Here is a 72,089-nt window from a genome sequence, read left to right as displayed (position 1 = left end):
TGATCTCTCAGTAGAGCCCTGAACTGCTTGGGGTCTGGTGCTGCCCAATTCATGAATTGCTGCTTGTTCAAATAAATGCTTCAAATTTTTTATGTGTCTAAGCTTACCTTTTAATACCCCCAAGGCCCTACCTCCAAATACCATCATATTGGAGATTATGGCTGCAATGGGGACACGGGGGAGTGGGGGTGGAAGGGGACAGTTTTCACAGAGAGGTCCTATTTGTCCTAGCTTTTGAGTAACACTGTGCAAAGAGTTTGGGGATAGCATCTAAGAAGGTACTGGGCAAAGGGAGAAGAAAATATGGCCAGAAAAGTAAACTGGTACAGATTGTTTAGGTCTTGAGTGCCAAGCAAAGGAGCCTTAACTACTTCTTGTGGATATGGAATATTCTGGGAATTACATCAGAAAATCAGAGTGTGTGCATTGCAGAGTAGTATCAGCGATGCTGCCCTGAAGAAACAGTGATGGAATTTTCACTAAGTAAATAGATGGTTCTGTTGACTCAGCACTGATTGGTGTGAGTGTACATACCATTGGTTATTGTAGGTGTCCTTCTTTTTGTTTGAATGTTGGGGCTATTTCTTTGTTCAATTCTCCCAATGTTTTCTAAGTAGCTGGCAATAATTTCTAAAATTCTTGCCTAGCTTAGCTATGCTAAGGGAATCCAAAAGAAAGGATATTTTTGTTTCAACTTGAGCTAGAATTGTAAACTGTACTCAGGGAAATCTGGGCATGGTAGTGATGGGGATGGGAACACTAAATATTAGTACTCAAAGTGGGAGGAGAAGCCTAGGGGACAGAGGTAGCTTCTTGGTCAACTTCTCCTCCCTGTCTAGAGTTTCCATTAATTAATTAATTTATTCACTCCTCAATAAGTGTGTATAAATATATTTGTATTCAGTTTTATAAATAATTTATATTATTTATATATAATAAATATCAAAAATGCAACTTTGTGGTTTCTCTTCTCTTTGTTTCTTTCTTTTTTCTTTTTCTTTCTTTCTTTTTTTTTTTTGGAGACAGGATCCTGCTCTGTTGCCCAGGCTGCAGTGCAGTGGCATGATCTCAGCTCACTGCAAACTCGACCTCCTGGGCTTAAGCAATCCTCCCACCTCAGCCTCCAGGGTATCTGGGACCACATGTGTTTGCCACCATACTCAGCTACAAAATTTTTAAAAACATGTATGTATGAGGCATCTTTTTCTTTATGAAAAATTGTGTGGTTTTCTGTTATTTTTTTATTTTTATTTTTATTTTTTGAGACGGAGTCTTGCTCTGTTGCCCAGGCTGGAGAGCAGTGGTGTGATCTTGGTTCACTGCAACCTCTGCCTCCCAAGTTCAAGCAAGTCTCCTGCCTCAGCCTCCTGAGTAGCTGGGATCACAGGAGTGCGCCACCACACCTGGCTAATTTTTGTATTTTTAGTAGAGACGGGGTTCCACTATGTTGGCCAGGCTGGTCTTGAACATCTGACCTCGTGATCCACCTGCCTCGGCCTCCCAGAGTGCTGGGGTTACAGCCACTGCACCTAGCCTGTTTCTTTCTTTCTTTTTTTAATTGAAAACCACAACGAGAATCGAAACTATCCACATCTCACAGCTTATGTGAATATAAGTTAAATTTCTTCATTACCAAACTCCTTTAGGAAATTCTTGCTCAAGAAATTAAAAATTGCTGATAACTTTATTGTTGATCCTTGGAACTTCCTAAATGACTCATTAACTCTTCATCAGAAGAATTTGGTTAGCAAAACAAATAATTAATTTGGCCCAAAGAAAGTCAATTATTACATAACCTGCACTCATATGGCTGGTTAAAGTGGTGGGAAACTGAGATATATATTATTGAGAAACTATATAAGGCATCAAATGTTAGTTTAGTTTACACTTCAAGATTCCTTGAACCCTCTCCTCAAAATCTTTGCCTTGCTGCGTCTACCAATTCTAATCTATTATGTCATGATGCTTATCTAATTTTAATCAAGCTCCAACCCTTGCTCCCTCTTCTACTGAGAGACCTGCCTTAAACCAGACTTCAAAAATCTCAATACATTTCTTCATTTCGACCTTTCCCTCTAAGATGCTAGTAAGATGTCACAGAGGTAGCGTTGTCTTATCAGCAGGATCAATAGATTATTTTGGTGTTATTTTGGGGATCCAGCATTCCACATATGCCCTTCTCTTAAAGTAGTAGAAATATTGTATAGAGCACCCTTGACATAACTAACTCCATCTTAGGAAAAGACTCCATTTTGTATTTCATAAGGTACTTTGCCAACAAAGATATGATGTTTTGTTTAATAAACAAATAAAAAATAAAGACTGCATCCAACCAGATAAGGACACTCTTCCACTATCAGTTCTCACCAGAGGAAACTGACTATCAAAGATTAGCTCTTCAGTATCTCAAAACGGCCATCTTAACTGGCACCATCTTGCTGTCACTTGTGATGAGAACTTGGCATCTGACCCCGAAGGCTCTGCCACCTCTAAGACTCTTCCTTTCAAGACCAGCGGACCACCTGGCCCAGATCAAGACTCCTTTTGTCTTCTTTGTTCTCTGTGCACTGCCTTGTTACTCTTTCTCTTGTCTCTTTTTCCTCTTAATGTTAAATGTTACTTAGTTTGTTGTCGGATGTTTAACCTATAACATTTACATATTGATTAAGTATACAATTATATAAGGTGTGTAATGTTGACTGACTGTGAAGTAACTTGAGTCTGTGTGCCCACAGCTCTGACTGCAAGTCAATGGGAAGTACTAAGGAGAATTGCCTCCTTAGGAACTCCATGTAGCTCGTGGATTTTGTGATTGAAATAGCATCAATAAAAGCTTGACATTGTGGAAAGACACAAACATGTGTGGACCTGGTTATTTCTAACCTTGCACAGCTCAGGACAAAATTGACACAGTTGGCTTACTAGGCACAATGGGCATAGTTGTCTTACTTGGCATAATTGGCATAGTTAGTTGATTTTAAGGCTGAAGTCCCCACTTAAACTGAAATTGCAAATCATGCCATTTGGCAAAACAAACTGCCACCCTCTCTAAGAAGAAATAATCTCTCTTCACCTTGAAAGTCTGTCTCCCCGAGGAAAACCTTGGGTGACAGGGGACCTTGCCCAGGTCATGAAGATAATGATGGCTCACAAGGTCTTGACTGATGCCAAGCTAGGAAGCTGGTGGGGCCAGAAAGGCTCATACCAAGCAGGGTCTCAATTTATGAGATGATGGTTAGCAAAACAAATATTTAATTTAGCCCAAAGAAAGTCAATTATTACATAACCTGCACTCATATGGCTGGTGTAAGTGGGAAACTGAAATATATATTATTGATAAACTATGTAAAATAGCTACCAATATTTCATAATGTGGGCCCTAGGAAAGAAACTTAAGCGAGCATGCTGGAGGGCTTGTCGCCCAAATGCAGTACCCAGTGTTGAGGATCCTTGGTACCCAACAGAGTTGGAAGCCAGGAAAAGACTCTCCGTACGATCCCCTGAGGACATACAGTCAGACTTGAGGGACCCGAAAATTATTCAGCTTTTAATTACCAGAGCCCCCAAAGAAGAAATCCCTGCACTTTTAATGCAAAGTATCTTACAGACAGACAGGGGTCACCACAAAGGCAAAGAGCTAGCTCACAGAATCCTAAGGAAAAGTCAATCCCTTTCAGATGAAACTTTTAAGGAGGAAGCCCTGGATCTTAAAGACCTCCATCTAGAGGACCTAGGAGAATCTGATGATCCCTGTTGGAGGTGGGATCTATAAGTCAAGACCTATGATAACTAGAAAAAGAGTTATAGATTGTAATCATGGAAATGGCAGACCTCAGGATGAGAATACACCAGAGCAGAATTACAAACACTAAGAATAGATTTTTGCCAAAGACAGACCACAGATACAGACTGGCTCCTCCATTTATGGGATAATTGAACACCATAACACTCTCAGGCATAGAAATGCATCCCTCTGAGGAGAGATCCTGAAATTCCAGATAGTTTCCCCCACAACAGGGCTTTGGGCAAAAATTATGCCTGTCTTATTGGTGAGCCTGGGTTCCTAAAGAAAGGAACAGAGTCCTGAAGTTTATACTAGAAATCATTCTTATAGGAGAAACTAGAAAAGCACCAGAGACAAGGAGTGGTTTTTAGAAGCAGGACTAGTCTTGGAGAAGAGAGGTGGGAGAAAGTTTGCCTGACAGGCATTAGGACCCAGGAGGCAAGGGTCAGGATAGATAGGATAGATGGGTGAGTCTCGCTTTGGCAACATAACTTTGAGAGTTACACTCATGACTGAGCATAACTTTTGTCAGGACCCCGGAGCTGAATGGCTCAGCTTGGAAGTACAGGAAAAGTGGAAACTGGTTCCAAGCAAAACAACGCTCCCAACTGTGAAGACTCAGAGGTTGTTAGAGAGCCCCTTCCCAGAAAGCCTGACACCCGTGTCTGTAGCCCTGTGGCTGTGCTAGTCGCTTTTAACTGTCTGACAGGAGCCCGGTGCTTAGCCCCTGAACTCTAAGGAAAAATAGGACAGAATAGCAAGTGAAAGGAGTCCGATGGTATTCACCATGTGGCAATATCCCAGACAAGCCCCCAAGATGTGTACAGAGTTGGTTCCTTCTGCTGGGTTTGTGGTCTTGCTGACTTCAAGAATGAAGCCGCGGACCTTCACGATGAGTGTTACAGCTCTTAAGGGTGACACGGACACAAAGAGTGAGCAGCAGCAAGATTTATTGTGAAGAGCAAAAAACCAAATCTTCCACAGTGTGGAAAAGGACCAGAGTGGGTTGCTGCTGGTGGCTGGGGTGGCCAGCTTTTATTCCCTTATTTGTCCCAGCCCATGTCCTGCTGATTGGTCTCTTTTACAAAGTGCTGATTGGTCGATTTTACAGGGTGCTGATTGGTCCATTTTACAGAGTGTTGATTGGAACATTTTACAAACCTCTAGCTAGCTACAGAGCACTGATTGGTGTGTTCTTACAGAGCACTGATTGGTGCATTTTACAAACCTCTTGTAAGACAGAAAAGTTCTCCAAGTCCCCATTTGACCCAGGAAGTCCAGCTGGCTTCACCTCTTAGTGGCACATGCCTGTAATCCCAGCTATTGAGGAGGCTGAGGCAAAAGAATCACTTGAACTTGGGAGATGGAGGTTGCAGTGAGCCAAGATCATGCCATTGCCCTCCAGCCTGGGCGACAGAGTGAGACTTTAGCAACAGAGCGAGACTTCATCTCAAAAATAAGTAAATAAGTAAATAAATAAATAAGATCACTAACTAGAATAAATAAGTAAATAAATAAATAAGATAATAAATAAGAAATAAATAAAATAAATAAATAAGTAAATAAATAAATAAGATCACTAACTAGCAAATACTCTGTAACCATAGACATGTCAGACATGTTCTTTGCCACACCAATAGACCAAGAAGACCAGGAATATATTACCTTTACCTGGGAAGGCAAATAATACCAATTTAAAAGATTACTACATGGATATTTAAATAGTCCAATAACAGCTCACTCCATTTTATTATCACACATAGATCAATCAAAATACACAAACTAATGATATTATACATAGATGACATTACAATGGTAAACAATAACCAAGAAAAACTTACCCAAAAGAAATCTCAACACACTTGAGATCACTGAGATAGATTATTAATATAGATACAAGTCCAGACACCAACTGCAAAGTTTTAGGAGTACAGTGGTTATCAGAAGGGATAAAAATTCTGACCACAGTGATAGATGGCTCAAAAGCCCGTAGGGCACCAAAAAATAAACAGGAAGCATAGACTAGTAGGCTTCCTTGGATACTGGAGACAGCCTATACCTTACCTAAACATCATCCTAAAACCAATAAGATAACTAGGAAATCCCAAGACTTCACATGGGGACAAGAACAAACACAAGCACTTGAAACACTCAAAGACTACATCACGACATTCCAAACATGACGTTACCCGTCTCCAGATTCAGAACTTAGGTTGGAAATTTCAACGAGCAATGAACATGGAACATGGTCATCATAGACAAAGAAATCAGATTCTAAATCCTACTGGTTAGATTTTGGACAACAAAGTTTCCATATTCTAACAACAAATACAGCCCATTTGAAAAATATATATGGGGCTGGGTGCAGTAGCTTATGCCTGTAATCCCAGCACTTTGGGACACCAAGGTGGGTGGATCATGAGGCCAAGACATCAAGACCATCCTGGCCAACATGGTGAAACCCCATCTCTACTAAAAATACAAAAATTAGCTGGGCGTGGTGGCGTGCACCTGTAGTCCCAGCTACTCAGGAGGCTGAGGGAGGAGAATTGCTTGAACCTGGGAAGTGGAGGTTGCAGTGAGCTGAGATGGCGCCACTGCACTCCAGCCTGGCGACAGAGTAAGACTCTGTCTCTCAAACAAACAAACAAACAAACAAAAAATATATATATGGCTTACATACGAAGCCCTCAAAAACACTGAGCCTCTGACTGGCGACAGCAATATTACCATTAGATACCATATGCCTCTCCTTCATGGAATAAAACTGAGTCCTGAAAAATAAAAAAAATTGACATGTATCCATATTGATTCAAAGCTGTTCACATGAAAATGGTATATCCAGGATGGAGACACAGGCTTTAAGGGTCAACCAGGTCTCCTCACTGAAGAAATTCACAACACAGAAATAGATGTGCCAACATTTATTCCGAGAGTAGGTACAATTTATGCTAACATAGGAAAACTGGGCCCAGGCTAGTCAAACTTCTTACTCAACACTTGGTTTATAGACAAAAAGTCCTCTGTGATCCAAGGCCAGGCCCAATGGACAGCAGCAGCACTCAGACCTCAGGACCAACCAGTCCTGAAGGAGGCAGGTCAATCACTCTCAGCAGAACTAATTACAGCTGTTCTAGCAGTCAGGCACTCAGAAAATCAAAATAAAATTTACATTTTTACAGACTTGTGGGCATAACCCTGCAGCCACATAAAAGAAGACAAAATAATTTCAAAATTAACTTCAAAAAGAAGACAAAATGGTAAAGGTATATGGTCCAAATCTTACTGGGAGCAACATATGAATTATCAAACAGAATTAAGATATTTGTGGCACATGTTTCAGCACACCAAAAAGTTAATTCAGAGTCCATAAAATTTAATAAACAGGTAGATGCATTAACAAGAAGTATAACCATTGATATTCAAAACATACCCAAATTAAAACTACACAGAAATCCAGACAACTCAGGGAGACATTCATTACACCTCCACAACTCAGGATAAAAATCAGATAGTGAATGGGAGAAACCTTAAGTAACCCTGGTAACTATAGTGAAACAAGATATGACTCTAAAATTAAACAGACACCAGACACCATTCCACAAACACTCCTACCATTACATAAGTAAAAAGGACATTTAAGCACACAGTCAATGTATAGGTGGCTATCAGACAGAAATCAAAAAGTGACATGGCACCAAATTAAAAAGGCCAAAGCTAATTGTCAGCAATGTAAAACTAACCTAGACAAATATAGATATGCTAAATTCATAGATACATAGTAATATACACCTGATGTCTTTAATTTCCGCTTCAAGATAGATTTTATAGCATCATTAAATCACTCCTATCCACAAAAATATGCAGTAACGATGATGGATACATATACAGGAATTGGTGCAGCAATAGGAGCTAGCCACCCACTTGCTAAATAAACCATCTCACACTTAGAAAATTGGGCAGCTACTATAGAACCCCTAATAAACTGAACATGATCAGGGAACTCATCTTACATTAAGAACAACAAAAGAATTGGCAGATCGATGGGATATACAATGAAATATTACCTACCCTATAATCTGACAGCAGTGGGGTACGGACTACTAAAAAGAGAATTAAAAACCTTCGACAAAATGAGTACATTCCCATAAGCTTTTAACCTGGCATGTTTCCATTTAAATCAAAGAGAAAGACTTAACAAAAGCAGCCCCCACTTATATCTTAATCAACTGACCTTAATGGTCACAAAAGATAAGGAAGGACGTAATGCAACTATTATATCTTATAAGGCAAGCACTAAACTAAATGACAACACTATCTCCCAACAGGACATTGTGGCCAATGGACACAGAAACACTTATTGGACAAAATAATTTCAAAATTAATAGTAAAGGTGTATGGTCCAAATCTTACTGGGAGCAGAGGAGAGGAGCAGAGGAGAATCACAATTACACAAAATCTTAAACCTCTCTCCAGATTCTCACTAAACTTAGACATGTTATCACACTTTCTGCAGTATTGTTACACTGTTTTCTTCTAGTCATGCATTAATATTTTCCATAAGAATAAGTGAAGGCATGCTTCAATTCAATACAATTTTACTTGCCACTAACCTAATATTTTTAACTTCAACATCACTTCAGCTGGGCGCGGTTGCTCACACCCGTAATCCCAGCACTTTGGGAGGCTGAGGCAGGTGGATCACTTGAGGTCCAGAGTTTGAGACCAGCTTGACCTATATGGTGAAACCCCATCTGTACTAAAAATACAAAAATTAGCTGGCCATGGTGGTGGGTGCCTGTAATCCGAGCTACTCAGGAGGCTGAGGCAGGAGAATCATTGGAATCCAGGAGGCAGACATTGCCGTGAGCCAAGATCATGCCACTGTACTCCAGCCTGGGCAACAGAGTGAGACTCTGTTTCAAAAAAAAAAAAAAAAAAAAACACCCAAAAAAACCAATGATGACTTCTAGTCATCACCAAAATAATTAAATACTGTACCCACTTAAGACACCCAAAATGGCTACAAATTTGTGTCACTTCTCAACTGGTCTTATCACCTTTCTCATTCACCTCATACTAGCCGTCATAGTGACTTTGCTGTCTTGTTACTTACATTGTCACCAGAGAGACTGTAAACAGACAAATGAGACTGACACAAGTAAACACACCCTTTGCAGGCAAATTACAAATTACACTGTCTGCTTCTTAAGAGCATTATTTGATTAACCATTTGCAGACTGACAGCTGTAGTGCACTCCCAGCATACGGATTTAGCCTCTCCAAGATCTCCATCACCCTCATGTATCCCGTCTGGCCCTCTTTCCTCTTCAGTTTCAGCCTCATCTTCACCACCGACAGCTCTCAGACCCACTTCACTGATTTCTTTCAGGAATTAGCTAAAGCGGACTGGCCCATGCAGGCTGGCAAAGACTGGAATTTCATACCAGACTTTGCAGAACCTAAGTGCCACTGCCACCTTCCTACTCTTTACATTTATGAATTAAATGCAGCATCAGCAGCCATTCAAGGTTTAGCTGAAAGTATACACCCCAATGATTGCATTGGTCTTACTTGAATGCTAACCCTTTATAGAAGTTGTATTGTTAAACTGCTTAATAGGAGAGAACAAACTCCACATAACTACCTTACTTTGTTGGATCTACGCCAATCTAACCCAGCATCCATACCACTGCTGGAAGCAACCCTTGACTTTAATATTAAAGAAGGAAATAATGACAATGAGATTTATACATAGATTATCATATCTTTGTTTGTAGTTAATACTGCTTTGTTTGCAGTTTAATGCCTATGTATCTGATCATTAATACCAAACACAGGATTGATACAAATAGCTTAAAATATGTTAGGAGGTATAGAAGCAAAATAGTAGATACTATTACTACTACTACTATTACTTCTACTTCTAAAGAGACCATTAAAATCCCTAAGCTTCAAACATACACATATCCAACAATGCCAACTCATACAGCACCTGAAATTATAGGATTAACAGAACACATTTCATAATATATACTTTATGAAAATATATCATTTTTGAACAATTGTTGGAAAATCAAGGGACTGATAAAGGAATACTTAGAGCTTCAATTAGACCATTTTGTTCATATTTGTTTGACCAAAGCGATGCCTGAAGAATTCCTACACACGCATCGAATCAATGCATCTTTTTTTTTTGAGACAGAGTCTCACTCTATTATCCAGGCTGGAGTGTAGTGGCACAATCACTGGCACACTGCAGCCTTGACTTCCTGGTCTCAAGTGATCCTCCCACCTCAGCCTCCCAGGTAGCTGAGACTACAGGCGCATGCCCCCATGACCAGCTAATTTTTTGTAGAGACGAGGTTTCACCATTTTGTCCAGGCTGGTCTCTAACTCCTGGGGTCAAGCGATCTGCCCACCTTGTCCTCCCAAAGTATTGGGATTACAAGCATGAGCCACCACCCAGCCAATGCGTCTTTATAGAAGCTTTGCACACATTTCTAAACACCTCTTAGAAGAATGTATAAATGACATGACTAAATGTGACACACCCAATTTATGCAGCTACAACCAAGCATTCAATAACACCTCAAACCAATAGACAGCACACATAATGGATAGCGCAGTGCTAACAGAAACAGACATGTCAATCAAGATAGATCATTGCATAAGAAGCAATAAAGCAGACCAAACAGCAATCATGATACCACAGATGGAATCATATATTGCAGGATCTAACATGACATACTTGAATATAACACACTTCTACAAGTAAGTCATTTGTTAATACTTGATATGAATTATGAAGGAAACGAAGAAACCCAGGCTTGAAGGAAATGAAGATGATGATTATGAAGTAGGTCCAAGGGATGATACTACACCAGATATTGCTACCACATGAACCACTACATGTTACATATACCCACATTTCATACCTCCACAGGAAAAAGTGCCACTGTTACTGGGATACACATGAGACTATGTCAGAACAACAAGGATATGATAAACAGCTAATTTTACCAAATTTATCTCCACTAGGTAAATATCATCTAAGAAAACAGCTACAGATATTTGTAGCAATTGGAATTATTTCAATTATTACTTCAATTCTTTCCACAGAGATGAAAGACATAATAAGAGGATAAGACATATTGTAACTATTATCTAAGTAACTTTTGTTCACTTTCCATTTTTAGAAAGTTTTGCTTTCATCCACCCTGTTCATCTTATGATTACTATGCCAAAAGGCAAGATTATTTGACAGGACCACAATTCTTTAGTAAGGCAAAAATAATTCTTACCAGCAGAACTAGATTGTAAACAAAGATTGTACCCCATAATCTTAACTGATCCTATCACTTTACACACACTACTTGTGAAATACACACTAAAACAACTTAAGATTGTGTAGATAAAGCTTGTCCTGAATACAAGCATATTGCTTTCAAGCGTACAAGTTAAACAGCACAACTGATGAACTTACAATGTACAGAATCAATGCTACCCAACAAGATATATATTTTGAGGCACAACCAGCATTAATGTACTTTAAACTTAACTTGACATACACTAAAGCTACATTTCATTATCCCACGGGTGAAAAATCTTAGCCTCATCCATTCTTCAGTATAAATTACTTATCAACATGGCTACAGATGCCAAGACCAACAGGCTTTAAAAACCAAACTGAACCAACAGACACAGCCCAATTCAGGCAGCTTTGGCATAACACAACATATACTAAATATACACTAGATAGAAAACTTCGCTATGATATATCAAAACTACATTTAGGCAAAGAGTTTATACAAAATGTAGACAGATATGTTACCATAACTGGAAAGTCTACTGTATCATGGGATGCAACAGAAACCAAAACATGCTCATTTTGGACACAATTGTGAAAACTACACTGGCTCCCCATCATCATAGTAGATATAGCAACATGCAAAATACCTGCTAAATTTACTGACTGTTGGAAGTCAACATCTTCTAGAATCCTGGGTGGTCCTGGACATCATTGGAAACAAGTATTTTTGATAAATTATGACAAACAAAATGGGAACAATTAATATTCACATGTACTCACAGACCAGATAACTACAACTTGCTATTATCTAAGTACTTGGACCATTTATATCCACATACGAAACAACAGAGATAATTAGCATATTCTCTACAGGAAATGAACCAAGAAATATGACTACATTAAATAAATTTACTAGCAAAACCAAATATGCACAAAATCAAGATATTTTTTCAATGTGTCCATTGAAAATTCAGGATGATTTAAACAACAATATATAATTTAAATCAATTGGTTGGAAATACTAGGAACCAAAATAAATATGAACAAAGTCATAAAAATAAACCCAGATATGTCAAATTACTTTTTCTCCATGATCTAGCCATCTAATGGATCGTGGAATAAAGTTACGTGGTCAGTCCAACATCCTATTTACCAAACTATAACCAGACTAGACTCCTACTTACCTATATTTGTAGCTAAAGACACCTCTTTTGCAAAATGCTCTGTTAAACCCTGGAACTCTGGACTATGCATAATTGACAGAGGATGCTAGAATGAGGCACATTGCCTATGAACACACCATTGAAAACCACAGTGGACCAAAGGCATAACAAACTCTCCACCTAAATTATTAGAACCAAATTTATTGAAACACATTCTAATTAACTCATTAAAATTAATTTACCAACCAACAGCTAGGAGAGTCAGAATAATTTTCAAAATAAAAGAATTTAAAGTCACATATGTCCAACCACAATGTATACAGTTTGAGGGACAAGGATATGACAAAAAGGGACAAGGTATGACAAAAAGCTCATTTTACCAAATTTATCTCCACTAGATAAATCTCACCTAAGAAAAGCGCTATGAATATTTGTAGCAGTTGGAATTATTTCAATTATTGATTGAAATTATTATGTCTACTATTTCCACAGAGATAAAAGACATAATCTACAAGTAACTGCCTTAGAAAATCTACAAATAACTGCCCCAGTCATTTCAGGAATACAAGAAGCAGAAATTCAGGAAGTTAAAGCGGACCTACTTGATCTTTAACATAAACAACTTCTACATAGAATAGCAATACCAAACACAAATAACATAGCATTTAAACAAGATTTAGATGGTTTACACAGAAGATGCACCTTTCCAAATGATTAAAAAGATCTTTAGCCATACCCGTTGTGAAGGCTCATGGTCAAATTGAAATTCAATGGATATATTAAAACCTGGATTCTGGAATTGGCCTAAATATATTTGGGAGCATTCACAGAACTTTGCTATCTTCATTGCAACCACCGTCTTTGCTTACTATTTACTTAAAACCTGCCTTTGTAAAACAAAATTTGTAAACAAGCTGCCAAGAGGAAATTAATTCCCATGGTGACTTGTCATTTTTGATTTTTGTAACACTCCCTCAAACATTGTTTGCATTGTGTTTACTAAAATCACGGGGTGGATTGTGTAGACCCTCCTTGACACAACTAACTCCACCTTAGAAAAATACTCCAGTTTATATTTCATAGGGCACTTTGGCAACAAGGGTAAGATGTAGGGGTTATTTCTTGGTTCAATTATCTCAATGTTTTCTTAGTAGCTAGTAATAATTTCTAAAATTCTTACCTAATTGAGCTATGCTAAGGGAATCCAAAGTAAGGGTATTTTTGTTCCAACTTGAGCTGGAATTGTAAACTGTACTCAGGAAAATCTGGGCATGGTGATGATAGAGACGCTAAAAGTTGGCATTCATGAGATCAACATTTTTAGCTCCCCACATGAGTGAGAATATGCAATAGAAATATAAAGCCTTGAGTAGAAAACATTTGTGGGAAAAATTTTAAAGTAATTGAAATGAAGTGCAGGGTTATTTAGAAATCAGATACTGATAGTAGGAAAAATCAGATGACTAGGTATGAAAAGAACACGAGAGATATGTAGAAACTGACAAAGTAGGAAACTGTTGGCAACAAATGAGGAAAAGCAAAATGAGTTTAGGAATTAAATTGTTTTGGAAAATGATTAGCTGGCTTCCACTTTTACTAAACCAATATTGTAATTGTTATCTAATTACAGGCTGTGGACTAGGCTATAAACTGGGTTTGTTTTGAGAATAATCTAAGTAATCTAAAAATATCAGTACTAAAAAGTAGAGAAAAGGATTTGTTTAGTTATCTGGCTTTTGTAAAGGTCTAAACACTAAACAACTAAACAGATCTAAACTAAATTTGAACTTACACAGTTGTGAAACAATATCAACTAAGTTCAAATTTAGTTAAAATAATTTAGTTTGTGTTGCAGTGTTCTTCTTTTTCAATTGTAATTAACTTTGCATTTATTCCAACATGTCAGTAACATAATTATGATAAAGCTTACATAGAACCAATAAAAAAGTAAAAATTACTTGGAGATTGAAAATTTCCCCTTTGGTTCTTTTTTGGACAACCTCACATTTAAACTTCCTCATAGATATATCAACTTTGACATGACCCATTATAATCTTTTCCAGATAGTTTCTTTGCAGGTAAATAATAGCCTTTGCAGGTAAATATTATGATGCTGTCAAGAGTATCAAACTTTAAGCTGGATGTGGTGGCTCACACCTGTAATCCCAGCACTTTGAGAGTGTTGGAAGCCAGGAGTTTGAGACCAGCCTCAGCAATAGAGCAAGACTCTATCTCTATCGAAAAAACAAACAAAAAATAGTATTGAACTTCTAGTTGAGGATTAATGAATCTTGATTATGGCAAAAAAAAAAGAGAAAGTAGAATGATGCTTTTAGATTCTGATGAATTCACATGTCTATGCTTTGTACCCAAGTAGCGTCGTCTTAGCCCTGCCCTGAAAGGGGAGAGTGTGGCTCATTCATGCGGTATTATTAGGTTGATAAATTGGGTTGATGATATCAGACTACAAAGGGTTGAAGTGTATCTGGGATCTAGAGATGCTCTCAGAGGGATTCAGGAGACAAAAACCATTTTTGTAATGATACTAAAAGCGTTTTTCTTTTTTATTGTCATTCTCTCACAAGTGTATAGTGGAGTTTCCAGAGGCCACATGGTGTGTGATATTCCAATAGAGTGAATAAAGAAGGTATGAAAATCCAAGTGTCTTCTATTAAGCCATACATTAATGAGTTTTATAAAAATGCAAAGTAATGCCATTCTTCTCACTAAAGTTTTGTTTTGGAAAATATAGCTGTATTTTCATAAAACGTTATTTGTATAACATATAATGCTTATTTTAAAAAATTATTAATACATAAATTTTTTTAAATCTCTGAGTTTTAGTTTTTAGTATGGTAAATATTGATATATAACCCACATTAAACAAAAGCTCTGGGGTCTTCAATAATTTTTTTTTTTTTGAGGTGGAGTCTTGCTCTGTCACCCAGGCTGGAGTGAAGTGGTGCAATCTCGGCTCACTGTAACCTCTGCCTCCCAGGTTCAAGCGATTCTCCTGCCTCAGCCTCCCCAGTAGCTGGGAGTACAGGCGTGTGCCACCAAACCCAAGTAATTTTTGTATTTTTAGTAGAGACGGGTTTCACCATGTTGGCCAGGATGGTCTGGATCTCTTAACCTCGTGATCCACCCACCTTGGCCTCCCAAAGTGCTGGGATTACAGGCATGAGCCACCGCACCTGGCCTCAATAATTTTTAAGAGTATAAAGTGGTCATGAGACTCAGAAGTTTGACCACTGCCATAGAGTTCCACTGCTATTCCTCATTCAATGAGGAAACATCCACAGCATCCCTAATAGTTGGTCACTCAACCTAGGAACAAGTAATTCCATTCTGTTTTTTTCTACTTTCAGATCTACAGTAATAATTAACCTTGTATTGTTTGATGCCAACTTTTGTGTTTTTACATGTAAGTAGATGAAGATGATTATTTATATACAATATGTGAATGTAATTGGACTCTTCAGGTAGTAGTTAATCTCAATATCCTTAAAACAATATTATTAGTACTACTTTAAACATTTTTTAAAAAACTTTTATTTTAGCTTTGGGGGTATATGTGAAGGTTTGTTATATAGGTAAACATGTGCTATGGGGGTTTGTTGTACATATTATTTCATCACCCAGGTTTAAGCCCAGTATCCCATGGTTATCTTTTCTGCTCCTCTCCCTCCTCCTACCCTCCCTGCTCAAGTAGATCCCAGTGTCTGTTGTTTCCTTCTTTGTGTTCATAAGTTCTTATCATTTAGCTCTTGATATGGTTTGGCTGTGTCCCCACCCAAATCTCACCTTGAATTCCCATATGCTGTGGGAGGGACCCAGTGGGAGGTAATTGAATCATGGAGGCAGGTCTTTCCTGTGCTATTTTCATGATAGTAAATAAGTCTCATGAAATCTGATGGTTTTAAAAAGAGGAGTCCCTGTACAAGCTCTTTTCTCTTGTCTGCTGCCATGTGAGACGTGCCTTTCACCTTCTGCCACGATTGTGAAGCCTCCCCAGCCATGTGGAACTATAAGTCCATTAAATCTCTTTCTTTTGTAAATTGTGCAGTCTTGGATATGTCTTTATCAGCAGTGTGAAAATTGACTAATACAGCTCCCAGATACTTTCATTCTTAATGAGTGCATGGATTTGGGAGGCAGCTTGTCAATTTGTCACACAATCTTAATCATCATGTCTTTATTCCATGCCCCATAGAACTCCTGGAACCATCCTCTTTCTGGTCTTAGTGCTGTCATATAAGTTTCATAACAGTCCTTCAAATTCTGAAGACAATATCATATCTCACCCAGTTGTTTATTCTCCAAACAAATCATTTCCTGTTGTTTTGACTGTTCTCCATCTGACATGACTTTTAATCTTCTCATTTGTCTGGATTTTCATGGTCCTGGCATACATAGCAAGAAGAGAATTTCTTTGGGAAGGATCTTATTGGAGTCAGGGGCAGTAAGAGTATCAGCTTTCTTAGTTTGTCATTCTATATTTCATACTATTGTTCTTACTTAATTACCGGTAGCAAAAACCTTATTTCTTTTTATTGAGTTTCTCCAAGGATTAAGTCTCTGCCATTCTGTTTGTACACTATTCGTCAAATCCCAACTGTCATTCAGACCTTGGGTTTATTCCCAAATTTCAGCCTATCACATTTTAAGTCTCCCTCAAATCAAAAGTGGTAAAACTTTCTTCTATCTTCTCCCATTCTTGGAATAAAGAATGTGAATATGACATTTTAAAGCAAGTAAGCCAAGTAAAAATTCAAAGTTATATTAAAAAGAGAAAGATGAAATAGTAATGATAATAATGGCCTACTTACTCAGTGCTTATGGGAAGGATAAAAGATAGAATGAAGAGCAATCTCACTTCTCTTAAGGAAAAAACCAAAACAATCTTTATTGTCTTTTAGGTGAACTGCCTGAAATGATTGCACATGAAAAAAAATCTGTTATTGGCTTTTATCTCCAAAGAAAATGTTATGCAAATCACTGTCCTCAATTCCCCCATTCCTATCTAATTTTAAGCACTGAGTATACCAAGTATTTATGGTTACTTTGGCCCCCAGATTAATTGATCTCATATAAATTGTTAAATTAGCCTTTGAGTCTCATCAACTTTGTTGTGGGTCAAGTGGAAGTTATTTATTGTGCTCAACCACCAAAGGCAAACGGCAAACTCTTCAAAGTGTCTCAAAGTGAAGACAGGAGGGTACAGCCATGCCCCTTCCATTCGGGTGATTTAACAACATTTTTGAAAGTGAAAATCCAAAACCTATGTACACACATTTTACACACACACACAAAAACACACACGCATATATAGGTTCCTATATATAGGTTAACATATGTAGGTGACTATATATGTGTGTTTTTATATATATCGAGAGAGAGAGAAATATTTAATACAACTATGTTTAAAACATAGCTAGTGTTCTACACTATTCACTTTTGAGTGAATTACTCTGAAGAATAGTCACTTAAAGATTTAAAGAGCCTGGCGCTGTGGCTAACGCCCATAATCCCAGCACTTTGGAAGGCCGAGGTGGGTGAATCACCTGAAGTAAAGCGTTTGAGACCAGCTGGTCAACATAGTGAAACCCCGTCTCTACTAAAAATAAATTAACTGGGCATAATGGCGTGCGCCTGTAATCCCAGCTACTCAAGAGGCCCAGGCAGGAGAATCGCTTGAATTCGGGAGGCGGAGGCTACAGTGAGTCAAGATTGCGCCATTGCACTCCACCCTGGGTAACAAGAGTGGAACTCTGTTTCAAAAAAAAAAAAAAAAGACGTAAAGATGTTGGTAAATTTGAGTAAGCTAAAACCACATGAAAGTCTATAATGTTATTAATTGTTATGAATAACATGTTATAAAATGTTATTAATGAAAGTATTGAGAATTGCTGTTCTTAATTTTGGTGGGGTCCTTTTTTGAGATTGATACTGTCTCTATATTCACTGAAAGTCCTAACACGTGTGTATGTGTTATATACATATACATACATATGCATTATAAATGCATACATATACATCTATAAGAGCATGTGTCTTAGTCAATTTCCTTTGCTATAAAGGAATACCTGAGGCTGGATAATTTTTTTAAAAAGAGGTTTATTTGGTTCATGGTCTACAGGCTGTACCAGAAACATGGTGTCAGCATCTACTTTAAGGATTTCTACTCATGGTGGAAGGGGAGAGGGAGCAGGCATCACATGGCAAGAAAGGAAGGAAAGAGAGGGGAGGGAGGTGCCAGACTCTTCTTAGCAATCAGACCTCAAGGGAACGAATAGAGTGAGATTTCACTCACCACCACAAGTATCCACCTCCATGACACAAACACCTCCCCCCAGGTCCCACCTCCAACATTGGGGATCAAATTTCAACATGAGATTTGGAGGGGAAAATGTCCAAACTATATTAGGATTTTTTCAAACTTTTATTTTAGGTTCAGGGGTACCTGTGCAGGTTTGTTAAATAAACTTGTGTCGTATGAATTTGTTTTACAGATTATTTCATCACCCAGGTATTACCTGGGGAGAGGATGAGAGCTTTTGTCGTATTTTCTGAGAGGTGATGGCAAGGGAATGATACATGAAAGGCTGAAAGCTTGATAAGGGAAGTAGTGGACTGAGAAAAACGGCAAGTGATACTCCTTCAAAACTGAGACTTTGCCCTTAGTGCACTTTTCAAATCTATTTTGCAGCATCTAAAGATCTTTCATCTTAGAATTGGGAAATGTTAAGTCATTCAGCTCAACCTTTCACAAGAAACCATGATGGTCTCAGTCATTCAGCCTCTGAATATCTCTAGTGATAAGGATGTTACTACTTCCTGTAGCTACAATATTCTTTATTATGTGAAACCCAAGTCTACCTTAACTAACCACCTTAACTAAGACTCATTGTCTTAAAGGGAGAGCATCAGGATAAATAGGGGCTTAATACCTAGGTGATGGGTTGAGAGGTGTAGCAAACCAGCATGGCATATGTTTACTTGTGTAACCAACCTGCACGTCTTGCACATGTACCCCAGAACTTAAAAGAAAATAAAATTAATATAAAAAGAAGGAAAAAAAGAAAAATCCTATCAGTTTTTTTTGGGGGGGATGGGGGTGTAGAAATTGACAAACCGATTCTAATATTTATATGGAAGGACCTAGAATGGCCAAAAAACTTTGAGAAAGAACATTATTGGAGGACTAACACTAACAATTTTAAGCTACAGTAGTTAAGGCAGTGTTGTATAGTTTTTAGAAGATAAAAAAAAGAGAATGTCTTCTCAATCTCATGTAAAAGAAAACATCTTAGAGAAGATATAAAGAGCACTAAATGAAAAGATTGATAAATCTGATCCCATCAAAATCCAGCATATTTTTCATATGAATATACTGTAAAGAGCATACAAATTTGAGCCCCAGAATGTTTCAGGATATTTGCAACACATATATAATTAACAAAGGACTGTTACTAGAATATATAAAAGACTCCTACAATCATTAAGGAAACAATAACCAAATAAAAAAATCGGAAATGACTTGAGCAGATATTTAATAAAACTGGAGACCCCAATGGCCAATAAACATATGAAAAAGTATTAAACTTTATTAGTCATCTGTGAAAGGCAAATTAAAATCACAACCAGATACCATTACAAACAGCCTAGATTGGGAAGAGTTACAGATGGTATTTATTGTTTGTGAGCAACATAAGTTTTCATATGTACTTGAGGAAAGCATATTGGTAATCATTTTGAAAAATAATTTGTTATTTAAGAAAGTTGAAGATATGAACATTTGTACTTCAGCAATTTCTGTCCTAGGGAAACTTACACATGTGTATCCTAGTGCCTATGTGTACAAAGATGTTCACAGCAGCATGGGTAGTAACAGCGAAAGCCTAGAAACCACTCAGATGCCTATCGGCAAGAGATTGGATAAATACATTGCAGTATATTTATACAATGGACTATCAAGATGAAAATAAAATTATAATTAAAAGAACGAATGAAATTACAATTAAATGAATGAAAGAAACCTCATCTTTCATGATGAAGTGAGGCTATTTATGCTGTAAATAATATAATGTAAATGTTAATATTAATATATAAATAATACATAAGTAAATAATATATTTTAAATATTTAATAATATATTTAATATATGTTATATCTATCCTTTATATGTTGTATTAGGGTTCTCTAGAGGGACAGGATTAATAGGATAGATACAAATATGAAAGGAAGTTTATTAAGGAGTATTGACTCAACATGATCACATGGTGAAGTTTCACAATAGGCCATCTGCAAACTGAGGAGCAAGGAAGCCAGTCCAAGTCCCAAAACCTCTGAAGAAGGGAAGCCGACAGTGCAGCCTCCAGTCTGTGGTGAAAGGTCCGAGTCCAAAAGCTGAAGAGCTTGGAGTCTGATGTTTGAGGGCAGGAGGCATCCAGCACAGGAGAAAGATGTAGGCTGGAAGACTAAGCCAGTCTAGTCTTTCCACGTTTTTCTGCCTGCTTTATATTCTGGCTGTGCTGGCAGCTGATTAGATGGTGCCCACCCAGATTGAGGGTGGGTTGTGCCTCTCCTAGTCCAACTGACCCAAATCTTAATCTCCTTTGGCAACACCCTCACAGACACACCCAGGAACAATACTTTGCATCCTTCAATCCAATCAAGTTGACACTCAGTATTAACCATCACGTATATTTGTATCTTTCATATATCTTCTTTTTATATACATATTTATATATATTTATATCTTCTATATATCTTTATATATTCTCTCTATGTATTTTCTATATATATTTCTATATATCTATTTCTGTACATATCTTCTCTCTATATATAGAAGATATAAATATATACTTAATTTTACTTTCTGTAGAACCCCGTGAGGGTACCTCACAGCCCTTGCTGACTGTGTCAATGTCCATGGGCAACTTATTCCCAAAACCATCAGCCCTCAAGGAGCAGAGGGAAGCTGGGTTCCATACTAAAGTGGAGAGAAAGTTCTCTACCCACTGTATTTTGTACCTTGTTACATAGATACCAAAGCACCATTATTTGAGCCCTAAGTCTTACAAAATCTCTCACCAAAACAACTTCTCCAATTTTTACTTCTAATTCCTTCCTCCAAAGGGGCTCAAAACAGTCCAACATGACTGAGCGTGAAGAGGGAGGCAGGCGGTGTGATGAGGACAAGAGACAATGCCATCTTCTATGAACCTCATCTCCAACTGCCAATGAAAAACAACTGTCCTGACCCCAAATAAAATCAGCAAACCTTGCTCTCCTCTTTCTTTGTTCAACAACAACAACAGCAATAAATATACTCATTCTTAGAACAGTTAGAATTTGCTTAATAATTTTAGAATTTGAGCTGTATATTTGCCTTGGTAAATTATCATACACATTTTCTCCCTGGCTGGATTTCCAGAGGCAGGCTCCCTGAACAAAATACATCTTTCTTGCTTCCTTTATTTTTATCCAAATATTCTCTGAGACTCACAGATTTCTTGTTCAGGTGTACTTTTTTCTTTCTTTAGCATCTAGTGTTTCCGTGAAATGTATTTCTTTATAAGAACTCATGCCCTTGATTAATCAAATTCCAATTGATTTGTATTAAACTGTCCTCTTTTTCTCCATGCAATACTATTTGGGTACCTGAGGTCCATAAGTAGGGTGGCCAACTCATCCTGGCTTGTCTGGGACTTTTCTGATTTTAAAAGCAAAAGTCCTGTGATTTGGGAACCCCTCAGGCTCAAGCTAGCAGGGAAGGTTGGTCACCCTAGTCAGGGTTTTTCCTAGTAGGTGATCCTATCCTGTTTACCCAAGAATTTTAAGTTCGTCCCTTCTTCGATGCTTTCTGTCATTTTTGTTTTATTCATTGTATCAAATTTTTACTGGTTTCTCCATAAAGTTCCCTGTTTTTTTCAAAATTATAAGGTTCACAATCCATTATATTTGGAGGAAACTTACATAATATCTGGTCAAACTCATTGGTCTACAGATGATCAAACTGAGGCTCAGAGAGAAATAATCTGCTAAATTCAAACATCTTAAATCCAGAAGTGGTTATACATCACAATAATAGTATCTATAATAATAATAGTGACTAGGCCGGGCACAGTGGCTCATGCCTGTAATCCCAGCACTTTGGGAAGCCAAGGTGGGTGGATCACGAGGTCAGGCGTTCAAGACCAGTCTGGCCAACATGGTAAAACCCTGTCTCCATTTAAAAATACAAAAATTAGCTGGGCGTGGTAGTGCGTGCCTGTAATCCCAGTTACTCAAGAGACTGAGGCAGGAGAATTGGTTGAAACCAGGAGGCAGAGGTTGCAGTGAGCTGAGATCATGCCATTGCACTCCAGCCAGGGCAATAGAGTGAGACTTCATCTCAAATAAATAAATAAATAAAACAATAGTGATGAATACTTCTGTGTCCTGAAGTCTTCCTGTTTCCTGGGTACAACTTGTTCTTTAAGGCCAAGTAAAAATTTCCTCAAACTCAGATCTCATCTATGTCAAGTAACATGGCTTCTTTCCCATCTTTAGCATCGTTGGGGTTCTCACAGTTCCGCTGGGTACCTCTGGCACCGGGCCCTGGGCTCTGCTGATTTGGGATGCCTGACCCGCTTTCACCTTCTGCATGTGCTCTTTTCCACACAATGTTGCTGGAGCCCCACTGCATGGGACCTTGGCAGCTGAGGCCCTAATTTCCCTTCCAGTATCCCTCCTTCCAAAGTTGCCATCACCATGGGTGACCAGGTCAGTGGACTAAGGTCCTCTTCCTACCATTGTTAACATTAAAAAAAAATGGATCATACGCTATCTGGACTTGCTCTCTTAGTTTTTTAAAACTATTTTTCTGGCTGGGCGCAGTGGCTTGCGCCTGTAATCCCAGCACTTTGGGAGGCCGAAGTGGGCAGATCACTTGAGGTCAGGAGTTCGAGAGCAGCCTGGCTAACATGGTGAAACCTCATCTGTACTAAAAATACAAAAATTAGCTGGGCGGGGTGGCACATGCCTGTAATCACAGCTACTAGGGAGTTTGAGGCAGGAAAATCACTTGAACCCGGGAGGCAGAGGTTACAGTGAGCCGAGATCATGCCACTGCACTCCAGCCTGGGTGACAGAGCCAGACTCCGTCTCAAAAACAAAACAAAACAAAACAAAACAAAACAAAACAAAAACAAAACAAAAAACCAACCAACCAACCAACAAACAAACAGAAACACTATTTTTCTTTAATTCATCCTTCAGTGACACACAGGCACAAATCTTCCATACCTTGGAACTAGTTTCACTGGTCTAGGGTAGAGAACCATGTGAGAGGCTCCACAGAGCACCTTCCCTGGCAAGGCTCTGTGGCTCACGCTTGCAATCCCAGCACTTTGGGAGGCTGAGGCAGGTGGATCACCTGAGGTCAGGAGTTTGAGACCAGCCTGGCCAACATAGGAAGACCCTGCCTCTACTAAAAATACAAAAATTAGTCGGGCATGGTGTCACACACCTGTAATTCCAGCTACTCTGGAGACTGAGGCAAGAGAATCACTTGAACCTGGGAGGCTGTGGTTGCAGTGAGCCCAGATCATGCCACTGCACTCCAGCTTGGGCAACAGAGCGAGACTGTCTCAAAAAAAAAAAAAAAGCACCTTCCCTGAATCATACTTCAGGTACATACGCAAGCACACAACTCGTTGCTACCTTTAAGAGAATACTCTGCCCACCCCACATACTATACAAGAAATGAGCAGTCATCTTTCCTTCTCTTTTTATACCTGGGTCAGAAGTCTTTGTTATGGGACTATTGCTTCCAACACATCCCATCATGGCTTTATCCAGGAAATGGGTCAAATCCATGCAAAGAGGTTCCCAAGGCCCCTAGAATTTACCTGGGTCTCCAGATGTGCACATCACACCTTCTCAGGATCCTCACTATGTTTAATTATCTATAATAATAATATTTAAAAATATCTATAATAATTCTTAAGACCCTACCTTAGTTGCACTGGTACAATTTTCATGATATTAGTATGAAGATAGAGCAATTTCTACCCCAAGCTGTGCTCATACGATTTATGTGGTATTAATATAAAGATGGGGGCCAGGTGCAGTGACTCATGCCTGTAATCCCAGCAACTTGGGAGGTTGAGGTGGGTGGATCACTTGAGGCCAGGAGTTTGAGACCAGCTTGGCCAACATGGGGAAACTCTGTCTCTACTAAAAATGAAAAAATTAGCCAGGCATGGTGGCGCACGCCTGTAGTCCCAGATACTCGGGAGGCTGAGGCACGAGAATAGTTTGAATCCAGGAGATGAAAGTTGCAGTGAGCTGAGATTGTGCCATTGTACTCCAGCCTGGGCAACATAGTGAGCCTCTATTTCAAGAAAAAAAAAGATGGCTATTATAATTATGGAAATATGCTACAGTGATGATTTTCTTACTCCCCTGAGGGAGAGGGAATGAGCTTCTTTATTCTGCAATGAATACATAATTGTCTTGATCTCTGTACTGTTGCTTTTCTGTTAATTTTTAGATAATAAGAAAGTCTATGTTCAGCTCTCTCAAAGTGGGCCTAACCTGAGTGCACAGCAGCCTCCTGGGGAGCTGCAATGAGCACCCTGGTGGACTACAGAGGGAAGCTGGAGAGGATGGAGGGATAATACTATGGTCTGACGGTTGGTGACCCCCAAAATTCATGTTAGAACCTAATCCCCAATGTGATAGTATTAAGAGGTGGAGCCTTTTGAGAAGTGATTAAGTTAAGAGGGTTCCACCTTCATGAATGGAATTAGTGCCCTTTCAAAAGAAGTTCAAGCAAGCTCCCTTGCCCCTTTCTGCCATCTGAAGACATAGCAAGAAGGCAATATCTTTGAAATGGAAAGCAAGCCCTCACTAGATGCTGAATCTGTTGGTGTCTTGATCTTTGACTTTCCAGCCTCCAGAATTGTAAGAATACATTTCTGTTCTTTATAAATTACCTAGTCTGAAGTATTTTACTATAGCAGGCCTCATAGACTAAAACAGATTCATATTCCTTGTCACCCCTGGCTTTGTCCCAAGCTTTTAACCTTTATTCTATACCTAAACAATTCCCAGTGAATAAATCACAGCCACTTTTGGGACAGTGTCTCCCTGGGCCAGCCTGAGCCTGGCCAATGCATCTTCCCTCTGGAAGTCACAGCCAAGCACTTCTAGGGGCGTCCTGAGCCTTCTGTCTTAGTCCTGCTCTGCGTCTGGTGTTCTAGCAATGAGAAGACTTGGGCCTGGCTGCATGTAAATGTTTCTCCTAGGAGGGCATTTATTTTCAGTAACAAAGACATCCCCAGTGACAAGGTTCTACTTCAGTAAGTCTTGGGGCCATCCAAGGAGGTCTGGCTCCATGTCAGCTCCTGCCCACAGGATCACACTGTCTTCATCTTGAAGAACTGATGAACCACTCTGACGTATCACTTGGAGACAGGCATTGGCAGAAGAAGAGGAAGATGTTCTTAAATATCATGTGCTATGCTCACCTGTGAACAAAACTTTGCACATGCTGCGTGAGGTTTGGCCCATAAGATGAATGCTGTACAAGTCAGAAGTGATTAGGAGAGCCATCAAGATGCCATACTGAAATTTAGACACAGGCTGTGTCTATAAAGAAGCACAGGTTTTATTAAAAAGGACAAGTTGTATCTACCTCAAGTGTTTTTTGCTTTTGAAGAATGACCACTTATATGGCTTGCCAACATCTTCTTGGTTCTCTTCTGTAAGGCCTTTAAAGGTCATCTGGAAAAGTACCTGTGGTTTCTCTCTCATTTTTACCCATTCTTGCCATAGGAACTGTATCTGTTCATGTACTAATTAATTATTTACTCATCAAATAATACTATCTTCGCAAGAAACTGTGGTGAGAGAATGTAACTGTGCTTGGTTCCTGCTCTTAGGAAGCTTTCAGACTCAAGGAAGAGGATAAACACTTATATAATGTATAATGGTACAGGTGGTCTGAGTAAAATGCTAAGAAAGCACAAAGGATTTCGTGATTAACTCCCGCATTCTACCTGCAGGGGTTGAAAAGGACTGTATTAGTCTGTTCTCACACTGCTATGAAGAAATACCTGAGACTGGGTAATTTATAAAGGAAAGAGGTTTAATTGACTCACAGTTCTGCATTGTTGGGGAGGCCTCGGGAAACTTACAATCATGATGGAAGATTGAAGGCAAAGGAGAAGCAAGCACCTCCTTCACTGGGCGGCAGGAAGCAGTGAGTGCAAGCAGGGAAAGTGCCAGATGCTTATAAAACCATTAGTTCTCCTGAGAACTCACTCATTATCAAGAGAGCAGCATGGGGGAAACCACCTCCCCATCATCCGATTACCTTCACCTGGTCCCACCCATGGCATGTGGGGATTATGGGGATTACAATTCAAGATGAGATTTTGGGTGGGGACATTGACCAACCATATCAAGGACTTCACAGGGGAAGGTAGACCTGGAGAGATGAGAGGACCCTGTCAGGCAGGGAAGGCAAAAACTGTTACAGAGACCTCACCAATGGCAGGACTGACACTGTTCATGGCCCAGGCAGTCTCTAACCTCAAACCAACAGCAATGGTGTGAGCACACATGTGCCGTGTGGTGGCCAAAAACAATGGCTGCCTCCTCTTCCTCACACCTCTTGCTGTTAGGCATTTTTCTATCCTTAGCAGGCCAAAGTGACCCTTCCTGGAGAACATAGGAAGCAGATGATTTTGGATTCATTCATTCCACAGGGAACTGCACTTACTATATAATTACACTGTCCCAGGCCCTCTGGGGGAAACAAGGAAGCATTAGGGACTCTACTTGTGCGAGAAGAATTTATAGTCTTATTAGGAACAGCACAATACCAAGGCAAAGTTGAAAGTGTGAGTCACAGAAACAAAGGCCAGAGCTTCTGTTCACTATGGGTATATGAGGCCTTCCATATTTTATGAGATACAATACTGAACCTCATAAGCCCAAAAAATAGCTCTCTAAACTTTTCTCTAATTTTCTCTAGGAAATTAAGCTCAACTTATTTATAAAAACGTGCTTACACTGACTAAAGCTTGTTAGACTCTGAAATTCAATGATAATAGTTATGATGCTGATGGCAACGTATACTAGTGATGAGTAACCAACCATCCCTGATGTTGTATCAATAATTCAATGTCAATAGCATCAGTTGTTTTCTATTTCTATATATACCCAAGAACTTACTGTCACCGTCACAGCTATAGTTTTGATGACACTATAAATTCCAACTTATTTTTTATTTGAAATATTGATTGTCTATCCTAGGTCCAGCACTTTTTCAGGTGGGAAAATTCAAAAGAAAATGACAGGAAGAGGAAAATACCCTTTGGATGGGACATATTTAATATCATCTCCCCATATACTCTACCTTGGGATGGAGACGTCTCTGTAATTGGAATAACAGAACCTCTTCCCCCACTCTCTACCAATTCACCTTCTCTACCAATTCACTCTCAAGATTTCAGTTCAGGTTCCAAGCTTTGAAATGGAAATGTCCTGAGGGAGGTAGCTGTTGGGTCTGGGTCATCAGGGACTCATGGATCATTTAGCTCCAAATGAATACGTTTTCAATGGGCTTAATTATAAAGAAGGGAGCAGAGAACCCCCCTCATGGGGACTGGGTCTGGGCTTGGGAGACCTGAAACAGCAAGGTAGGTAGTGGAGCAAGGAAGGATTGGGGGAAGCTATAGGTTGAGGCAGGTCCTGTGAATATAGTGAGTGTGTGTGTGTGTCTGTGTGTGTGTGTGTGTGTGTGTGTGTGTGTATATATATATATATGAATGAGATGGAGCCTCACTCTGTCACCCAGGCTGGAGTGAAGTGGTGCGATCTTAGCTCACTGCAACCTCCACCTCCGGGGTTCAAGTGATTCTCCTGCCTCAGTCTCCCAAGTAGCTGGGATTACAGGTATGTGTCACCATGCCCAGCTAATTTTTTAGTAGAGACAGGGTTTCCCCATGTTGGCCAGGTCGAGTGGGTGGTGATGCACCCGCCTCGGCATCCCAAAGTGCTGGGATTACAGGCGTGAGCCACAGTGCCTGGCCATGAGTTTATATCATAATTGCTTCTTAGCACAGAGGAAACAAGAGAGTGCGCAGTATGCATGAACAAGGATGCAGAAAGGAAGGGAGAGTGCTAGAGCGAGAGCAACAGAGAGACAGAGGAGCTAGAGAATGCACTTATTTTAGAGATACCTCCAGGGCTAGATCTAGGGCAGGCCCTGGTATCAGTTCCTCCCCTTCTCCTCCTGCTTGTGGGTCCCTAAGGAAATTCACAAGAAATTCACATAGTGAATTTCTTCCTGTCCTATGCTCTGTTTTCTTTCACCTGTGAAAAAGGGAGAGGGAAAGTAAGGTAGAGAATAAACGCAGGGCCAAGGGTAATGAGGGAAAAAAAGAAAGCCTGGGGAGGCATCAGCAGGCCTTGGCCTCTGTTATCTGTTTCCTGAGAGCACAGAACGTCTCATTCCCATGGGTGCTCATTCCGTTCTCTGTGGCCTTTATAAAGGCCGTGCAGTTTTTCAGGTCAGTGCAGTAGATTCCTACATCATTATCACAAGCTCCCACAGTGATGGCTGTTCTTCCCGAAGGGCATCTCACCTGGCCCTGGGCCCAGAGCCACCTTCAAAGACCCATCTGTGGGGCCTGGGAAGCCTTCTCTTCTCTCTCTCCTTTTTTTTTTTTTTTTTTTGAGACGGAGTCTTTCTCTGTCACTCAGGCTGGAGTGCAGTGGCGCGATCTCCGCTCACTGCAAGCTCCACCTCCTGGGTTCACGCCATTCTCCTGCCTCAGCCTCCAGAGTAGCTGGGACTACAGGCACCCGCCACCGTGCCTGGCTAATTCTTTGTATTTTTAGTAGAGATGGGGTTTCACCATGTTAGCCAGGATGGTCTCGATCTCCTGACCTCGTGATCTGCCCTCCTTGACCTCCCAAAGTGCTGGGATTACAGGGATGAGCCACCAGTTCGGCTGCCTTCTCTTCTCTTACCAAAGCAACTCTGAGATGACTACTCAAAATGTCTTATTCTGCAGAAAGACAAATATCCCTCAGATATTTGTCCCTCAAATATCCCTCAAATATTCTGCAGAAAGACAACTATCCCTCAGAGGCTTTGAGCACCAAGGAAGAGCATGGCTTCTCAGCCTTGGAACATGAGTGCATAGCTTCTCAGCTGACCTCGGTGTGTATTTGTCACAGGCGACACATAAGACTTTCTTTCAGAGCCAGGACGTAGGCACACAGCTTCTCGGTCAGCCTCTCAAGTTTCTCAAACCCTGATTGTGGGTGTGGGGACTTTGTGCAAGCCAGGGGTATGTTCATGGAGCGGGTAGTGTTGAAGGCCTGTTTTTCAGACCCTGGACATCTGCACATAGCTGCTCCACTGGCCTAGGGGCATGTCAGGTGCTTGGTGGGTTGAGGACCTGTTCTCCTTGGGGGAGAACACACAGTCATTTGGCTGGCACAAGAGCAGGTTGTTCCTGGGTGAGATTGCTAGATTATTCTTCCAGCTGTATTGCAGATAGCATGGGTTTGTTTCACTGTTGTGCAGGACAAGAGTCATAGCCCATCCTGGGACCAGCCTCTGTGCAGCTGGGTGCCATGTGGGCTTGGTGGAATGAAGATAGAGCCCTAGTGCTAGAGAGGCACAATGACTATGACCCCAGAGCAGCGCACACTCCAGCAGTAGCTCTGTTCTCAGGATGGTGCCATGCTGCAGCAGTGTGGCTCAGTGAGGTAAGGGGGAGTGCACACCTTATGCTCCTCGCCTGGAGTGACACAGCTGAGTGAATTCTCAGCAGCTCTCCAAACTGGACTCAGGGCTTACGAGGATGTGGGATTCTTCTGCAGTAAGGATTGGATGTGTTTGCAGTGGCAAGGGGTGACAGGGATTCTACTGTTTACCTTTTTCTACTAAGAGGTAGTCCTCTTATCTCAGGGCTGGTCTGATCCAGGTGGGTGAGATGGGGCTGCAGAGGCCAGGTGCCTCCATCCTGTCCTCCTGGGCCTCCAACCACCTCAGAAGCATCTCCACTCCCCTGCTTCACTCCATCGCTCTCCTTTTGGCACTCCAGTCAAATTTCAGCTGTCTATTTATTGCCTCGGTCCTTTCTTGTAGGAAAGATAAGGGTCAGGTGTCTCCAGTCAGCCATCTTGCTAATGTCACTCTTCTATTCAATCAAAGTTGTATGTGAAACAGGAGCCTTCAGAAATAAAACCTCCAAAACCTAGGGAAAACTGTTTTTTTTGCTTAGGTTTGATGAAGAACAAACAGCTGTTTAGAAATGTGATTGCACAAAAGGATGTGCTCTAATGGCAGTATACTAAGAGCGGGTAAGAAGCCCAGCAAAGCCAGTCTGTTCAGATTCTTCTTGGCCACTCTGTTGAGCATTCCTTCCTCCTGGCCATATGGCAGGACCCCTACGGAATGAGTCTTATGGCCTACTATCTGATAAGGCAGATCAGCTCCTACACAGAAAGGCGGGAGAAAGGTTAGAGTAATATTTTTAGGTTTTATGACTCACCTTGGGGAGAGGAAATTCTGGTTTCTATGACTCACTTCAGGGGAGAATGAGAGGCAAGAGACAGGAGGGTAGGAGAAGATCAGAGAGAACTTGTTTCTGAGCCTGCTTTCAGCCCTTCCAATTTTCTTTTGTTCAAAGTGCTAAACTTGAGATATGGTTTTCTGAGCCCCAACAATCTTTTTGCGGCACGTCACCCCAATGTTCCCTTGCTCAGCTGTCATGTGAAGACAAATATAGCAGGGTGGTTAAAAACACACTATGTGGTCCCTAATCACCTGAAGAAGAAATCTCAGGTCTGCGCAGCTAAGACCACACGAAGTGCTTCCCCTTTGTGAAGGCTGAAATCAGCAGGAACCTTCCCCTGTGAGGAGCGAGGCTGGCACAGGGAACAGGGTAGGTTTCCAGGCAGCATGTGTGGGTAGGGATGGGGTGCTGACATCGCTGCTTCTCAAACATCAACATGAACAGGTATCACAAGGGAATCTTGTGAAAATGTAGAGTCTGACTCAGAGGGTCTGGGGTAGGGTCTGAAATTCTGCTTTTCTGCCAAGTTCCTAGGTGATGCCAATGGTGCCAGTCCTCTAAACATACTTTGAGAAGCCAAAGAGGGACATGGAATGGGAAATGATGAGGCGTCAAAGACTAAGTTTTCCTGCACTGGGAGATTGGCTTGGTCCACCTCTGCACCTGGGCTTGAGTTCCAGATTGTGTTCTAAATGGATTTTAATTTTTGATGCCCATGTAGACTTTGTTAAACCTTATTCCCTTTCTCCAGAAAGCATGATCTCAGGGCAAGTTTTGGGACTTTCCTGGAAAGCCCAGGACATAGGTATGTGCTACCCTCTGCTGGTTGTAGTCTGACATGCCCACAATCCACTGCAGTTCTGGATTTGATATTGAATGGGGTTTCCCCATCACACCTGAAATTGTCAAGGCAGTTCTAGGCCAGGAAAGGGATTAGATTCACTCCTTTAATCTTGTAGGTTTGCTCTGTAACAAATCTTTATTTTGTTTTTTTGTCGTTGTTGTTTTGGTTTTTTTTTGTTTTGTTTTGTTTTGAGATGGAGTATCGCTCTGTTGTCCAGGCTGGAGGGCAGTGGCGAGATCTTGGCTCACGCAACCTCTGCCTCCGGAATTCAAGCAATTTTCCCTGCCTCAGCCTCCTGAGTAGCTGGGATTATAGGCACCTGCCACCACGCCCAGCTAATTTTTGTATTTTTAGTAAAGATGAGGTTTCACCATGTTGGCCAGGCTGGTCTCGAACTCCTGACCTTGAGTGATCCACCCGCTTCGCCCTCCCAAAAGTGCTGGGGTTACAGGTGTGAGCCGCCATGCCCGGCCTTGCAACAAACCTTTAGATACACACCTTTTCTGAGTTTCACCACAGTGGTGAGAACTTGCTTCTATTGTGAGCAATGGGTCTAGGGTGAATTGATCTAACGCAAAGGTCTAACACATCTTCAAACGATGTGTTAGATCTGTTAGGGCACTCGCAATCATCTAGTACTGGGTGTTTCAGAAATACTTTGAAGGTTTTTTTCGCCAAAGAGAAAAGAAATAATATGTATGCTGAAAAAGCATTTCACATTATTCTGGTATGCCACCTCTTTTCTCTGCTGAGACCCACCACAGTATCATTTTACAGATGAAGAAACTGAGGCTCCAAGCGGCTAATCAATAGGTCACATTGATAGCAGAAAAGCTGGCACTAGGACCTAAGTCCTGGCACATGCTGCCTCCCTGGGATTCCCAGGTCACTTCCAATGCTGCCTCGCTCTGTGTGAGATGGTGATGACACTCCTTCAAGACCAGAATGGGTGACTCTCCAGAGCTTTACAACGCTCTCCTGCCCAGTAAGTCAACTTGGCAAAAGTAGCTTCTCTGGTCAGAAGGAGAAGAAAGAGGTGACAGCAGGGAAGACTACACCAATTATTTTTAATAGAAGTTCTGTAGGAATAGACCCAATCGTGGCTCTTTCCAGGCCTAGTTTGACAAGGATGATGCCGGTATATATATATATATATATATATATATATATATATATATATATATACAGCTCCCGAGAGACCCTAGAACTGGGAATTTAAGCCCAGTTCTTCTAAAAGAAGATCACTATGGAAGATAGGGATAAATGAGATGGTGGGTAGTGCCACCTCCATCCCCTTAGTAAATAATAAAACAATATCCTTCCAGTTTCCATCTTAAAACAGAGAGGGACTCCAGTTGTGACCTTAATACAGCAGGTTTCTTTACATAACCTAGTTAGTAGAGATTCATCAGCAGACCACTAGGGGGAGTGTGGTCTGATTATGGGGAAAAGCGCCAAGAAGAAAGCAAAAAACAACATGGCTACAAGTAGCCACCAGGAAAAGAGGGTGGAGAGTGATAAATAGATAGATAGGGGGAAAAATCTAAGTGGACAATTCTGCCTGTCTGTTCTATACTGCCTGCCCTCCTCTGAAACAATTTTACATCTTCTTCAACTCCTTCAAGTTCAGCTGAGGATTTCTTTGCATATTTCAAGATGTCAGACCCACCGTGAAAATAGACAAGTGCCACCTATTCCTCCAACTGTCAATTCCACCACTTCCTTCCGTCCTCTGCTGTTCTATACACAAAAGAAGTTTTCCTCCTGTTACAGAAGGAGGCATGACCGTGGTCCTACCCAGGACTTTCTAAGGGATGGGGGAACAAGAATAGGTTCGGTGCATCTATTCTCAGATGCTCATGGAGTCTAAGCTGGTGCCTCTTATACCCTGCTGGTCATATAGACATATTCTTGCCATATAATCAGCCCCAGGGCCAGACTTCTCGGGGGAGGGGCGGCGGGTCTTGTCCATGCCAGGTGCTAGTCATGCATCTCATCCGGGAGTTACATTTCTGATTTCAGTTAGACAGTTCAGGTGATTTCCAGGCCTGCCAGAAAGAACCCTAACAGTACAATCCACCCTAGACCCATGGTCAGCCTTTTTACAACAAAACAGTTACTCTTAGTTTGACAGCAATGTCAAACTCTGCCTCTCTCCTCCACTTTATAAGGACCCATCTGATTACATTGGGCCCACCTCAATAATCTGGGATAATCCCCTCATCTCAAAGTCAGCAGATTGGCAGGCTTAATTCCATCTGCAACCTTAATTCTCCTTTGCCATGTAACCTAATATGTTCACAGGTTCTGGGGATTAGGGCATGAACATCTTTGTGGCGGTGGCATTATTTTGTCTACCACACCCTGTGTTATTTCTCATAAGAGTATAAACTTCACTTTGAGAGGCCAAGGTGGGTGGATCATGAGGTCAGGAGATCTAGACCATCCTAGCTAACATGGTGAAACCCTGTCTCTACTAAAAATACAAAAAATTAGCCGGACGTCGTGGCAGGAGCCTGTAGTCCCAGCTACTTGGGAGGCTGAGGCAGGAGAATGTTGTGAACCCGGGAGGCGGAGCTTGCAGTGAGCCGAGATCATGTCACTGCACTCCAGTCTGGGCGACAGAGCGAGACTCTGTCTCAAAAAAAAAAAAAAAAAGTGTAAACTTGAGGCTATATCTCTGTTATGTCTGGAGTACACAGGATTCAAAATGTTTGGAGTACAAGTCAAACTCCTTTCCTCTGGGTATATGGCTTTAACAAATATTGCTTCCCACGGAAAGAGGCTCTACAACAGGGCCCATCTATTCCCCATGGGAAACACTCTAATCCTTTTCCAAATTTGTCAAATCACCATGAGTCACACTATAAAAAGAATGGTTTGCACTGAGTCATGGTGCTTAAGCCATGGAAGAACATGTTGGTAGGTTGCTTTCTCTAATTAAACATTTTCATTGACTGGGTGGCTTATAAGTCTTCCACAAGTATGTAACTTGAAATTCTGCTGTGAGATGCCCTAGTCATTGTGTCGGGGATACCTCAAACTCCGTTTGAATTAAGACATCTAATAATCCAGATGTGTTGGCATGCAGGCTCATTCCCATTTCTGGATTTGGGCATGTCATCTTAATAGCTGCTATAATTGTCAGTCCTGTACTGTTATGCCGGGTAACTTGCCATCTTTGTCCTTCATCCTGAAATAGGATGCTTCTAGTTTCTCTATTTATATTAGAAGGTCTTTTTCTTCAACAGTCTTTCCTTATTAAAAATGAATTCTGCCTGGTCAACGATTTCTAGCCCAGTTCACAATCCTCCTAAAGCTGTCTTTCTTTGGGTGGGCTGATGCTGTTTGAGCCACCAGACACATTGTTGCCATTGATTACTCATTGCTTTAGTGCAATTTGGAAATAAAGTGGAGATCCAAAAATGTTGAATTCTTCAGGGTGAGGACGTATAAGTAGTAGTGACCCTAGGTGAATTTTGGTTTGTATATATTGTAATGCTTCTCAGAACCATGCATGTCTAATTGCTGGCTTTTCATTCTCAGGAATGCAGGATCACCAAGTTGTATATCATTACTGTCTCTGTCAGTGATCCAAGTATTTTAATTGTGCCTTCACCTCTTCATGGATTTTCTTTTTCTACTCACAACAGCTTTTTTAAAAACATAATTTTATAACAGATGGAGCATTCAATGGATAATTTATATCCTAATACCTTTCTTAAACCTTCACTAATCACAATTAATGGTCATGCAATGTTCATTCAAAAGATTATTGATCAGTGTTCTCTGAATTTGACAGGGGAAATATTCTGCTGCTTTCTAACACAAGTCCTTAGTAGGCTCATTAGTTTGACCTTGAAGCAGCTCACGTCTTGGTTTTTTAAAAAAGGAGGAGTTCTCAGCAGGCAGAGTTCTCCCTCTCAAAGGGAATCTGGATCAAAACTTATGAGAAAATATTATTCTCTTGCTCTAGCCTCTGCAAGGCACCAAATTGCAGGTAGATACCACAATCATTTGTTGACTTTTTTCTCTCAATGACAATCTTACCTTTCTTTCATTTATCATTAATTTTCATCTAAACATTTTCTCACAAATGAGGTCCCTGTCTTCAGCCACTGGACAATTCCTATTGTTGGTAGCAGTGTGGGACATGCCAGGGCTTCCCTTTACGTTCATTTGCAATCACTGAGGGTCAGACTAAATAAGTACGGAGACAGAGGGCCATCTTGTCCACTAAGCAACAAAACAATTGCAATAGCTCCACTTTAGTGAGGTGTAGAAAAAGAATAATCCTTTTTGGTAATTCACACAAGAATAATTGTATCAATCCCTAGGGAATTCTTGCAATTAGGTTCTATTTTATAGGTATAGTCTCTTGTTTTGGAGTATTACATGCCTGTGGGACCCTTTGCTGTATGAATAGCTCTGGTTCAGGGACTAGCAGGTTTGACATTCAACAAAGGAATTGTGGTGAAGAAAGGAAGAGTTGGCTTCGAGTTTCTGTATTGTCTCCTATTTCCTAATCCACCACAAAAGTGTAGCAATTTATCTAATGGAAACTCGCCTTTAAATATTCTCATGTCAACTTGCAAAACATATCGCTGAAGATTGTAGACCAGCTTTCCAATCCTTTTGAAAGCAGATGCTTTAGTTGTTCATTCGAACTTTCTATAAACCTATTAACTTGACAGTGATAAGAAATACAATAAATTCATTGAATGTGATGCTTCTTGGGCCCTTGTTGTACTGTATAGGTAGTGAAATGTTTGCTTTAATTTGATGAAATATAACTAGGTGGGCAAAACTGATGTAGAATGCTTTTTTGTTGTTGTTAGTGTTCTTTTTTAAAATTGTAGGTCCTAAGGGAAAAGAGGCTACTTGCTGGTAAATAAAATGTATCCCTCCTGTGGTTTGCCTGATAGCATGTTCCTGTATGTATCATTTCCCTTTCAAGATGGAACTTCTTTGAGCTTTGCACTCCTGTTGGAGTGCTTTGCTTTTCTTCTCTTCTCTCTTCTTCCTTTCCTTTCCTTTCATTTCCTTTCTCCTTTCCTTTCTTCTTTCCTTTTTCCTTTCCTTTCCTTTGCCCCAAGTCAGACTCTTGCACTGTCACCTTGGCTGGAGTGTAATGGCATGATCTCAGCTCACTGCAACCTTTCCGCCTCTCACCTTCAAGTGATTCTCCTGCTTCAGCCTCCCATGTAGTTGGGATTACAGGTGCCCGCCACCATGTCCGGATAATTTTTTGAATTTTAGTAGAGACGGGGTTTCACTACGTTGGTCAGGCTGGTCTCAAACTCCTGACCCCGTGATCTGCCCGCCTCAGCCTCCCAAAGTGCTGGGATAACAGGCGTGAGCTACCGCGCCTGGCCAGATTGCTTTTCTGACATCACCCATGGCATGATGGGTATTTCCAGTCTTTATGTTCTTCAGTTATTTGGGTTATCTCAATGCCCAATAACAAACAAGTAACTGTTTTCCAGGAGTACAGTAGAGAGCAGCATTTGGTAACGCTCTAGTCCCCCAGTTCAAAGTTGGTGAGTAGCAGTCATGGACTTCTGCTGGAGAGTTCACACAGCTTGAATATGGGGAGCCAATAGTCATATCATTTTAGCATGATGATTGTGTGTTCCCAGTGGAACCACTGCCTCCTGCAGTCATAAGAAGGCTGTTGTTTGGGTTCCCAATCAAATACATCCTTTTCCTCGGTGATTTGATGTATTGGGACCAGCAGTGTTCATAACTCAGGGATATGATTTCTCCAAAAGTCAAATAGACCCTCTGGGCACTAAGCCTCTTAGTTAGTCTGAGGGTTAGTAATTTGTTTTTGGTGGTCTGTGGTATGTTATGGGTTATTCCAGCACATATTATCTCCCCAAAACTTCCACAGTCTGTGCATGGCCCCTCGATTTTAGCAATCATCTCCAATTAGAGATACGCTTTATAAGCTTAATTACTTTTTTCTTAGCTTGATCTTCAGTTTCAGAAATAATCATGTCATCAATATAATCTATAATTAGTATATTGTCCAATTGTATTAGATTTGGAACTCACCTTAACAGTTAGTGAAAATACATGGGAGAGGCTGGGCATGGTGGCTCATACCTGTAATCTCAGCACTTTGGGAGGCTAAGGTAGGTTGATCACGTGAGGTCAGGAGTTCGAGACCAGCCGAACCAATGTAGTGAAACCCCGTCTCTACTAAAAATACAAAAAATTTAGCCAGGTGTGGTGGCATGTGCCTGTAGTCCCAGCTACTAGGGAGGCTGAGACAGGAGAACAGCTTGAACCCAGGAGGCAGAGGTTGCACTGGGTTGAGATCATGCCACTGCATTCCAGCTTGGGTGACAGAGCGAGACTCTGTCTCAAAAAAAAGGAAAGAAAGAAAAGAAAGAAGAAAGAAAAGAAAGAAAGAAAAGAAAAGAAAGAAAGAAGAAGAAGAAAGGAAGGAAGGAAGGAAGGAAGGAAGGAAGGAAGGAAGGAAGGAAGGAAGGAAGGAGGAAGGAAGGAAGGAAATACATGGGAGAGTTGAAATATTTCTGAGGTAGTACAGTAAACACATGAGGGTGATCATTCTACATCAGAGAAAATTGTTGGCTCACCTTGGTGACTGATATGGAGAGAGGCGAATTAGCCAGATTAATTACAGATCAATTACCAGTTGTGTTTACTTTGTTGTATCAGTAGAAGAGTCTGGACCAGGTAGGGCATTGGTAATGCTGTTGGGGACACAGTTTTGCTTTTCCTCTACTCTATTGTGCAGTGAACTGCCATGCCATGAACAGGTCAGTCTTTCTTACTGAGCACACCAGGCTATTGTACATGGTGTTTGTGTACACTAACACATGTGCATCTAGTATTTCCCTAGTTAGGGCTGTCGTCTCTTATTGTTTGTTGATATTGTTTCAGATTTACTATTTGAGTTGGCTTAGGCAACTCTCAAGGCTCCCAGTTTCCATGTCCAATTAATACTGAACAAAACCAAATCTACAAGTTATTTTTTTAATCTTACCCAGTAGGGGGAGGAATTTCCTTTTAGAGATTATATCCATACCAGTTATATTTTCCGATAACAGAAATACCAGTATTCCATGCATTTTATCACATATTCTGATATTAATCAGAGTTTGATTTGCATTCTTTCCACAATCACATCCCCATGTCTCCCTAAATGAATTCTATTACCCCAAACAGCTCTTTACCAGGGCTAGACAGTAATATACAGTGTGCCCTTGCATCAAATAGAAGTAAAAGAAGTTGAACAATAAGAACACAAAGACACAGGGAGGGGAACATCACACACTGGGACCTGTCGGGGGTTGGGGGGGTAGGGGAGGGGTAGTGTTAGGAGAAATACCTAATGTAGATGATAATGGACGCAACAAACCATCATGGCACATGCATACCTATGTAACAAACCTGCACGTTCTGCACATGTATCCCAGAACTCAAAGTATATATATGTGTGTGTGTGTGTGTGTGTGTGTGTGTGTGTGTAAACAAGTAAAAGAGTTTCTTCTCCATCCCAGGCCACTTTCACATTTGTAAAAGGCCTTGGGTTCCACAGCTAGATGGGATTCAAACGCTAAGCAAGTCTCTCATGATCCAAACTGTCAAGGCTTACAAATCTACAGGTGACTATAGGAAAAGAAAACAATAGAGAAACAGTCTAGAAGTGAGACTGTTTGTAATAGTCAAAGGCTGTCTCCAGCAAGGGGTCTGGAGGAGCTGGTTTGGGCTCCAAGTTTTCTTCCTTTCTCCAAGGGTTGTACCAGGACATTCTTGAATCAGAACCACAAATATATGTACAGAATCCATTGGAACTAAAGAGTCAAAAATGGAATCTAATCTTTCTGCCTACATTGGAATTTTCTTGTTACATAACTAGAAAGAAGGACAGAGCCCTGTAAGAGTTTATACTGAGATGCACATCACCAATTTCAATGTTATCAACAACAAAACTGACACAAACTGCAACTCCTCAGACCCAAAGTCACAAAGAAAGACCGCTAATCATTACGGTTCACAGCGTATGCCAGGGAGATGCCTTTATTATTTTAATAAAATGTATCAGGCTAATTCAGCCCTGATGAAGTTAACTCTTACAGCACTTGCAGATATAAATTAATGTTTAAAAAAATCTCCATTTATGTTACATAGAGATAAAGTTCCAGTGGAATTTTATATTAGATGTTTAATGGTTTATCAAAAATTTAAGTATTTATGCTTAAAAATTATTTTTGTATAAATACTAATTTTAATAACTTGATTCAGAAGAAAATATTTCTAACCCCTAGAACCTTATGATCACAGGAAATAAAGCATAAACATTTTAATGATTGTAAGTCATTGTGGGATAAATTTTCAGAGGCTTTCATGTGTATGAATATTGTTATAGTCTCCCATTTAAATGGCAGTTTGGCTGGATAGAAAATTCTGAGTTTAAAGTTCTTTTTCTTCACGACTTAAGAAAAATATTTCTCCATTGCTTTTTGCATTCAGTATTCTGACAGGGGTAAGAAGCAGACTGCTCTGAAAATAACCTGATTTGTATATTTGAATTTGAAACTATGCATATTTGGCTTTGGAACATAATTCTAAAACGAAACATTTGAAAAGGAACCCCTGGAATTTAACACCAAAATAGAATTGTCAAAAAAATACACCTTAGGCTCCTGAAATCACTAGGCTAAAGGGAAATGCCAAGCTGGGAACTGCTAAGACAAACCTGCCTCCCATTCTATTCAAAGTCACCCCTCTGGGCCTGGTGTGGTGGCTCACATCTGTAATCCTGGCACTATGGGAGGCCAAGGCAGGTGGATTACCTGAGGTCAGGAGTTGGAGACCAGCCTGACCAACATGGCGAAACCCATTTCTACTAAATACAAAACATTAGCCAGGCGTGGTGGCACATGCCTGTAATCCCAGCAACTTGGGAGGTTGAGGCAGGAGAATCACTTGAACCCGGGAGGCAGAGGTTGCAGTAAGCTGAGATCGCACCATTGCACTCCAGCTTGGGCAACAAGAGCGAAACTTCATTTCAAATAAACAAAGCCACCCCTCTGCTCACTGAGATAAATGCATATGTGATTTCCTCTTTTGGAGAGGCTAATCAGAAACTCAAAATAATGCAGCCATTTGTCTCTTATCTACCTATGATCTGGAAGCCCCCTCCCTTTCTGGATGGAACCAGTGTTCATCTTACATACGTTAATTGATGCCTCATGTCTCCCTAAAATGTATAAAACCAGGCTGTGCTCTGACTATCTTGGGCACAGGTCATCATGACCTTCTGAGGCTGTGTCGTGGGTATGTGTCCTCAACCTTGGCAAAATAAACTTTCTAAATTAACTGAGACCTGTCTCAAATTTTCAGGGTTCACAGAATAAATAAGCCTAAAGACTCTTAAACTGTTTTCAATACTTTAAAATTGTTTTCAGTAATTATAGTGTGTAGGTTGTGTTGTGTTTTTAGCACTATTGCATGTACATTGTGAAATCAAGCAAATTAGCAATTATGTTTGTATCTTTGGGAAGTGAGATAGTCAGTGTAAGAGAATGAAGAAACATAAGACAGGTGAGATTAAGCCTTGCAGTTCTTAACTTGAATCAGAAATGTCCATTTGAAGTCATGATTTTTTTTTTTGAGATGGAGTTTCACTCTTGTTGCCCAGGCTGGAGTGCAATGGTGCAATTTCGGCTCACTGCAACCTCCACCTCCCGAGTTCAAGTGATTCTCCTGCCTCAGCCTACCGAGTAACTGGGATTACAGGCGTGCACCACCACGCCTGGCTAATTGTTTCTTGTATTACTAAACATACATGGTAGGTTTTTAAAAAGTTATTTCCTACCTCTTTCTACTGAAAAGGCCTGGAAGCAAGATTCAATTCAATTGCAAAGAATGGTTCTGGTTCCCAAATTGTGGTTTCTAAATATCAGTTTCCACTAAAAGGAACCAAGTCTCTTTGGATAAATGTAGGTCTGGAACAGGAAAGCAATGAAGTTACCAAAGACTATAAAGAGTACATGAAAACAATGCAAAAGCCAATTTGAAGTGCTCTTAGTGGCAAAGAGGATAATTTGAGCATCAATAAGAACAGCAATAGATTATAACATTCAATATATTTAAATTCATGAATTCAAAGAACACTAAATGACAACTAATTGGTCATCTTGGAAGGTGCTTGGAAACCTCATTTTAAAAACTAAAATAAAAGAATGAATCAATCATTATTCAGTATTCCTATACAAACTATACCTCAGGGTAGCCAAATAAATTTCTCCTTAAAGAAGTATGCCAGCTAATACATGAAGAAAGAATGGTGGAATTAGTATTTCGCTGTTTTGTAATGTAATGAAATAATGGATTTAAGGAATGATCATCAATGACTACTATAAATAATACAAATAAATAAATACAAACAAAGAGGCAGCCAATCATTCCACCAGAACAGAAGAACACAGCATATAGGAAGTAGTCAAAAAACGAAACAAAACAAAAATTGGATCTGAATTTTATCAAGCCTCTAGGTCTTATTAAGTGTTGCCAAGACATTCGGGGGATAGAGTGACATGATAAATACATTTCTGGGAATGAAATAATCAGCAGAATCCAGAGGGTGGGAAACTAGAGAGAGAAAGTGAGTTTTTTTTTTTTTTTTTTTTTTTCAGACAGTGTCTTACTCTGTTATCCAGGCTCCCGGGCTCAAGCAATCATCTGGCCTCAGCCTCCTGAGTGGCTGAGACTACAGGCATGTGCCACTATGCCTGGCTAATTGTTTATTGTATTTTTTATAGAGACAGGGTCTCACTATGTTACTCCTGGCCTCAAGTAGTCCTCCTGCCTCAGACTCCCAAAGAGCTGGGATTACAGGTGGTGTGAGCCACCACACCCAGCTATGATACGATTTTTAAAACAAATAGAGCACAAGGAGAGAAAGTGAGGACCTTGCATATTTTCAAAATATTTCATAATAAAAAGATTTTTGAAAAATAAAAAACAAAACTTTGGTGCTCTCAAATAAAGACAAAAAATGTTAACATACAGGTGGATTCAGATTTTGTGATCCTGACGTTGTACAATTAGGGTTTTCTTTTAAAGAAAAATAATACAAAATTAAGAATTCAATGTTAGTTACAAAGTCTAAGATGGTACTCAGGCAAGTGAGGGAGACTGAAGGTCAAGTTTTGTTAGTTTCATGGTAAATTCACCTCCGTGATCACAGCTTTGCCGCTCCTGACCCTCTGGTACCTGCATACCACTCTAGCTTTAACTCTGCTGGGCATCCCGTAAGTCTACTCTCTGATCGTCCCCACACTGGCTTCCTCCCGTTCTTCCAATGTATCTTAGTCTCTTCCACCCCTTGGTTCACACTGTTCTGCCCAGAAACTTCTCTTTACTCCCACAATTCTTGGAATTGTTCTTTTCCTCCCTGTTTCAGATATATTCGTTGCTGTTTCCTCTGTTTCTTAGAGAAATGGATGTGAGAATGAAAAGTGGCACTACTCCTCATTCATTTTCCTTCTACAAAATAATTGTCTCTCAATTTGTATATATTTCTTTTCTTTTTTTTTAAATTTATTTATTATTATTATACTTTAAGTTGTAGGGTACATGTGCATAACGTGCAGGTTTGTTACATATGTATAGCTCTCAGCCATGTTGGTCTGCTGCACCCATCAACTCGTCATCTACATCAGGTATAACTCCCAATGCAATCCCTCCCCCTCCCCCTCCCCTCCCTCATGATAGGGCCCCGGGTGTGTGATGTTCTTCCTGAGTCCAAGTGATCTGTTGTTCAGTTCCCACCTATGAGTGAGGGAACATGTGGTGTTTGGTTTTCTGTTCTTGTGATAGTTTGCTAAGAATGATGGTTCCAGCTGCGTCCATGTCCCTACAAGGGATGCAGAGCTCTATCCTTTTATGGCTGCATAGTATTCCATGAATTGTATATGTGTACATTTCTTAATCCAATCTGTCACTGATGGACATTTGGGTTGATTCCAAGTCTTTGCTATTGTGAATAGTGCTGCAATAAACATACGTGTGCATGTGTCTTTATACTTGTAATTTATAATCCTTTGGGTATATCCCCAGTAATGGGATGGCTGGGTCATATGGTACATCTAGTTCTAGATCCTTGAGGAATCGCCATACTGTTTTCCATAATGGTTGAACTAGTTTACAATCCCACCAACAGTGTAAAAGTGTTCCTATTTCTCCACATCCTCTCCAGCACCTGTTGTTTCCTGACTTTTTAATGATCGCCATTCTAACTGGTGTGAGATGGTATCTCATTGTGGTTTTGATTTGCATTTCTCTGATGGCCAGTGATGATGAGCATTTTTTCATGTGTCTGTTGGCTATATGAATGTCTTCTTTTGAGAAATGTCTGTTCATATCCTTTGCCCACTTTTTGATGGGGTTGTTTGTTTTTTTCTTGTAAATTTGTTTGAGTTCTTTGTAGGTTCTGGATATTAGCCCTTTGTCAGATGAGTAGATTGCAAAAATTTTCTCCCATTCTGTAGGTTGCCTGTTCACTCTGATGGTAGTTTCTTTTGCTGTGCAGAAGCTCTTTAGTTTAATGAGATCCCATTTGTCAATTTTAGCTTTTGCTGCCGTTGCTTTTGGTGTTTTAGACATGAAGTCTTTGCCCATGCCTATGTCCTGAATGGTACTACCTAGGTTTTCCTCTAGGATTTTTATGGTATTAGGTCTAACATTTAAGTCTCTAATCCATCTTGAATTAATTTTCGTATAAGGAGTAAGGAAAGGATCCAGTTTCAGCTTTCTACTTATGGCTAGCCAATTTTCCCAGCACCATTTATTAAATAGGGAATCCTTTCCCCATTTCTTGTTTCTCTCAGGTTTGTCAAAGATCAGATGGCTGTAGATGTGTGGTATTATTTCTGAGGACTCTGTTCTGTTCCATTGGTCTATATCTCTGTTTTGGTACCAGTACCATGCTGTTTTGGTTACTGTAGCCTTGTAGTATAGTTTGAAGTCAGGTAGCGTGATGCCTCCAGCTTTGTTCTTTTGACTTAGGATTGTCTTGGAGATGCGGGCTCTTTTTTGGTTCCATATGAACATTAAAGCAGTTTTTTCCAATTCTGTGAAGAAACTCATTGTATATATTTCTTTTTAACAAAGTAAAACTTCTTATGCACATAGATTCATCGGATTGAAAAAATGAGAGTTTCTTAAAGGTAGAAAACCAGGAATACATTGGTAAATTCATGAAGCTAGAAAGTAGCTAATCAAAACTCTTATGACAACTTCTGGGGTTGATTAAGAATAGCCATAATTCTTTGTAACAAATCCCCTCAAGAGGTGGAATCTATGTCCATACTCCTTGGCCCTGTTCTGGCCTTGAGACTTGCTTTGATCAATAGAAGGTGACAGAAGTGACTCTGCACACATTCCAAGAGTAGGCCTCCTACGATGCTGCTACCTATGAACAAGTCCAAGTTAGCCTCATGGAAAACGAAAAACATGTGAAGAGGGGTCCCTGCCTTCCTGACATCCCGGTCCACCCCAGTGAAGCCCACAGAGGTGAGGAAACCCAGCTGATACCATGTGGTTCTGAGACCAGCTTATCAGCTGATTCCTGCCCAAACTGCCAGCCCACAAAATCAAGAGCAAATAAATGGTTGCTGTTATAACTAGTTGGTTTGTTACACAGAAACAGCTAATCAATATGCCTTCTTAACCTCAATTATCTAAAAAAGATCTCCCTCCTCACCAATTCATAGCTAAGTGGTTCTCCAAGGAATATTATGAATAATAATACAAATTTCCTGTTTTTGTGCATCACGTGAAAATGGTCAGAATCAAAATGGAGTCACTAATATTAAAAAACAAACAAAAGACTCTAACAAATACAGCTGGGAAGGCCATGAAAGGAGGGTTCTAATGTTGTACACCTGAAAGCCAAAACTACCAAGACTGCAAAAACCATAACCTTGAACAAAGCCCACTGCAACTGAACACAAAGCATACTCTGCAAGGACCTCTGAACAACTGCCTGTGCAACCTCAGACTAACACTTTCATGACCGATCTTTGTAGCCAAGGCTACTTATTTCAAAGCAATTCGATAATCCTCATTTTTTCCTTGAAAAATTTTTGTCTTCCTTTATTTCCCCAAATATACACATACTTTCCTCTGGCATGCGTATTCCCACTGCAGTGCTCTATTCCCAGAGAAATATTTTTCTTTTAGGGACCTCTCTCTGTTATTTAGCTTGACGGTCACTAAGGATTTACTATTTCAACAATACTAGCCCTGCATGTCATCCAGTATCCACTGGGAAAATAAGGTCCCCATGTGCAGATCCAGGAGACTTTGTGGCCACCAGATGATGAGGCATGCATGTATTTATGTATCTATTTCTGGGACAGAATCTCTCTCTGTGGCCCAGGCTGGAGTGCAGTGGCACGATCTTGGCTCACTGCAGTCTCTCCCTCCCAGATTCAAGTGATTCTCAGGCCTCCCAAGCAGCTGGGACTACAGTTATGTGCCAGCATGCCTGGCTAACTTTTGGATTTTTAGCAGAGACAGGGTTTCAACATGTTGGCCAGGCTGGTCTCAAACCCTGGAGCTCTAGTGATCCACCTTCCTCGGCCTCCCAAAGTGCTGGGATTACAGGTGTGAGCCACCATGCCCGGCCCATGCATGTATTATTAATGTTGAAGTAGATAATTTAACAAACATCAATGAAGTGTAAGATCTTTCACTCATAGGTGCAAAATATCATGCCAATGGCCCTCTATGAGCTGTCATAAGCCACAGCCTAGAGGTTCAAGTCCATTTCAATTTTCAACCAAACCCAACTCATAAACAAGAACGCAAAGAAGACAGAAAAACTCACTACCCGCAAGCCGAAGCTGATGCTGTGACATGGCCCAGGCCTGTATCATGTTCCCTAGATTGCTGACTACCAACTAGTTACAGCTGACTCTAATCAGCCCAGGATTTGACCATCTCTGCATTGAACCTGGAATTGCAACTTTTAAAATGGAAACACGGCTTCTTACCTCTCCTCCCTAGACTCCATTTCACAGAGGAAAGCATCACGGGGAAAGAAAGTCGCTGTTTCTTCTTCCTTCTTTGCTTTTATCTCTTTCTTTTCTCTCTCTCTTCTCTCTTTTACGTTCTTTCTCTTTTTTTGAGATAGGATCTCACTCTCTCGCCCAGGCTGGAGTGCAGTGGCACAATCTCGACTCACTGCAACCTCCGCCTCCCAGGTTCAAACAATTCTCCTGTCTCAGTCTCCCAAGTAGCTGGGATGACAGACATGTGCCACCGTGCCTGACTGATTTTTGTAGTTTTAGTAGCGAGGGTTTCACTGTAGTGACCAGTCTTCTTTCCCTTCCCTCCACTCTTCTTTCCTTCCTTTCTCTCTCCCTGCCTACTTTCCAACTTTTGGGGGTGTTGAATTTGTTGAGTCATGGTGAACAAAAAGAAACTCCAATGATACTGTTACTGAACAAAGAACTTTGCACAATGTTGCGGTGATTAATAATTCATTAATACAATCCTTAATCTCACAAAAGCCTGGAATGGATTTCCTGTTTGCTTATGGCAGGAAAGCTACTGTGGCCAGGCGCCAACTCCTCCCACTGTAGATAACACCAGCCTTCATAAGCAGCACGTAGCCCGGCCAGTAGCTCACACCTGTAATCCCAGCACTTTGGAAGGCCGAGGTGGGCAGATCAGCTGAGGTCAGGGGTTTGAGACCAGCCTGTCTCTACTAACAATATAAAAATTACCTGGAAGTCGCAGTGGGCGCCTGTAATCCCAGCTACTCGGGGAGGCTGGCCTTGGGAGAATTGCTTGAACCGGAGGCGGAGGTGAGCGAGATCGCACCACTGCACTCTACCCTCGTCGACACAGCAAGACTGTCTCAAAAACAACAACAAAAAGCAGGACGTGAGACTTCTACCTGCTCACTCAGAATCATTTCTGCACCAACCATGGCCACCTTTGTGGAGCTCAGTACCAAAGCCAAGATGCCCATTGTGGGCCTGGGCACTTGGAAGGTAAATATGCAAATCTTTGCGCAGCCTTCTTCCCTGGAGGGGCGTTTGGGTGTTTTCTCTTTCTGCATTCAGCCAGGAAAGCCTGGAGGTCGGGCAGTGGTTGGGAGAGGTGAGATTCAGTCCTGGAGCCGGGACTCTGATTGCTTTCTTTTCTCAAGAGCTTTGATTCAGGCTGCAGAGCTCCAGGCTGGCTTCCCAGCAGCTGAGTTTCTCTAGCAAGTATCAAAGTTCAAAGGAGCTGTTGGACCTAAAATTGGGCAGTTTCTCTCTCTGGCTCTAGGACACTTAAGTGGGCTCAGCATTTTGGAGTCTTGGCTGTGGGGTTTGTTGTGGGCGAGGCGGTTGTGGAGGATGCAAAGCGGAGTCCCTGGCACCTTGCAGATCCAGGGTGGGACTTGGAGCTGTAGAATCCATATGACCTAGGAGCCCAGAAATGCAGAACTGGCTGGGTGTGGTGGCTCATGCCTGCTCCCAGCACTTTGGGAGACTTGAACAGGAGGACTGCTTGAGCTGGGAGTTGGAGACCAGTCTAGGCAGCATGGTAAGACCATTTCTACAAAAATCAATGAAATTAGCTGGAGCTGGTGGAATGCACCTTAGTCCGACCACTTGGGAGGCTGAGGTGGAGATTGAGTGGCCTGAGGTCAAAGGCTGCGAGGGAAGTGAGCAGTGATTGGTGTGCCACTGCCTCAGTTCGACAACAGGTGAGATCCAAGAAAAGAAAGAAGAGAAGCAGAGTCTCGAACCACCCCAGGCTACCTAATGGGCATGGGCACTTTAACAAGATCCCTAGGTGGTTCCTGTACACACTGAAATCTGCAACGTGCAGGGGCTGCCAAGAGCCTGGGCTGGGAGTCCTAGGCTCCACCCAGCTGTGTTAATGTCAACTGGCAAAACGTCATAAGGCACATCCAGGACTCAGTGAGGCAGGTTCCTGAGCCTCTCTTAGGCTAAGTTTGAAGTTGTTCCATCACCACCTCACTCTGCCTTCTTTGCCATTTCCATCCATGATAGCACTACCCTAACTAGTGATCAGAAGCAGTCTTTGGAATTCCTCTTCTCTCCTGTGCCTTGTGGCTAATGTCCCTGCGGGGTCCTCTGCCTACGGCACTCTTTTCTTTTGTGCACCCTGATTTTTCCCCTCTCTTGTGCCGAGCTGGAGGATAGGACACTCTGTTGCCACACTGGGTCATTCTCAGGATACATTCTAGGTGTATCTGGACGAACAGATCACTTCCAGCTTGATTCATGCACAGCGTCTCTTGTTCAATAGCAAGATTTGCCCAAAATCAGAGCTTCAATCCTATATAAATGGAACACAAAATCACTTCCAGAACTCTAGGGAATCTGCTCACCCTGGGTAAGTTTACCAGACAGTTTCAGAATTTTGGAATTGAATGTAAGAATTATGAAACAAGCCGTCTTCAACACGTGGAGATGGTAGACTAAAGGATTATGAACTTAGCAGTGGAGGAGAAGGATGGCGTAGCATAGCAGTTGGGGACACAGGGGTGTTTCTAGATGCCTGGCAGCAGCCCGTTTCTTGTTCAGGTGGTAGGGCAGCTGTGCATCTATGTTTTGTGTTCTTTTCAATGTTTGTTATCTCACAGTAGAAGATGTTTAAAAGACTATTTTGTGAGAGATCTAGTTTTAAGTGCTTTTTGCCCCCATCATGGCTTGGTTAGGTTAGAACAAATATGTGATAATTCTATTTCCTTTCTTTTCTTTCCTTCCCTTCTTTCTCTCCCTCTCTCTTGTTCTCCCTCCCTCCCTCTTTCTTCTTATAGGAATGGAAAACAAACTCTATTCCTATAAGGTTTTCTATTTCTCCTTTTTTTCTGAAAGGATCCTTGTATAATGAATGGCCTCTACTGAGACTTACTGTGTGTCAGGTGATGTGCTTAACTTAACATTCATTGCAGCGTGTCATCACCACAAAGGCCTCATGAGGCTGGTGCCATTTTTTTTTTTTCCATTTTGCAGACAAGGTTTAGAGAGATGGAATCAACTACTTAGACCCACACACCCAGTAAGTGTTGGAATCCGGATTGATGCTGTAATGACCATTATCCAGATCCTTATCACCATTTGGGGATATTGTCTGAAAATTCCTCTGGGTTTTTTAGAGTCAAGCTTTCATCTGGGTCTTCAGGAAGTTGCAGTGGAGCCATCTGCACTCCCCGACACACCTGAAGACATTTCAGGACTAACCTGGTTGAAAGGGAACTGACTTTAACTAGGACAGGACATAAGGACATAATCATAATAAAGTGTGTATCCTCCCGGATATCCTCCCGGATATCGCCTGGCAAAGGAGACCCCAGTGAGGCCTTGGTTTGGAGAAACTGGGCCATGTGGGGCAGCCTGTTGAAGGTGGTCTGGGGATAAGAGACTATGTTGGTTGCTGAGTGTGGTGTAATTCCAGCTACTCGGTGGGAGGATTGCTTGAACCTGGGAATGTGAGGCCAGCCTACTTGTATGGCAGGCCGATGGCTTAAAAAAAGATCACGTGTGTGATGGGCTTTTCTTTTGCTTTTGCAATTCTCCTCTTTCGGCAAAGTGAAAGAAGCGGTGAAGGTGGCCATTGATGCAGGATATCGCCACATTGACTGTGCCTATGTCTATCAGAATGAACATGAGGTGGGGGAAGCCATCCAAGAGAAGATCCAAGAGCAGGCTGTGAAGCGGGAGGACCTGTTCATCGTCAGCAAGGTGCACATGGCGCATTGGGTGGGAGGCCTTCACTTGAAGGCAGGCAGAAGTATCTGGGTCGGAGTCGGCCAGCGAGATCTCTGTCAGCCTTTTCTATATGTAGCCCTTTTCATCCCTGCCTTGATAACATCCGTGGATACAATTCTATCCATACTCCACGCCGCTATTGATATTTGAACATGTCGTTGCTGCGGGTTGATTTTCCCACAGTAGGCTTGTCTCCATGGAGCCCTGCACTGCCCTGGGCCACCCTGTTCCCCATCAGAGGGATCCACCATCTGCCCAGAGGCAGTCAGAGGCCAAGGGTGCAGGCAGGGCTTGATGTGTGGCCTCCCTGTCAGCACTGTGGCCTCCCTGTCAGCACTGTGGTCTCCCTGTCAGCACTGTGGTCCCTGTCAGCACTGTGGACATGCGATTATGTCCCTGAGGCTGTCAGCCAGAGGGCATTTTGGAAACAGTAGGAGCATTTTTCTATTGTCATATGATTTTCTTCATTAAGTCTATTGAAAGGTGAGGTACACAATGTTATAAAAAAGAAGAGGATGTTGGGTGTGAGGGGGTTGAGAATCACTGGATTTACATTATACACAACTTGCTGAGAAAACACTAGTTCTAGGTACGTGGATATTGCATACATCTGGTGGGACAAATAGACCCCACTGTGTAGCAGTCAAGTGTGGATAAAGCCCTTATAAAGTTATCATCTGGGGCCTGACAGGCTTGATAAGGGACCTATCAGATAGGTCAGATAAAGGATATCGTTTCCGGAAGGCCTAGAATGCTTGACATTTAAAAGTTACACACAAGTCCTGCTCTCAGAGAGTCCACAGCTGAGGATGAGACTGAGACAGGTAAACACATTTCAAATCTGTGGCCATATTTACTTAAATGATCTGAGAGACATATAGAGTACTAGGAGAGTTGAAAAAGTAAATTGGTTTTAACACTTAAGACATGTCATTGACGTGCTGAGCCCTGGTGATCTTCCACACTGTGTGGTGGATCTTAATCAGCTTTGTTATAAATGGCCTGTGCCAGGTTAGATCAGGGTGCAAATCAAAAGGCAGGGACAATGGGTATAACATGGCCCTTCCTTCTCCAAATATTAACAACTCATTGCTACCCTCTTGCAGTTGTGGATCACTTTCTTTGAGAGACCGCTTGTGAGGAAAGCCTTTGAGAAGACCCTCAAGGACCTGAAGCTGAGCTATCTGGACCTCTATCTTATTCACTGGCCACAGGGATTCAAGGTTTGAGTGACTCCCTTTCTCAGCCTCTAGTTTCTGAGCAGCTGCCAGAAAATAGTAGCTGCACAAGGGCTAGTGGTGGTGTGGACTGGAGCAAGAGACCTTGCACTTCATAATTGGGAATGTCAGGTGGTCAGGAAGAGACCTTGGAGCAGAAAGACGCTGGCGTGGAAGGGAGGCTGAGGCCATGTGTGCTGCTGAGGTGGCCACATGCCTGCGTTTTCTTGCAGTTATGTCTGAGAGAAGCCATGATTTCTGGCAGCCCAGACAAGTTGCAACTGCCCTATCACCTTTGTCTTGATTTCGCCCAGAGTTGCCCTCCCAGGAAATCCCTTGGATTAGACTTGCATAACTATATTCCAGGGCCTAATTATCTTATTAAGCAAAGCACACCCCGGGAGTGGCATCTTGGAGAAAAGCCCAAGTGCGGTGATGCTGGAAGGAAGCCAGTAGTCATCGTGGCTCCCATTGCCTGGGGCTCTGCTCTACCTGCTCCTGAGGGGTGGGAGAGACAAATTTCCAGCTCTCTCCCTTCCTGACCAGCGGGAGTGCTGATGGCCTGCCATCCCTTATTCCATGTCTCTTCTAGAGGCTGCAAGGATAGAAGCTGGCCAATATCTTCCCCAGAAAACCACACCCTGGAGATCTAATCCTTATCCAGTGATACTGAAATGAAAGTTTGCCCTTGGGTGTACACAGGATCTAGGTGTATGAGGTGAATGTCCATGGTGATAACGGTGGCTTCTGGAATGTACTAACAGCAGATCTGAACGTCAATCCAGTGGTTTCTAAAATATATGGATTAATATGCCATAGTAGATATAGAGATTTTATTTAGACTCACATTCTTGTAGTATGTACTGGAGCCTGTGAAAAACTAGTATGCACATGTGGTATTTAGCAAGAGTCAGGACCCTGAAACCTTGTTTAACAGAACTAAGTGTCCTGATAAAGATTCCAGTAAACTTTTCATTCTGTATTTACAGTCTGGGGATGACTTTTACCCCAAAAGACAATAAAGGTAATGCCATCGGTGGAAAAGCAACGTTCTTGGATGCCTGGGAGGTAGGTTCAGCTTCCTCTACGTGTGCTGGGAGAGAAATTCTCAGTTATCCATGAGACTTCCCATTGATATGAAAGAGGCCGTGTGCCTGATGCTTTCTAATTTCATCATTGTGATTCTCTAGCTCTTCTAATATCTTCCTCATCACCTTTGGCTTTTGGGTGCATCTGATACTATTTATATTTCAAGTCTAGAACTGAGTCTTCAAATAAGACTGGAAATACAATGTACCCCACTTTGGGGAATACACATGCTGTTCTCAAACCAGGGCGAGCCATTTGGAACAGGAGGTTTGGGCCTGGGTTTGCTCACAGCAGCTGAGTATCCTAGGGTCAGTTTTGTAACTCTTGTAGGGCTCAGTTTTCTCTCTTTTTTTTTCTTTAAAGTCTTATAATACAAAGTACTAATGTATATCTTCAAGGGTGTGGTAAAGATTAAGATGGTTTACATGCCAGGAACATTAGTCATAAAGCCCATTTAAATCATCTAACCCTATAAGACAGGGTTAACATCCCCATTTATAAATAATGACATTTGAAGCCTAGATTGATTGGTGACTTGCGCAGGTCATGTCACAATGTGTGTGGCAGAGCTGGGATTGGACCCAGACTCATCTGAATCACAAGTCCAACCACCAAAGCCGTCGGCATGGTGCTTGGCAGGCAATGAACACACATCCAGAAATCAGGCAACCTTGTAATTCCAGCAGTTTGGGAAGCCGAGGAGGGCGAATCACAAGGTCAGAAGTTCGAGACCAGTGTTGCAGCAGAGTGAAACCCTGTCTCTATGAAAAATTCAAAAAATTAGCCAGGTGTGGTGGTGTGTGCCTGGAATCTCAGCTACTTGGATGGCTGAAGCAAGAGAATTGTGTGAACCTGGGAGGTGGAGGTTGCACTGAGCTGAGATTACACCATTGCACTCCAACCCGGGTATCAGTGCAAGATAGCTGCTTCTCAGATCAAGTCATGACCTGTTTCACATCCTTCATATTCAAAATGAATTAAGGGATGAACGTTTTCTCTGGTCATTTTTTATTATACCATTATGTCCTTTTGCAAATGCTAGTAGAGAACGAAGTGGAGGAATAAGTTATAAATAAACAGTGGCATATGACTCCAAGAGTTAACCATGTTATCTTGGTAGCTGTCTGTCTAAGGATGTATGCAGTTGTGAGCTTCTATTGTGTTTTACAAGGAAAATATATTAAGCCTCACCTTTCTGAAATGCTTAGAATTGACATGATTCAATTAAATGTAGCTTTTTCTGTGTATTGTTTGTTCAAAGGCGTTAATCCACAAGCACAGCATTGTTTTTTTGAGACAGAGTCTTACTCTGTCACCCAGGCTAGAGTGCAGTAGCATGATCTTGACTCAGTGCAACCTCCCTTTACCGAATAAAAGGCATTCTCCTGCCTCAGCCTCCCGAGTAGCTGGGACTACATGTGCGTGCCACCACACCCGGCTATTTTTTGTATTTTTAGTAGAGATGAGGTTTCACCATGTTGGCCAGGCTGGTCTCGAACTCCTGACCCCAAAGGATCCACCTGTCTTGGCCTCCCAAAGTTCTGGGATTACAGGCATGAGCCACCGTACCCAGTCGTTTGTAATGCATTTGATCAATTTTTCTGTCTTAGCTCCTATGATGATATTAAGTATGGCAAGTATGTCAATGTAGCCTGCGTCTCACAGTGCTATGTTTTTTGAATGAATACAAGGATGACTACTAAATTCAACATTTGAAAGGCATGAAAAGATATTAGTGATCAAGGTCAGAGGCTCTGATTTGAAACAAACAGGCTTGAATATGAAAGCATTGGATGTTTATGTAGACCCACCAACAGTTGAGTAGAAACCTCATTGACCACCCTGAAGCAGAGGAGAGGAAAAAGTATAAAGAAGTCAAGTTCCAATACAGGCAAGCTAACCTGACCTATGATGCACAAAAGCTTTTTAATTATCTAATTGCTCAATCGGAAGTTTTCAGGAAACTTATGATTTCATAGCTTTTAAACTCTACTGCCCAACTGAATAACTTCATCTACGTTAGTGGTTCTCAATGTTGGCTATGCATTAGAATCACCTGAAGAGTTTAAAAATCCTAAAGTCTAGGCTACAACTTGAAGGGGTGGCCTGCCCCTCCACGCCTGTGGGTGTATCTCATCAGGTGGGATGAGAGACTGAGAAAAGAAATAAGACACAGAGACAAAGTATAGAGAAACAACAGTGGGCCCAGGAGACTGGCACTCAGCATACCAAGGACCTGCACCGGCACCGCTCTCTGAGTTCCCTCAGTTTTTATTGATTATTATTTCCGTTATCTCAGCAAGAAGAACACGGTAGGAGAGCTACCGCATGATAATAGGGAGAAGGTCATCAGGAAAACATGTGAGCAAAAGAATCTGTGTCATAATTAAGTTCAAAGGGAGGTACTATGCCTGGATGTGCATGTAGGTTAGATTTATGTTTCTCTCCACCCAGACATCTCAGTGGAGTAAAGAATAACAAAGCAGCATTGTTGCCAACATGTCTCACCTCCCGCCATCGGGCAGTTTTTCTCCTGTCTCAGAATTGAACAGATATACAATCGGGTTTTATACTGAGATATTCAGTTCCCAGGGGCAGGCAGTAGACAGTGGCCTTCCTCTATCTCAACTGCAAGAGGCTTTCCTCTTTTACTAATCCACCTCAGCACAGACCCTTTACGGGTGACGGACTGGGGGACGGTCAGGTCTTTCTCATTCCACGAGGCCATGTTTCAGACTATCACATGGGGAGAAACGTTGGACAATACCCGGCTTTCCAAGGCAGAGGTCCCTGTGGTTTTTCACAGTGCATTGCATCTCTGGTTTATTGAGACTAGAGAATGGCGATGATTTTTACCAAGCATACTGCTTGTAAACATTTTGTTAACAAGGCACTTCCTGCACAGCCCTAGATCCCTTAAACCTTGATTCCATACAACACATGTTTCTGTGAGCACAAGGTTGGGACAAAGTGACTGGGGCAAAGTTACACATTAACAACATCTCAGCAAAACAATTTTTCAAGGTATAGGTCAAAATGGGATTTCTTATGTCTTCCCTTTCTACACAGACACAGGAACAGTCTGATGTTTCTTTCTTTTCCCTACACAACTCACACAAAATCAGTAAGAAACTCTGGGGGAAGAAAGCCAGGAATAGGTAAATTTTATTTATTTATTTATTTATTTATTTATTTTTTTTTTTTTTTTTGAGATGGAGTCTCGCTCTGTCGCCCAGGCTGGAGTGCAGTGGCCGGATCTCAGCTCACTGCAAGCTCCGCCTCCCAGGTTTACGCCATTCTCCTGCCTCAGCCTCCCGAGTAGCTGGGACTATAGGCGCCCACCACCACGCCCGGCTAGTTTTCTGTATTTTTTAGTAGAGACGGGGTTTCGCCGTGTTAGCCAAGATGGTCTCGATCTCCTGACCTCATGATCCACCCGTCTCAGCCTCCCAAAGTGCTGGGATTACACGCTTGAGCCACCGCGCCCGGCCAATTTTTTTTTTTTTTAATTTAGAGAGTCTTGCTCTGTTGCCCAGGTTAGAGTACAATGGCATGATCATAGCACAGAGCAGCCTTGGAATCCTGGGCTCAAGCAATCCTCCCAACTAACTGTGATCATAGGCACTTGTCACCATATCCAACTAATTTTAAAAAATTGTTTTTTTGGTAGAGACAGAGTCTTGCTATGTTGCCTGGGATGGTCTCAAACACCTGGCCTTAAGGAATCCTCCTGTCTCAGTCTCCCAAAGTGCTGAGATTACAGTCATGAGCCACTGCATCCACCAGTATTTTTTAAAGCTCCCTGGTGATTCCAAATTGCAGCCAAAGTTGAGAAGGGCTGGATAAAATGTTCCCTGAACATGTCATGCTCATCCCTGCCACTGGGCTTTGCTCCTGCCTTCCTGTCTCATATGCTCATATTTTTCCCCTTTTCTCTCTCTCTCTCTTTTTTTTTTCTTTTTTGAGGACCAGTTTAAACTCTACCTGAAGGTGTGCCCTGACGGCTGCAGGCTGTGTGAATCTCTTCCTTCTCTGCCCTTTCTGACTCTGTCTATGCCGCGGTCATATTATCTGAGGCAGCCTCAGGGTCATGGTTGATGGCTCCACAGAAGGGAACCCTAGCACTTTAACTGGACTATAAGAATCCCAGAAGAAGGAAGCACATTGTATACTTTTACATCCTGACAACTTCTGGAACATGTAATAGATGGCTAATAAATACATGTTGCATTGGAGGCTGCTGCTAACATATATGATATCTTTGGGCAAGTTTGGAAAATGCCCAATATAGGCTAAAAATTATACAAAGATTCCCTTCCTTGGGGGTCCCTGTAGTTTCTGTACCAGGAAGCATGGCTGGATATGCAGATGGTGGGTCAGGTTTCAGCCCCACACAACTCCTTGCCCAGGTGCCCCTGCCAGGGCATAATCTATATGCATGACCTTCCTGCAAACTAAAGCGAGTTTGGTGTGGGAGAAAGTGACTCAGGACCCACAAGTGAGGCTTCTCCACATGCTGCAGCCTCTTCCTGACTAACACAGCTTGCCCAGGTTTGGGTGTACAATGCACACACACAACAGTAGCTACCCGCTGTCATTTGGATTCATTAAAAATAAAATCATCTCATAAGCTTGCAAATGTTGATTTTTATTTATTTATTGTTTTTTGTATTACAAAACTTTCATATTTCCCCTGTGTAGAGAAGTATAGTTTTGAGTGTGTTTCTTTATGTGTAAGGTGAGAGTGGCAAGAATATACAATCTTTACCTGTTACTCCTAGTTTTTCTTGGGCTGGGGAGGGGCAGTAGGGCTGGAACATTCACTGATGGGCATCCAGGCCCTGGACTGAAATTTCCTGTGAATGCTTCGGCTAACCCTGTTGTGCTGAATCCTTTAGCAATTTCTGCCCCAGGGAGGACTAAGGCAAGCCAGGGTCCCTGTAGTCCCTCTGGGGCTGCCCAAAAGGTTTTCCTTTCTATGACAGGCCATGGAGGAGCTGGTGGATGAGGGGCTGGTGAAAGCCCTTGGCATTTCCAATTTCAACCACTTCCAGATTGAGAAGCTCTTGAACAAACCTGGATTGAAATATAAACCAGTGACTAACCAGGTAAATTATCTTTAGTATAAGGGTAAATAAGGGTCTTGCCCTATTACTTCTTAAACATTGGGAGGAATGTTCAATGCTATGCCCTGAGTCTCACCTCAGGGGTCAGTGATCAGGACACTTGTGGGAGGTGTGAGGCTGACCTCATGGGTGTGTTAGCAAGAATCTCAGTGGGTAGGTGTTTGGCCTTTGCTTGGTGGTCTTTGGGTGTCTGTGTAGAACTCCCTATGAACAACTCAAAAAGCCAGCCAGCTTTCCCCGTGATGAGGATTGTTTGCTGTTGCAGGTTGAGTGTCACCCGTACCTCACGCAGGAGAAACTGATCCAGTACTGCCACTCCAAGGGCATCACCGTTACGGCCTACAGCCCCCTGGGCTCTCCGGATAGACCTTGGTGAGGCTTCCAAGCAGTGGATCCTTCTCTTGATAATCTTAAAAACATTATTTTATGTTTGGTAAATATTGGTATGAGACCATAAGTCACTAGAAAGTAAAACGTGTGTAAGGTAATGCGTTTGCTACAACCAAATGGGATGACTGTGGGAACAAATGGGAATTAAACAACAACAAAAAAACAACAACAACAGCAACAACAACAACAAGGGCGACATGCTTGACCCTCTGGGAATATTTCCAGTTCAGCCACCCAAGAGTGAACCAGGCTTTGCAAAATGCTGAGGCTTCAGAGCCCAGGGGAAGGACCCAAGCTTCCAGGTCCTCCTGCCTGTCTCCCAGATGGAGAGGCTCTGATGATCAGTCTTGAGACCCTCATTGGAGTGGTGTCCATCTGTACATGGTAGCCATGGTGATTGTTCACATCAGCATCTTTCTGCCTCTAGGGCCAAGCCAGAGGACCCTTCCCTGCTGGAGGATCCCAAGATTAAGGAGATTGCTGCAAAGCACAAGAAAACCGCAGCCCAGGTGCCATATTTTTATTTTTCTTGTTATCCAACAACTATTTCTTCCAGTCTCAGGTTTCATTTCTTGTGTTGTCCTCAAGTAACTCCTTAAAGGGGAAGAACACAGGAGCTGAAGCCATCTATAGTGTTTCCTTCGAAGTCTGTTGGAACCTCCAGGAAACACAAGAGCTGTCACTGAAACAAAGATAGCTTCTGCCTCACAGCTTCCTGTTAAGCCCTACAGCCAAGTCGCAAAGCATGGCTTTGGAGTCTAGAGATATGGGTACAGATGCCAACTCTACCTCTGATCAGCCTTATGACCCAAACTGCTTTCTTTATTCCTAAAAAATAAAGATCACAGGGTTGTCCCTAAGGTGAAGGGAGAGATGAGGCGGGGGGCTGGCACAAGTCTAATAGCTGCGAAGGGCTCAGTCAGTATCAGCGATTGTACCTGAAGCCACAGTGAGCTGCAGAGATGTTTTATTTTTCCTTTCCATGAAAGGAGGGGTCCTTGTAGCTGAGTGGAAACATGATGTCCCCTTTCTGCACAGGTTCTGATCCGTTTCCATATCCAGAGGAATGTGATTGTGATCCCCAAGTCCGTTACACCGGCACGCATTGTTGAGAACATTCAGGTAAGATCCCGGCTGGTTGGCCCTGGTATTCCTCAGTGGAGTGGGGGACAGGCAGACCCTCTCACCAGGATTGTCACCTCATCCCTGCACTGTCTTTGGCTCCCTCCCTTCCCACCACCCTATCATTTTCCAGCCCAGAGATCTGGGCTCCGTAGAGCTGAGATTAATGACTCATGGGCTAAAGACATGCTGGGGCAGTGCCTGGTGAAGGCCTGTCAGGTCTGAGCACAGCTGTGCCTCACAGCACCGAGAAGACCCTTAGTTGCCCCTGAGCAGCTAGGCCCTGGGCCACACACAACAGCAGACGGTCCTGGCCTCCCTGCTCACCTCCCAGCAGCAGAGGAGGTATGAACTGTCCTTGGTGAACTGTCCTCTCGAAGGGCGCATCATGGAGCACAGGGCCTGTGCACACCTGGGGCTTAGTGCCTGTGAGCCTCGTCTTCCTCTCCCCGGAACACTGAGCACTACAAATACTGTGGTTTTTGTGTACGACTTAATTTAGAGAAAAATTTGTATCCCGTGGACATAATGGGAAAAAACTCATGTGGCCAGTTTGTGCTGTTAGAGCTCCCTGCCAGAATGGCCGGCAGTCTCCAGTCACAGCAGTAATGGCCTTACTGATGATGTACTGGAACTCCTATCTTTCCAGGTCTTTGACTTTAAATTGAGTGATGAGGAGATGGCAACCATCCTCAGCTTCAACAGAAACTGGAGGGCCTGTATCGTGTGGCCGTAAGTGGCATGGAGTTAACTAGGAGCATTGCCAGGAGTTTTTCTAAACTGGTAGAGGGTTAGTTGGAAGAATTAGAAGGCTGCTGGGACTACTTTTGTCTTCAAATACTATTTTGGGGCAGTTCTGAAAGTTAAAATTGGGGTGCCTGGGAATCACTGTGATGGACACATCTCTAATTGCTGCTCATTGTCTGAACTTCTGGATGTAGAGCTAGAATTGTAACAGAAGGTGTGTTGTCAATAGGCAGGAGGCGAGCATTCATTTATTCATGCATCCAATAAATATCTAGTGGTCCTCTATGGGCCAGGCATTTTCTAGATGCTTGGGTTATCATACTATACAAAGCTACTGTCTCCACGTGCTTAGGGAGGGAGGGAAGAAGACAGAACAGAAATAAATCAACTCAAAATACATGTGTCAGACAATAACAAATGCTAGACAGAAAAATAAAGTAGGGCAAAGTGGATAGGAAGTGGTGGGTGGTAGTGGGACGGATCCTTTATACGGGGTGGGTCAAGGGAGGCTTTGCTGTGAGGAATATGCCATATGCATATTTGGGGGAAGAGCATTCTTGGCATTGATAACAGCAGGTGCCAAGGCCCTGAGGTGGGATTGTGTTTAGAGCATTCAAGCAAGAAGGCCAGGGAGGCTGGATTAAATAATCTCCAAATGCCTCTTACAGGAGGTGGTGGTAACTTTACTTTAAATCTCAGATATGTGGTTGAAAGAAAGTTTTCACTCTGGCTAGGTGGGAATCCTAAATCATCTCTTTACAATCAATACTTTCTGATTAATGTATCTAATGAAATATATCAAAGAGAGTTGTCTGGCATTTATTACTGCGAGGTCTGCAATTAAGTGACAATTTGAATTTCTTCTAATGTTTCTATAGCCAAAATGATTTTTCAGCTTTTAAAAATGGTTTCAGTATCTCAAGCGTAGCTTTCATGCCATAATATTCCATATCTATCCTGCCCACCCTTAGTATCACAGCAGCCTTTCTTCATCTTACAATGGCTTACTTTTATCAGTGCTTAACAAAGTAGCAGCTGCTTAGTGTAAAAAGGCAGGTTGAACATAAAATGGGACTCTCCCTCAAACTAAACCGCTTACCTTCCTATGAGCATTATTTCCAGTGAAGGCAATGGGTTGGTGGGCTCAGGAGTAAGTCCACCTGGCCTCAGATCCAACTCTAACACTAGTTTCTTAGCTGTGTGACATTGAGTAAATTTCCTACTTTTTCCAAGTTGGTTTCTTTACCTATAAAGTGGATGATAATACTCATCGCATCAAACATCCATTGAACCTTAGCTTAGAATGTGCCAGGGTCCTGAGCCCTTTGCCGGTGCTATTATCTCATTTAATACTCATAACAATCCCCAAGCTGTCAATTGTGCTGGTGTTTCCTACCTCATGATGTTGTGACAGGGGATTGGGACAAGACTAGTCAGTTGCCTCACCTGACACCAGACTTACCATGAGTTGTCATTGCGAGTTGTTTCCCGTACCCTGGTCACTGTCTGTCCTCCTTCCTAGCAAAGCCCTCATATTGATTTGAGGGAAGGTCAAGGTGTGAGCACCCTTCTTGTGTTCTTGAAGGGAGGTGGCTGAGAGAGCACAAATACCATAGAGTCCACCAAGAAGAATATCTTCTGAACCAGAGCTGTTGCTTTGATGGAACACAGTTTCTCCGTTTTTTTGTTTCTGCAGATCCTCTCATTTGGAGGACTATCCCTTCGATGCAGAATATTGAGGTTGAATCTCTTCTGACATTACACAGGGGATTCTCTTTCTTTGCTGAAGCGTGACTATCTCCATCAAGTCCTATTTTAGCCAAGCTTATCTGAAATGACAGTGAATTTTGTCCTGTTGTAGGTGCGAATCGAGGTTCTGTTTTAGACATGTATTTCTGTATGTTCAACTAGGATCAGAATATCACAGAACAGCATGGCTTGAATAAGCAAATGACAATTTTTTCCACTTACCTGATCTGATCAAATGTTTTTTAAGCACCAGAAACTCTGCCAACACTGAGGATGTAAAGATCAATAATAAAAAATAATGATGGTAACCAAGATGTATTGAGAGTGGACTGTGCTCCCAGAGAACTTGAAGTGTTTTCCTGTGGGTGAAGTCGTTGAATCCTCAAAATAATCCCTTTGGGGCAGGTACTCTTAACATCTTATTGTTCACATTTGCTGGAAGAGGAAATCAAACTACGCAGGAGGGAGGAGGAACTTGCTCAAGGCCACCCAGAGCTTTTGCCCTTGCTATTCTCATTGCCTGTGATGTTCTGCCCTCAGATATTAGAATAATTCTCTGACTTGTATTTTTAATTTCCTTGCCGACTTATCATCTTCTCAAAGAGGGCTTTCTCCTCACCCTATTTAAAATTAATCCATCTCCTCTGATATTTCCTCTTGCCCTTCTGTGTTTTCTTCTTCTCCTTTGCATTTATCAATACATTATGTATATTATATGTTTGCTGTTTGCTTGCTTACCCTGTTTCTACCCACTAGAATGTAAGTTCTATGGGAGAAGAGATTATCAACAATATCTGTTGAATAAATGGATAGACTGAATGGATGGAACAATGGATGGATGAATGGATGGATGGAGGGAGGGAGGCATGGATGGATAGATGGAAACATGGAAGGAAGGATGGAAGGATGGATGAAAGGAAGGAAGGATGGATGGAAGGATGATAGGAAGGAAGGATGGGTAGAAGGATACATGGATTGGGGATAGATGAATGATGGATGGATGGATGAAATGATTGATGGATAGAAGGGTGGTTGGAATGATGGATAGATGGACGGAGGGAGGCATGGATAAATGGATAGAAGCAGGGAAGGATAGATGGATGGATGATGGACGGATAGATGGATGGATGATGGAGGGAGGGAAGGATGGATAGATGGAAGGATAGTTGAAAGGATGGATGGATGGATGGGAAGTGTTTTTACTCCAATTTTGCTTTTTAACTCCAATTTCAGATTTTAAAAAAACTGAAGCTAGATTTCTTAATTGTTACAACCCATAATGCCTACTCACATAATCTGAAGTAATTTCATGAATTCTACAGCTAGTCATACATTGCAGAGACTGTACAACATCCTCGAACTGGAACTGAGAATAATTTTGGAGTCAGGGATGATATGTGGAGAATGTCAATCTTTAATTAATGATTGAAGTTATACATCTGTTCACATTCAAGTCTAATAGTGAGAGGCAAAATAGGAATTGAGGCACCACTAATATTCTCTCCTTTCAATTCTGTGTGTTCTACTCTGTGCTAGAAAATGGTGCATTGCCCTTATTAGCAATTCCTTCCTATGTGTGAGTTGAACATGGCTTGCATATAGTCCCAGGATCTGCTTTCTACTAGGACACAGCATTCAGAAGACCTGAGAAGCAGTGGGCAGATAATGGCCATGGTACTATTATCCATTAACCAAGGGATGCTGACAGCTCAAGTGAGAACCAGGGGTAAAGGCAGCCTATATATCGAACTCTTGGGGCATATTTAAAGGTTGTCCTGATTGGAAAAACTATACCCTAGTGCTTCAACCTTGGGATAATCCTGAAGACTAAAAACAGATAATGGCTCCTCTATATTTACTGATAAGCAAAATTCATAGCCTTGCTTTCTTCCTGTGAATAGCAATATTCTCATTATTCTAGTTTTTATTTCTCCATTAGTGTCTGTATTAGTTTTCCTAGCGAGAGACAGGACAAGCTGAATTTCCTAGGCCGACTAAGAATTCCTAAGCCTAGCTGGGGAAGGTGACCGCACCCACCTTTAAACACAGTGCTTGTAACTCAGCTCAAACCCCACCAATCAGGTAGTAAAGAGGGCTCACTAAAATACAAATTGGGCTAAAATCAGGAGGTAAAGAAGTAGTCAAATCATATATCTCCTGAGAGCACAGGGGGAGGGAAAATGATTGGGATATAAACCCAGGCATTCAAGCAGGGAACGGCAACCCCCTTTGGGTCCCTTCCCGTTGTATGGGAGCTCTGTTTTCACTCTATTAAATCTTGCACCTGCACACTCTTCTGGTCCGTGTTTGTTCTGGCTTGAGCTGAGCTTTCGGTCGCCACCCACCACTGCTGAACAATGCTGTCGCAGACCCACCGTTGACTTCCACCTCTCTGGATCCAGCAGGGTGTCTGCTGCATTTGTAATGCAGTGAGGTGCCCATTGCTGCTCCCGTTCAGGCTAGAGGCTCACCATTGTTCCTGTGCAGCTAAGTGCCTGGGTTCATCCTAATTGAGCTAAACACTAGTCACTGGTTTCCACAGTTCTCTTCCACGACCCACAGCTTCTAATAGAGCTATAACACTCACTGCATGGTCCAAGGTTCCATTCCTTGGAATCCATGAGGCCTAGAACCCCAGGTCGGAGAACAAAAGGCTTGCTGCCATCTTGGGAGTGGCTGCCACCATCTTGGGAGTGGCCTGTCACCATCTTGGGAGCTCTGAGAACAAAGACCCACCTGTAACATTTGGTGGCGTGTACAGGGATTCTCTAAAGCAGTAAGTAATATCAGACCACTTTTGCTTGCTATTCTGTCCTATCCTTCCTTAGAATTGGAGGAAAATAACTGGGATCTGTTGGCCAGTTAAAAACGATTAGCATGGCCATTGGACTAAAGACTCAGGTGTGAGGCTTCCTGGGAAAAGGCTTTCTAACAACCCCCAACCCTTCTGATTTGGGAGCATTGGTCTGCCTGGAACCAGCTTCTGCTTTCACAGCTTTCCCGGGGAAGCTGAAGGTTGGCTAGAGGCAGAAAGCTGTCATCCTGAACTCCTGGCATCAGCTGGTAGAGATCATGGCGCAGTCAGAGTCTCCACTCAACAGTCACCCATGCGTGCACCCCTACCTCTCCTTCTGACCCATACCTCCTGGGTCCCAACCATGACTTTCTTGAAAGTGTAGCACCAAAATTCTTCTTACCTCTGAATCTACCTCCTCCAATCCCTGCCTCCTAGGTACTAATGCTTCAGACTCACTTGCTTTCCCAAGTATTAGAGCAAGTTTTATCTCCAAAGGGATCTAAGGAAGCTCTATGCTGTGTCCTTAGGCATCTAGGCTATGAACCCAGGGAGTCTTATCCCTGGTGTCCCTCCCAATTCAGGCATACAGCTCTCAACATGAGCAGTTATGTGGGACCCATTCCCCACCACCATTGCTGGGTCCTTAGAACTGATAACCCAGTACTTTAACAATTGGAACTGGGTCTACAACAACATAATAGATCAGGATGAAAATGAACTGAGTAAATGAAAGGCAGGCACACATTCCTATAGTGACAAATGGGGGCAATGAGCGAACATCCTTCCACTGTGTTTCCAAAATCCATCTACAAAGGCAGATAAGAGAGAGACAGAGACAGAGAGAAGACAGAGAGAGAGAGAGGAGAGAGAGAGACAGAGAGATAAGGAAAGAGCAGCAGAGAGAGGGGGGAAACAGACAAAGAGGGAGTCAAAGAGAGAAAGAGAAAACTAGAAGTAGTAAAGAAAAAAACAGTGTACCCTATTCTTTTAAAAGCCAGGGTAAATTTAAAACCTATAATTGATAATCGAAGATATTCTCCATGACCCTATAACACTCCAATACTACCTTGATGTCATTGTAAACAAGGGCATAGTCCAAAAACACTGAGACCACTGACAACCTGTAATGTTTCTATCAAAAATCCTTAACCCAGTAACCCGTGGATGGGCCAAATGCATTCAGTAGGTAGTGGCAACTGCTTTGCTAAAAGTAGCAAAGTAACCTTTAGAGGAAACCTCATTGTGAGCACACCTCAACAGTTCAGAGTTATCCTAAGTCAAAAAAAAAGCAAAAAGGTAGTTTACTAACTCAAAAATCTTAAAGTATGGGGCTAATCTGTTAGAAAAAGGTGATTTAACATTAACCACTGAAAATTCCCTTAACCCAGCAGATTTCCTAAAAGGGGATTTACATTTTAATTATCATACAAAGGTCCTTCCATACCTAGGAGGAACTCCCTTCAGGACAGGATGACAGATGGTTCCTCCTGGGTGATTGATAAAAAAATCACAATGGGTATTCAGTAATTTTTAGGGAGACTCTTGTGGAAGCAGAGTTAGGAGAATTGCCTAATAATTGGTCTGCTCAACCATGCGAGCTGCTTGTACTCAGCCAAGTACTTACAGAATCAAAACTCTATCTCAATCCTGACTCAAAAGGTTACCTACACCCTCTCTGAAACGAATTTGCATAAGATCTGTTGTTTATGGGAATGCATCTTGATGGGGCAGCTGGGTTGTTATGAAATACTCAGGAACCCAGCCCAGCTCTAGGACCCACCCCTGAGCACAAAGGCAGTATTGGGCACGCTGGTAAAGGACCACTAGAATCCAGCAGCCCGGATCCCTTTCTTTATAGTCAAGAAAAGTGGGAAACAGGTGCAGGACTCTACATCGGTGAGTGTAACTAATCCGATAAGCAGAGGTCCATGAGAGGTTGTGCACTCTGGAAAGGTGCCGAGACCAGCTCAGTCATGGAGACCCTAATCCAGCAGCACTAGAGGAATTAAAGACACACACACAGAAATACAGAGTGTGGAGTGTGAAATCAGGGGTCTCACAGCCTTCAGAGCTGAGAGCCTCGAACAGAGATTTACCCACATATTTACTGACAGCAAGTCAGTAATAAGCATTGTTTCTATAGATTATAGATTAACTAAAAGTATTCCTTATGGGAAACAAAGGAATGGGCCGAAATAAAGGGATGGGCTCTGGCTAGTTATCTGCAGCAGGAACATGTCCTAAAGCACAGATCGCTCATGCTGTTATTTTGGTTTAAGAATGCCTTACGTGGTTTTCTGCCCTGGGCAGGCCAGGTGTTCTTTGCCCTCATTCCAGTAAACCCACAACCTTCAGCAGGGGCGTCATGGCCATCACAAACACGTCACAGTACTTCAGAGATTTTGTTTATTGCCAGTTTTGGGGCCAGTTTATGGCCAGATTTGGGGGCCTGTTCCCAACAGAAAGGAATAATCATTAGGACCATAGAGGAAGCTCTAGGACTAAAGCTCATTGGAAAATGACTAGGGGTGCTGGCATCCCTATGTTCTTTTTTCAGAAACGTTCCCCCCAAGGCAAAAATGCCCCTAAGATGTATTCTGGAGAATTCAGCCCAGTCAGACTGTATGTACTTTTTACCTTCTCAGACTTGAAGCAAATTAAAATAGACCTAGGTAAATTCTCAGATAACCCTGATGGCTATATTGATGTTTTACAAGGGTTAGGACAATCCTTTGATCTGACATGGAGAGATACAATGTCACTGCTAGATCAGACTCTAACCCCAAATGAGCAAAGTGCCACCATAACTGCAGCCCGAGAGTTTGGCGATCTCTGGTATCTCAGTCAGGTCAATGATAGGATGACAACAGAGGAAAGAGAACAATTCCCCACAGCCCAGCAGGCAGTCCCCAGTGTAGACCCTCACTGGGACGCAGAATTAGAACATGGAGATTGTTGCTGCAGACATTTGCTAACTTGTGTGCTAGAAGGACTAAGGAAAACTAGGAAGAAGCCTATGAATTTTTCAATGATGTCCACTATAACACAGGGAAAGGAAGAAAATCCTAATGTCTTTCTGGAGAGACTAAGGGAGGCATTGAGGAAGCATATCTCTCTGTCACCTGATTCTATTGAAGGCCAACTAATCTTAAAGGGCAAGTTTATCAGTCAGTTAGCTGCAGACGTTAGCAAAAACTTCAAAAGTCTGCCTTAGGCCCAGAGCAAAACTTAGAAACCCTATTGAACTTGGCAACCTCCGTTTGTTATAATAGAGATCAGGAGGAGCAGGCAGAATGGGACAAACAGGATAAGAAAAAGGCCACCACTTTAGTCATGGCCCTCGGGCAAGTGGACTTTGGAGGCTCTGGAACAGGGAAAGGCTGGGCAAATTGAATGCTTAATAGGGCTTGCTTCCAGTGCAGTCTACAATACACTTTTAAAAAGATTGTCCGAATAGAAATAAGCCACTCCCTCATCCATGCCCCTTATATCAAGGGAATCACTTGGAAGGCCCAGTGCCCCAGGGGATGAAGGTCCTCTGAGTCAGAAGCCACTAACCAGATGATCCAGCAGCAGGACTGAGGGTGCCCAGGGCAAGCGCCAGCCCATGCCATCACCCTCACAGACCCCCGGGTATGCTTGACCATTGAGGGCCAAGAGGTTAACTGTCTCCTGGACACTAGTGCAGCCTCCTCAGTCTTACTTTCCTGACCTGTACAACTGTACTCCAGATCTGTTACTATCCAAGGGGTCCTAGGACAGGCAGTCACTAGATACTTCTCCCAGTCACTAAGCTGTGCCTGGGGAACTTTACTTTTTTCACGTGCCTTTCGAATTATTCCCGAAAGTCCCACTCGTTTGTTAGGGACAGACATCCTAGCAAAAGCAGGGGCCATTATATACTAGAATTAGGAGAAGGAAAAAGGGTAAATATATATACAGACTCTAAGTATGCTTACCCAGTCCTCCATGCCCACGCAGCAATATGGAGAGAAAGGGAATTCCTAATTTCCAAGGGAACACCTATCAAACATCAGGAAGCCATTAGGAGATTATTATTGGCTATACAGAAACCTAAAGAGGTGGCAGTCTTACACTGCTGGGGTCATCAGAAAGGAAAGGGAAATAGAAGGGAACCGCCAAGCAGATATTGAAGCCAAAAGAGCCATGAGACAGGACCCTCCATTAGAAATGCTTATAGAAGGACTCCTAGTATGGGATAATCCCCTCCAAGCCCCAGTACTCAGCAGAAGAAATAGAATGGGGAACCTCATGAGGACATAGTTTCCTCCCCTCAGGATGTCTAGCCACTGAAGAAGGAAAAATACTTTTGCCTGCAGCTAACCAACGTAAATCACTTAAAACCCTTCACCAAACCTTTCACTTGGGCATTGATAGCACCCATCAGATGGCTATATCATTATTTACTGGACCAGGCCTTTTCAAAACTATCAAGCAGATAGTCAGGGCATGTGAAATGTGCCAAAGAAATAATCCCTTGCCTTATCACCAAGCTCTTTCAGGAGAACAAAGAACAGGCCATTATCCAGGAGAAGACTGGCAGCTAGATTTTACCCACATGAGCAAATCTCAGGGATTTCAGTATCTACTAGTCTGGGTAGATACCTTCACTGGTTGGGCGGAGGACTTCCCTTGTAGGACAGAAAAGCCCCAAGAGGTAATAAGGCACTAATTCATGAAATAATTCCCAGATTCAGACTTCCCCAAGGCTTACAGAGTGACAACAACCCAGCTCTCAAGGCTGCAGTAACCCAGGGAGTATCCCAGACGTTGGGCATACAATATCACTTACACTGTGCCTGGAGGCCACAATCCTCAGGAGAAGTCAAGAAAATGAACAAAACACTCAAGCAACATCTAAAAAAGCTAACCCAAGAAACCCACCCTGCATGGCCTGCTCTGTTGCCTATAGCCTTACTAAGAATCCTAAGCTCTCCCCCAAAAGTGGGACTTAGTCCATATGAGATGTTGTATGGATGGCCCTTCCTAACCAATGACCTTGTGCTTGACCGAGAGATGGCCAACTTAGTTGCAGACATCATATCAACAAGTTCTTAAAACATTATGGGGAACCTGTCCCCAAGAGGAGGGAAAGGAATTATTCCACCCTGGTGACATGGTATTAGTCAAGTCCCTTCCCTCTAATTCCCCATCCTTAGACATATCCTGGGAAGGAAACTACCCAGTCATTTTATCTACCTCAACCATGGTTAATGTGGCTGGAGTGGAGTCTTGGATACATCACACTCGAGTCAAACCCTGGATACTGCCAAAGGAACCCCAAAATCCAGGAGACAACGCTAGTTATTCCTGTGAACCTCTAGAGGATCTAGACCTGCTCTTCAAGTGACAACCATGAGGAAAGTAACTAGAATTGTAGGTCCCCCTGGCTTTCCCTTGTCATATATTTTTACTCTTCTCTTACCCACTTTTACTCTCACTGCACCTCCTCCATGCCGCTGTACTACCAGTAGCTCCCCTTACCAAGAGCTTCTACGAAGAATGCGGCTTCCTGGAAATATTGATGCCCCATCATATACGAGTTTTTCAAAAAGAAATCCCACTTTCACCGCCCACACCCCTACGCCCCTGCACTTCGGGCCTACATTTAAATCCCTGTATCTTTAACCTCCTTGTTAAGTTTGTCTCTTCCAGAATCAAAGCTGTAAAACTACAAATAGTTCTTCAAATGGAGCACCAGATGCAGTCCATGACTAAGATCTACCGTGGACCCCTGGACAGGCCTACTAGCCCATGCTCTAATGTTAATGACATTGAAACTACCCCTCCTGAGGAAATCTCAACTGCACAACCCCTACTACACCCCAATTCAGTGGGAAGCAGTTAGAGTGGTCATCAACCAACCTCCCCAACAACACTTGGGTTTTCCTGTTGAGAGTGGGGACTGAGAGACAGGACTAGCTGGATTTCCTAAGCTGACTAAGAATTCCTTTGCCTAGCTGAGGAAGGTGACCTCACCCACCTTTAAACACAGGCCTTGTAACTCAGCTCACACCCGACCAATCAGGTAGTAAAGAGGGCTCATTAAAATACAAATTAGGCTAAAAGCAGGAGGTAAAGAAATAGTCAAATCATATATTGCCTGAGAGCACAGGGGGAGGAACAATGATTGGGATATAAACCCAGGCATTCAAGCAGGGAGCAGCAACCCTCTTTGAGTCCCCTCCTGTTGTAGGGGAGCTCTGTTTTCACTCTATTAAATCTTGCACCTGCACACTCTTCTGGTCTGTGTTTGTTCTGGCTTGAGCTGAGCTTTCGCTCACCACCCACCACTGCTGAACAATGCTGTTGCAGACCAACCGTTGACTTCCACCTCTCTGGATCCAGCAGGGTGTCTGCTGCATTTGTGATGCAGTGAGGGTGCCCCGCATTGCTGCTCCCGTTCAGGCTAAGGAAACCACCACTGTTCCTGTGCAGCTAAGTGCCTGGGGTTTCATCCCCTGAATTAGGCTAAACACTAGTCACTGGTTTCCACAGTTCTCTTCCACGACCCACAGCTTCTAATAGAGCTATAACACTCACTGCATGGCCCAAGGTTCCATTCCTTGGAATCCATGAGGCCAAGAACCCCAGGTCAGAGAACAAAAGGCTTGCTGCCATCTTGGGAGTGGCTGCCACCATCTTGGGAGTGGCCTGCCACCATCTTGGGAGCTCTAGGAACAAAGACCCACCCTGTAACACTAGGGTGGCTGTAGCAAATTACCACAAGCTTAAAACACCAGAAATTTATTCCTGCATAATTCTGGAGGCCAGGAGTCCAAAATTTAGGTGTCATCCGGGCTATACTCCCTTGAAGGCTCCAGGAAAGAATCCTTCTTGCCTCTTCCTAGTGTCTGGTGGCTGCTGGCAATCCTTGAGGTTCCTTGGCTTGTAGCTGCCTCCCTCTGATTTCTGCCTCTGCTTTCACATGACCTTCTTATGAGGACACCAGTCATTGGATTTATGACCCATCTTAATTCAGAATGTCCTCATCTTAATTTAACTAACTCCATCTGCAAGGACTCGATATTCAATTGAGGTCCCAATCTGAGGTTATGAGTGGAAATGGACTTTGGGGGAACATGATTCCACCCAATATAGTGTCTGGCACATTGTCCTGCTCGTAGTTGAATGCTTAATATTTGTGAATATATACTTAGGGAGTTTTGTTTGTTTGTTTGTTGAGACAAAATCTCACTATGTTGCCCAGGCTGGAGTGCAGTGGCGTGATCTCGGCTCACTGCAACCTCAGCCTCCTGGGTTCAAACCATTCTCCTGCCTCAGCCTCCTGAGTAGCTGTGATTACAGGTGTGTGCCACCATGCCTGGCTAATTTTTGTATTTTCAGTAGAGA

The 72,089-nt window shown here is 42.2% G+C and overlaps 1 protein-coding gene across 1 annotated transcript; it reads left to right on the top strand.

The window, feature by feature from the left end:
- Window positions 1–47,548: 47,548 nt before the first annotated feature.
- On the top strand, window positions 47,549–62,230 carry AKR1B10 (aldo-keto reductase family 1 member B10). Its single transcript, XM_031665140.1, is given in 11 exon segments — window positions 47,549–47,739; window positions 50,284–50,451; window positions 51,585–51,701; window positions 52,685–52,702; window positions 52,704–52,763; window positions 57,770–57,892; window positions 58,176–58,282; window positions 58,728–58,809; window positions 59,339–59,422; window positions 60,072–60,154; window positions 61,866–62,230. Coding segments are annotated over 11 exon segments (951 nt in total). The 5' UTR covers window positions 47,549–47,673; the 3' UTR covers window positions 61,909–62,230.
- Window positions 62,231–72,089: the final 9,859 nt, after the last annotated feature.

This window comes from Papio anubis, chromosome 4 (assembly GCF_008728515.1).
Source record: "Papio anubis isolate 15944 chromosome 4, Panubis1.0, whole genome shotgun sequence".
In the NCBI taxonomy this organism is placed as follows: Eukaryota; Metazoa; Chordata; class Mammalia; order Primates; family Cercopithecidae; genus Papio; species Papio anubis.
This window is presented reverse-complemented; position numbering and strand designations above follow the sequence as displayed.